We start from the raw sequence: 52,537 nt of genomic DNA, 5'->3' as shown, positions 1-52,537 counted from the left end.
GGCGCAGCAGCAGTTTTGTGCAGAGAGGCTGCGAGCTCAGCTCTGCTCTTCCCGTGCTTAGCGCTCCCGGGCGTTCTCACCTCCCGGCTTCTGGCCCGTCGGAAGGTGGTCACAGAGCTGTTGTTCACATGGGCCGTGAAACAATAATGTATTCCTATGGCTGGCAGCAGTGATGTGAAATCACCCTGCAGAAGTGAGGGAGTTCAGTCCTGGAGTTGAGTCAGGTGGCTTGTCAGTTCTGGATTCTGAATTCCTTAGGGCAAAGGACCGTGCTATTGCACGTGGCATATCTAACAAAATGGCTCGGTCTGAGGTTTGAAGGAGCTGTAACACCTAGCTTTAGTGAACACCAAGGCTTGAGATGATTTACTAGAACATAAAGCAATTTGCTTTTTCCCGTTATTGGGGTAATGTTTTCTGGAGAGGGTCTGTGTTGTCTGATAAAATTGAGATCGCAATGAAGTTGTTTCATGACAAAGGTTTACTAAGATTGTTGCTCTTTTTGGGGTCTTAATTCAACGATCTTTTAAAAATGTAACATTTCTTAGTGATATATTTTAACAAATTCAGCTCAGAATGGTGGAGAAATTCCAAAGTTGTGGGAGGTAGGACTGTTAAGAGTGGGATGGGCAGAGCTAGGATCTCCTTACAATTGCATAAATTTTGTTTCTTTATAAAGTGTTCTGAATTAAGGTTTGGGAGTTTTTATACATAAATATTTGATACTATTTTCAAATCCTTAATTTAAGGTGTGGCTTATAGTAACAATGCCTTTTCAAAAAAAGTCATTGGTGCATTAAGCTGCAGAATATCAATTTTGAATCTAAAGTTGAAGTATAAGAATAAATTGGGCATTTGCTGCTGAATGAAAGAAGCGTTAATGTGCAAAGATCCTGTTGATACCACTGTATATTGGTTTAAGTAGCAACATATAGCTTAACTCTTGCATTGATTATTTGTGTTTACTAAGTACATCATTATCAAAGGAGTTTGACTTTGTTCCTTATCTTTTTCCATCCCATTGAATGTCTGGGATCAAAATGCTGAAATACTGAGGACGTTCTGAATATCTACCAACATAATAAATGTGGCTTGCATTATGCCCTGGAACATTTGATCAGACATACTTGACAGGAATAGAACCAAGGTTCTGTTGAAAAAAGCAATCTCCTGGAGATAATGGTTTGTTGAATAGTATAATTAGCTGGCTGGAGGATTCTTCACAGAAAAAAGTCTCTACTTACAAAGAAAGGGAAATTTTCTATTTGCATATTTTTCTTAGTACACTTGCATTTATAGGATACTTTGTCTGCAAATTAGAAGAGTGCTTTTATAATTGATCTTCAGTCACTTCCAGCAGAATAAGGTAGTAGAATTTAATTTTAGAATCTAAGAGCTCTGTCTTCAGTGCACTGTTTTTAGTGTCATAGAGTTGAATATAAGGAAAAGTGTGTCTTCAGAGTCTGGTTTAGATAAGAGACATCAAGATAAAAAATGTAATTTTACTTGTGGCAAAGATCTTTTAAATGGTGGTACACTCCGGGGAAATACAAATGTTTTACAAGTTTTGCATACTGAGATAAAAAATATTCCAGCTGCCTCAGAGAACCTAACAGCCTTGTCTCTGAACAGGAGTTTTTCTGGCTCCAAACAGGAGTTAAGAATTTCCAGAAACATTACTGGAACTCTTCTGGAAAGGAAGTCATAGCTAGATAAAAGACAATGCCTAAAATGACTGAGTTCTATCTAGATGTGCATGCTGATGCTCCAGGAAATTGCAGAGTAAAAGCTTTCACTGCTTTGAGCTGTTTTAGCTGTTTAATTCTAAATATGAGATGTTAGTAGAAGCTTATAGCCTTTCCCAGTCCCATTATACCAGAGTTAATCAGTCTCTTGCTGTTGTCCCTGACAGTTTGTTCTCCAGCATAGTAAATGAGTACTGAGGGTTGAAAATATACCCCTGACTTCCTAATGCTTGCGCTTGGATTGCTGTAGTTGAGCTGTGGTCTGGTTTTCAGGGTTGCCCAATGCTGACTTATTTATAGATAGCAGGATCTCACTGGGTTTGGAGTCCAGAGGAATCTCAGCTTTTTCTAGACCTGCAGAAAAGGGTGCAGACAGCAGCAGTAAGATGGTTGGGTCTGTGAAACATCTGAAGTCTGTAGGATTCTGCCTGCTTAAATCTGTCACCTTGTTTGCTTGCCAGTGTCAGTCTCTAGCCAGAGCTGTCCTAGAAAACACTACAGCTGATTCTTCATTAACTGTAATTTAAACAAAATGCCTATTTTTCCTTAAAGAGTTGATGAATTTCTGTAGTATCCTCCAAGTCTAAACGTTTATGCTTCTGGAGACCAAAACTGGCAGAGGACTGTCTCAGAGATCTGGCTGGAAACTGCATTCCTTTGTGAGTTTCTTGCCTTTCCTCAACCTCTTAATCTTGTGTTTTTGGGAGAAGAAAGTAAACATACTTTAAACACTTAAAGAAAATTTAGTGTCTTGGGAAGTGTCTTAAAAATGAGATAACCACAAGACAGAGATTTTCTGTTATTCGGAGATGCTGTACATGAGAGAATACTTCCAAACTATGCTGGAGTTCAAGGATTGGACAAAATGATATATTGCCCTCTGATGGTAATTAAACGTAGTAATGAAGGCATCGTCCCTTCTCAGTACTGACTGTACTTCAGTGAACTACTCTTCAGGGGCAAATGCTTTGAAATCTTCCTGTCACTCCAGACTGTTATGAGCATAATTTTTTTGTATTAGTCTGAACTGCTACATTCAAGTAATTTTATTTTTATTCACTCAGCTGACAATAACAAGAGTACTGAAGTTGCACAGAGCGTTGGATGAGCAACCACCTGGGGATACAGTTACACCTGGACTGGTGCTTGGCTGGCTATGGCTTCAAATTCTCTACTTTGCCATGGACTAGCTAGGTTGGACTGAAACTGTGGTTTAGGTCCTGTTAAAAGCTCAGGTGCAGGTGAGACTTAGAACACACTGTGTTTCTAGCAAACACAAGGTGCATTATTTCCCCAGCACTTGTAAGTCATAGGTGTAGCTGCCATGTCTAGTACTTTAAATGTAATTCCACAGGCCTTGAGAGTTGAATTTGTCCATGTGATGTAAGAGGGTTGGTATGGCCTTTGTCTCAAAATTGTTATGATTTGGTAGTGCTATAAGTTAGTCAGTATGTGATTGCTGAAGCTGTTATATGGTGTCATTTTCACCTCTGAATCAGCTGATGTTTTGTCAGGTTTGTCTCCATCATAGTGTTTTGTTGCTGCCTCTTACAGGTGAGCTCTTAACATAGTTTGGCTAAACAAATATGCTTTAAAGTACTTTTAGGCACCTGTGCATACTCTCTGTGTGGTTCAGCTTAGTAGATATGAGTTAATAGAGCAGTAACACATAATTCATTTGATCTGTATGTTCAGCCAGTCAGGCTTTTATTGCACGTGTTACGGGATTTTATGTCTGGTCACAGAACCATGCAGGGATTGAGGCTGGCTGAGACCTCTGGAGGTCTTGCTTGCTTAAGAGTATCTTCAAGGATGTAGACTCCACAACCTCTCTGGGCAGCGTGTGCTCAGTCACCCTGACAATGACAGAGTGCTCCCAGTGAAAAAGTGTTTCCAGATGTCCAGAGGGAATCTCCTGTGTTTCAGTTTCTGCCTGCTGCTTCTGCTTTTATCACTGGTCACTGCTGAAAAGAGCCTGGCTCCATCCTCTTTGCACCCTCCCTTCAGATGTGTGTATACACACACACACTCACAGGTATATGTACATTTGTATGTGTATAGGTCTTTTTCTGCAAAGCTGCTTTATAGTTGGTTAGGTCCCAGAGTGTGTGGTGCCTGTAGTTGTTCCTGCCCAGGTGCAGGATTTTGCACTTCCCCATGTTGAACTTTCTGAGATTCCTGTCTGCCCATTTCTTCAGCTGTGGTTCTATGTGGAATAAGCATTATTGTTCTGAAGGTTGATTCTGCATGTTAAAACGTAAGTTAACATGGAAATACCTACGTTGTAGGTTGGTTTGACCAAAAGAGAGATAATGTGGTGGATCTTTTTGGTCTTAGATCTTGAGTCTTGTAGAACAGCTGTCTGCATCTTAGGTCAATTGGATGGTGCCTTTGTATAGCTCAGAGCTTCCAGATTGGAGCATGGCTTATCAGCAATGTCAGTTGGGCAATTGTCTGCAGTCTTGATCTTGCATTTGCCTAGCAGCTCATCCGAGACAGTACTGGATTTTTTTGGTTAGGGGACAGTCTGTTGTATCAACAGTGGTCAGCATTAAACAGGTTTTGAAGCATTGCTGCTCTATATGTTTGCATTTGTGAGTATTAAATGCATATGCTGGATTTCCATTTTAAGATGGCCTGAATGTTCTATCCCTTTACCCAAGCCACTCCCCACAGTGGTGGGGTGCAGATACAGTTGCTCAGTGTGTTGAGTAAGGCTTCATCTCTGCTGCTGCTGTCGTCAGGAGAGAGTTCAGCAGCACACAAGTACACAGGCAGTTTCACCCAGTTGTTGCTTCTGGAGAGGTGATGTTGAACCTTCGTGCTGTCACAGCTATGTACCAATGCATCTGCATATCACAGCTGTGAAGCAATGAGGGTAGGAGCTTGCAAGGTTTGTTGTAAGCAAATCATGCCTTTGGTCTTGTAATTGGCACCACATCTGTTAATGATTATTTTGACATCACTCAATTTTCTTGAAGGTGCAGATGCTGTAGTTGATAACTCATGATCATGAGTTAGACCTTGATTTTTTCAAAAATGCCTTCTTTCATCTGGTTTTGTTTGTCAGTTCCCACTTGTAGATGAATGAATGAGCTGTGCCAGTTTACATCTGCACAGCCTGCAAGGCTGAGTAGTGCTGTCCCTCATAGCTCATTTACTGTAGTCTTGCAGAAAAGTAATGTTTCATATTTTGGCATACAGAACTAATCAAGCTGTCCAGCTGCTGCAAATATGTTTTCCTTGTTAGTGCTCATCAGAGCTGATGAATGAATAGTTCTTTTATGAAAGTGCAATGCAAGCATCAGAAGACTTATGTACATCAGTCACTTGCTCATGATGATTAGTAGGCTATCCAATAACAGATTTCAGTACATATTGACATTGTTTGATCAGTCATCTACATTGATAGAAGGCAGAGTTTGGACATCTGTCATGTGTAGGCTAGCTGTGATCTGCTCAACTCATGTGGCATTAGGTAGAGCAACATCCTTCTCAGCAGGGTGGCTCTCCACTTTAGATATTTGGTGCTAGTGTTACAGACAGGCACCCCTACACCTTGAGACAAACACTCTTGGACTCCTCTTCAGGAGACTGCTTGGTAGAGAAGCATGGAATAAGCCCTGGAGGGAAGAGGAGCCCCAGAAAACTGATATTAAAGGATCACCTCCTCCAAGCTCAGTAGTGATGCATCCCAATGAGGAGGAAGTCAGACAAAAATACTAGGACGCCTGTGTGGATAAGTAAATTGCTTCTGGATAAAGTGAGACATGAAAAGGAAGCCTACAAAGGGTGGAAGGCAGTGACAGATACCCTGGGAGGAGTAGAGACAAGCTGTTTGAGCACCCAGGTTAGGAAAGCTAAAGCCCTGATAGAACTAAATCTAGTCAGGGATATCAATGGCAACAACAAAATCCTCTGTAAGTACATTGGTGGTAAAAGGAAGACTCGAGAAACTGTGAGCCCTCTCCAAAAGTAAATGGCATATTTGGTCTCCATATCCTGGGATACGGAGAAGGCCAAGGTACTCAACAACTTATTGCCTCAGTCTTCACCAAGTGCTCCAGCACACAGCATTGAAGTCACAGCAGCAAAGGCAGGATCTGTGAGAATGAAGAACCACCAACTGTAGGAGAACATGTTCAAGACCATCTAAGGAATATGAAGGTGCTCAAGTCAAGGGGACCTGATGACATGCATCCATGGGTCCTGGGGGAACTGACAGTTGAAGTAGCTCAGCCTCTATCCATTATATTTCAGAAGTCATGGCAGTCTAGTGACGTTTCCGCTGACTGGAAAAGGGGAAACATAAGCCCCATTTTAAAAGAGGGAAATAAGGAAGACCTGGGGAACTAGAAGTTGGTCAGTCTCACCTCTGCTCAGCAAGATCATGAAACAGATCCTCCTTGAAACCATGCTAAGGCGCCTGGAAAATAAGGAGGCATTTTGTGTCAAACATGGCTTTGCTAAGAGCAGATCATGCCTGACAGATTTGATGGCCTTCTATATCGGGGTGATAGTGTTGGTAGATAAGGGAGGAGCAACTGACATCATCTACCTGTACTTGTGCAAAGCATTTGACTCTGTCCCATGTCAGCCTTGTCTCTAAACTGGAGAGACATGGATTTAACAGATGGACCACTCAGTGGATAAGGAATTGGCTGGATGGTCGCACTCAAGGAGTTGTTTTCAGGGGCTCACTGGTCCAAGTGGAGATCTGTGACAACTGGAGTTCCTTGGGGTTGGTGCTGGGACCAGTGCTGTTCAACGTCTTTGTCAGTGACACGGACGGGGGATCAAAGGGCACCCTCAGCAAGTTTGCCAATGACACCAAACTGTGTGTTGCCATTGTCACACTGGAGGGACAGATCCACAGGACCTTGTCAGGCTTGAGAGGGGAATCTCTGTGAACCTCATGAAGTTCAAGTAGGTCAAGTGCAAAGTCCTGCTGGTGGGTTGGGGCAATCCCAAGCACAAATACAGGCTTCGCAGAGAGTGGAGAGCAGCCCTGGGAAGAAGAACTTAAGAGTGTGGTTTGATAAGAAGCTCAATGTGACCTGGCAGTGTGTGCTTGCAGGCTAGAAATCCAACCATATCCTAGATATTAGGAAGAAATTCTTTGTTGTGAGGGTAGTGAGACACTGGAACAGGTTGCCCAGAGAAATTGTGGATGCCTCATCCCAAGAAGTGTTCAAGGCCAGGTTGGATGGGACTCTGAGCAACCTGGTCTAGTGAAAGGTGTCCTTGCCCATGGCAGAGAGGTTCGAAGTAGGTGATCTTTAAGGTCACTTCCAACTCAAAACATTCTATGATTGTATGATACAGTCCTGGGAAACGTCTCAAGTGATAAGGTTGTTTTTTTAACATAGTGCTTGCTTTCAACCATATGAGGTCAGATCTGTTTGATACAAAACTCTGGTCTAGGTTGTAAGAGCAGATAATTTTTAGGGTGCTCTCTTAGCTCCTTTCACTTTCAAGGAGAAATGTAGTTAATCCTCCAGCCATCACAAGGATCTGTGTGATTATCAAATTAATTATCTGGCAGCTGGTTTGAGGCCACCCACATTTCGTGCTTCGCTGTATTTTAATCATTAGCAGCAGCACTGTGAGCTGCAGTGAAGTCTCACAGTGACAAAGGCCTGTGTGAGAGTTAACCTTGTGCTTGCATGTGTTGTGTGAACATGGAATGCGTTGTATTCACTGACAGGAAAGGATGAGCACAGCTGGTTCTATACAGCGTGGCCTTCCTCAGCAGTGTGCCGGGCTTTAAAGGACTTGTGTTCCTGGTGTGACTGGCACCAAGTAGCAGCACATGGTGCCACTCTTAATATTCTCTGGCCCTTCAGACTGCCTAGACTTTCCAGTCCCTTGCATGCTAGAGTTGTCTGCTCTGACAGTGACACCTGTATTTTAGTTACTTGTGAGTTTGATGTCGAACTGTCACACCAAAAGTGAAGAGATGTAATGCAGCTTAAGACAGGATCTGGAGCTGGCAAAGGGACAGCCTGTGCAGGCTGTAAGGTAAAGCTACAACTGCCCTGGATTTTCCTGCTGTCTACCTCCTGTGTTACACTAGCTATGTGAAAGCCAGTGGTCACAAAATACCCACAGTGCATATTACTGGTTAACTTTCAAGGTGAAGAGTTCTTCAAGTGAATAAATTATGAATTTATTATAGGTCTTTTATAACCATCAATATAATTATTTTAGTAAGTTTTGAAACATGTAATATTTTGCAGTTTAGAGGGGGTCTTCAAATGCAGTTGTAATTTGCCTGTTACAGACTGCTGCCATGGATAGAAAAATAACCGTTCTAGAATAATTCACTGCAAAAGAATTTGTATGCTGTTACAAAGATGATGTATGTGCTAGGTGAGAAGCAGTTTTCTAGTATTAGGAGGTGTAGCAGCAGTATTTAATGCTTCTTTGACATGAGCTGAACAGAATACTTTTTTGAAGTAAATCTTATTTCTATACCTCTTTTAAAAACTGCTCACAGTTTATTTGACTTTTTAACTAGCAATTATTTTTTAGAACAGACTGTAATTTATTTTCCATTAATCAAAACAAATATCCTGACTTCGAAGGCAAAAGAAGGTTTGACTTTAAATTTGATTGGTTTTAGATCAGGAGTTAACACTTAACCACACCAAAGTACTTCTACTTTTTCTGTCCACAGTTGTTATGAAATGTCTGCTGAAACAGTATCACTGGGTTTTTTTGAAGAATTCTGAAAGTGGTTCTCTCCAGAGCATGCTTGTGTGTTGGCTTGTTTGGTTTTTTTTTTTTTAGTAAATTAAACTTGAAAATGTGCTGAAGCTGTTAAAAAATTGCCATCTCATTGACATACAGCTGTTGTCGTTTTTTATTCCATATCTGACATTGCGCTCATCATTTATTAGATGTTTGCTGAGATTGTTTACTGAATAACTGGAGACTGGTGTGAGTTTTATCTTGAAGAAACAAAGCAGGCTTTATATTTTAAATCTGATGGCTTCAAAACCTGACATTACAGGCCCTCAGAGCACAAACCATACACCAGTTTGAAGAAACTGCTAAAATACCCTGCAGTGCAGTCTAGAGATGCTAACTGTGTGCTGGTATTGATGTCACTGATCAAAGTTAGGTTACCAGCATGCCCAGGGCAGGCTTGATGCCTGGACACTTCCCAGGTCTGCATGTGTTGGATATACTGTTCAGAGTTGCCACAGTTTGTACCCACGCTATAGATGAAGTAAAGCTGGTTTAGTAAGGTGAAGCCAGCTTTAGCTGATGTATCTGTCACATCTGAAGAAGTTTGTTGAAGAATTGGCAGGGGATTCAGATGTCTTTTGCTGCCTCTGGGCTTCCTCATTCTGGTCATTCTGTTGTGACAGTCTTGGGGTCCTCTTCAAGAAATACAGTAACCAGTCTTGGCTGATGATTTGTCTCATCACGTTGCACAAGTCCTTAAAAAACCCCAACAAACCACATATATTCTGGCACTTACTATTATGCTTCTTGCATTTAAAAATAGAGTGATCTCTGGAGATTTGTATTTTTCCTCTACCCATCTTTTATTAAGGTCTTTCAGTGTAGCAGTGTTCTTCATCCTGAATGAAAAAATCTTCTAGTTTTCAAGCAGACCAGTTCCTAAATGTTTCTGGTGCATTCAGTGTCCCCTAACTTGCTATTTAATCAGCTCATATGTTACACTGCTTGTTACAGATAAATAAGGGTGCTTTACTTAAAACAGATTAATCAAAAAATTTGTTAGTAACTTCCTGTATTTCCCAGTTCTTTGTGGATGTCCCTTTTTAAGGCAGTGTGTTGTTTCCTTGAACATGGAGTTAAGCAGTTGCATCTTATGTCACTGGATGTTTTAAAATATTTCTGAATTTTAGCTTGGTTGGTCAGTTTGTTGCTTTCTTTTGTTTTAGCAAGACCTGGTCCTTGAAGAATGTGTAAATTGATACATTAATGTCTTATCTTAATTTGGAAAGAATTATATAGGCTCTTGTTACCCTAGGGAAACCACGTGTAGTCCATACTCTTCTAATACTTTCTTCTTACTTATCGTTGTTAGTCTAGATTGTTCTTTATTCTCTTAGTTATCTGTCCATGTTACCTATCTTGTGTGATTTCTTTTTCTGTCCCTCCTTGTGCACTGTATTAAACCAGTAATACTTCATGGCATATAATTTTGAAGTCTGCATGTAAATGTGGGGGGAGATGAGCTTTCAGTCTGTCCTTTTCTCTATGAAAGTGAGGGTGTTGGTGGCAACTGCTTGCGTTCTGTATGCTTACTTAGTAAGAGATGCATGGATTTAGCTGTCAGGACCATATGTCCTCATAGACTGTCCAAGCAGTTACTCCTGATTTCCTATATAGAAGAGGTGGCAGGCTGAAGGTACAGGGCATGAAAATAGTTGAGGAGACTGTATTTAGAATGTAGTGAGTAGATGACTTGACACATTAGTAGTTGAAAGAGTTCATACTAATAGTAAATTATTACTGAAGTTCTGAGCTAATGATCTTGAGTTGTCCAGCTTGACATACCCTATCTGCTACCCTATTCTGTTTTTAAAATAATGTCAGTGAAACATTGGAGGTTATAGGTGGCATTTGATAAACATGTAAATAGAGTAAGAACTGAAGTGGCTAATGACCACCTTTTTGCCACTGTCAGGAGCTTCAGGTTTTTGTCCTGTGGAATACCAGATAAAGTGTGGGTTTGTGGGGTTTTTTGTAGTACCTGCTGTTCAGAGCAAGCTTTGGTAATTAGATCTTATACTAAGACACTTATTTTTTTTTCTCCTTCTTAATTTAGAGCAACTTTTCCCATGATGACTGCATGTCAAGTAAAGAGACCAGTTTGCTAGAACGAACCACAGCACCTCATGATGGACTCCCCATGGCTTCCCACAGACCTCAGCGAGAAGGTAGGCTGTCTGAGCTTCCTTTTGGGGAAGGCTTTAAGGGTTTTCTTGAACATTAAACTCTGCTTGGAGTTGTAGACATCTTGCATCTCTCTTGCTGTTCATCTGAACGAGAAGCTGCAGTGACTGGTCAGTAAAATAGCTTCTTTGCTGCCTACTTGGTCTTTTCTTTGTTAAAACAAGTTGTCATTTGTGTTAGCTGCTAACTACTAGTGAATGCGTGGATGAAAATTAGTTGCAAATGGGCTTCCCACTGAAAAAAGGGGTAGGATTTGGGAGAAAACAAGAACATTTAATGCAATTGTATTAGCAGTATTTAGATTTTTTAAGCAAAACTAAGCATGAAAATATTGGGAAGCAGTTGATAGATTTTGCTGCTCTATTCAGTTGTATTTGATGAAATTTTAAAAAGAAACAACCAAAGAAAAAACACATATTAGGAGGTTTTATAGAAGTGGCAGTTTGAAGAAGTGAAAGGCTTCATAGAAGTCAAGTCTTTCGGCTCTGTTGGGGAGAATAAGAACAAGGCTTCTGAGCATAAACAAAACTCTGATATGCAATTGCCAGCACAATTTCTTCTCTTTGAAGAAATGAGCATTATTGAAAACAGATTTATTTTTACCCTTTATTCTTCAGGAGGATTAGCAAGTCACTTGTCTACTCAAAATTAGTCAACAGATAGTCTGCAGATAGCAAGGAGCCCACAACATGGAAAAATGATTGCTATTCATTTTGTCCTCATAAATACACTTTTGTGTCTAGTGTGGAGATTTAACTGCACTTTGAAGGCAGGCAATTTGAGAGTTTTTGATTCCTTGGAAAAAAAAAACCACAGAGAAAGATTATGGCAGATTACAGACAACAAACCTGTTTCAAATCCTTTTACAGAGTTCAAAGTGTTCATATTCATGAATTAGAAACCCAAAAGGGGGAATCTCTTTAGTAACACTCTCAAGTAAGAGAAGCACAAAAAAGTTGAATAATTTAATCTAGTGAAGAGCTTAAGTATTTTTCTGCATTTATATTATCGTAGTGGGAAACCACAGTGAAGGATCAGAATAACTGTGGTATTTGCTACACAGTTATGTGGTAGAGACTCCCTAGTACCAAAATCTCCTTACTGGGTTAGGAATACCACTGATAGTAAAACTTGGTTTTGATTCTCAGCTGTGATGAATACGAGTTTTAGAAGTCTTGACTTAGACTTAGAATGGAGGCAGTGTCATGTATACATGCTTTACTTAATCATCCTGAATGCATGCGCTGTGTCCAGAATAGATGTAGAGATGTAACACACCTCATTGGCTTGTATATTCGAACATTTCTTCTCAGTCTAGCCATTTAGAATATTTAAAATGTCATTGTGGAGACAGAGTTATAAAGGAGTCTGTTGAAACTGTAGAACTAAAGCTGTGCAGAAACAGCAGTATAATCACCTGTTCTATTGTGTATGAAGCATGCAGCAGAAAAGTTAAGGAAGTTGAAGGTACTACATTGTGTAATAAATTTTTTTATACCTGAGGACAAATTTTTAGCATTGAGAACATTCAATAGTTTGAAATAAGCACAATCTCATTAGGGAAAAAAAGCTTGTCTGTGAATGTTAATCGTCTTGGTTTCCTAATTGCGTATGCTAAATATATGCATGTAGTGGAATGCAATTTAAACCACTATTCTCAGTTCCAGTCATGGGAATCAACTTCTTAATTAACTTATGAATATGAATTCTAGTATCAATTTGAATGTTAGCCATTAAGAAATTTTAGTGCACCAAAAATCTTGTTGTGCCATGGTCCTTCTTGTAACAGCACTTTAATGTATACCAGACAGGTGAAAATTAAGGTCACTGAACATTCGTCTTTTCATAAAATGTTGATGTATGATATTGTCTGGCATCCTTAGCTCATCTCAGATTTCTTTCCTTTGTAATAATTAATCTTCATTAACGGGTAAAAATGAAGCAATTGTCTATCTTCCTAACTCCCAGCTAGAGGATTACAACCAGTGTACACCAGCACACTCAGTATTTGTCTCTCTACTAAGAAAATTGGAAGCTGCAGCACTATCACTAGGCTTATTTGCTGGTTTATTGTTCCTTTATGGAAATTGCCAATACTTAATTATCTTAGAAATGGCATGTTTGATGAGGATGAGACTTGAATTGTAACTGTAACCAAATTAATTTTAAAATGTTTGTTATATTAGATGGTAATTAGCTAATATCCATTAATAAGCTTCATAACATACAATTGCAGGAGGTTTAATTTTTTTTTAGGAAAAAATGCTGTTGTTATGAGTAGTTCCCGATATATCCCATGTAAGCATGCAGTTAAAAATTGAAAGGAAAACATTAACTGTTAACACCACCCACCTCCCTCCAAAAAAAAGAAGGAATTTCTAAAGCATTGAAAGGAAGCATGGATGATGTAGGGGCGGATGTGTTGCTTCCAGAGAAGCCGGGGGATGGGCAACCGCGACCTTCCTGTAGGGAGTGTCCTGCAAGGAGCAACTCTTCCAGGGGCGGTGGCAGGCTTCCCAGGGCAACAAGTGATTTCAGCAAGTGTAGCAACTTCTGTGCTACAAGTGATTCCAGCTCGTGTGATTCAGCCCTTTGTGCAATCACCCAAGGCGAACTCTGGGATAGAGAGACAGGAGCCTCGTATAGCTCAGAGGCAGCTTTTATTGTCCAGCAGCCCCTGTGAAGGGGTGGCCAGGGACAAGGCTCCCTACCTCAGGGCTAGGGGGCAGAGGTTATACGGGGTAGGTAGGGGGTGGGGTAGAAACCAATTAGCCAGCGGGGTACAGCCTATTACCATATAGAAACAAGGCATGCTGGGGGTGGTTCACTTTCTTGCCATGACCCGAGGAAGGTTGCTTATCTCTGGGGGAGATCGTCTTGCCCTCAGGCCTCTCTTCTCCAAGGTAGAGCAGAGGGCTCTTGTGCCAAGGGCTCCCAGCCCTCCACAGAGATGCTTTTAAATAAATTTTTTTTTTTACATGTGAAGATGTGTTCAGGCTTGCACTAGAATAAAATTCTGTTGAATTCTCAGGCCAGCACAGCAGCAGAAGTGGAAAGCCTATCTTGGCTACATAAGGGTTTTTATATGGAATATTACCTGAACAATGCTGTGTGCCCTCAAGAAAATCTCCGGGCCCTGAAAGCTATATGGTGCCGCTGTTTGCCAGGTCACAGCCAGAACTTGCCTATTGTTGAATACAAAAGGCTGTGGGGAAGGAGTGTTAAAGTAGCAAGTACGTACAGTACCTTTCTTCCTTCTCAGTTCAGTTTAATGACACTCTTTACACTACAATTGTAGTAGCCTTCTGCGTCTTCTCTTTGTTTTCTGTTTGCTGACACTCACTTCTATCTCCTTCAGGCCTTCTGTAACTTTTTTTTTTACCTAAGTACCCTTCAGAAATGTGGTTATTCAGCCTTAGTTTGCCCTCATTACTACTTGATGTTTCTGACATGTGGGTATAGAAGGCACTGTCTGGTTTTTATCAGCAGTTGTTACTTCTTGGAGTAAAGACACAATCTGACTTCCTTTTACTGTCTTTTCGCTTATAGTGGTTATATTGTTGTAGTTATTTGACATTTGGTGTAAATAAGCTCTTGAGTAATGCACAGATTCCCGTGATGTGCACTGAAGAGGTTGTCGTTAGGCCAGAGGAATACTTGGAGAGAGCAAGGTTCCACCTGCCCCCAGCAGTTTGTTGCAATAAAACAGCCCCTAAGGAGGAGTGGGGCTGTGTGAGTCAGGCAATAAGCCTACAGGCATGCTCAGAGTGCCTGGGAAAGTAGGGAATGATTTGCAAACTGTTGGTTTTGGAGTGCACAATAAGGTGTTTTTCTTTCAGCTGTACACATTGAGAAGATAACCCTGAAAGACGTATCAAGAAAAAGGGCTGACAAACATTTGGAGTACACATTCAAAGTAAGCAAATAACCTACAGAATATTAAAATTATTGTTTTCATGATATCTGTGTACTGTAGATACATACAGCTTGTTTCAATAACCTGCCCAGGAGGCAATGTTGAGATTCTTTGGATTATCCTGTAATTATTTTGAATTCTGTGTGCAAATCAGGTGTTTTATGTAATTGTGGGCATAAAGTGTGAGGGCATAAGGTGGAAATGTGTAAAACATCAGCCATAGCTGGGTATGCAACATCACTTCAGGAAACTTGGCTTTTGTTAATTCCTAAGAATTCTAAAACTAGTCAATCATTTGCTCAAGTGGCACAGGAGCACAATTGTTGTGTCTGCAGGTGTAGATTGCTTGGAGTCATATGGTCTTCTTGGATCTTGTTTCTCAGTGTTTACCGTTTGAGGGTGGCTCCTGTGCTTTTTGAGAAAACTGGAGGTTGGTTTGTTTGTTTTGGGCTTTGTTTCTTAAGGCAAAACCAAACAAGCTGGAAAGTGGCCACAAACTGAAAGGCCTACCTAGTATAGTCTTCATCTATTGTAGTAGCTAAGGGGCAGCATGTATTAAATAATAGTTGCTAAGGCTGTTGGTGGTGATGTTCTAATTGAATCAAAGTAGTAATTTTCTTAGTAAGGACTGACTAACACTATGAGTCATTTTGCCAGTAGATGTGAATCTGGTAGTATACCAGATTTGAAAATAAAGTTAAATGTTCCCCTTTTTCACCCAAAAAGAATGGTTTATATCAAACATTCTAACTAGTCATTTAACATGGGTTACAGGACATCTTTGAAGAGGCAAACTTAAAAAAAGAAGCCATTTTGAGCTGAAAGTTAATGTGTTGATCCCAGAGTTTGGTATTGCATTCTTTAAATGGATGCACTTTTCCTTTGTTGAGGACAGTAATATGTGGAATGTAGCCTTCAAAGCCTTTAAGGTTAACCTGCTCAAATATTTCAACCATGTCATGGATTTTTTTTCCCAAATAGTCTGTGAAGTGAGGGTAAAATACAATAGTAGATGGGAAAAGTTTGTACAGAATGCCTATAAGGATTATCACTATTTAAAGTCAAAAAACTGTTCTAAAGATTCAGCATGTAGACAGATTTGACAGTGGTTTTGAATTTCTTTGTTAAAGGGGGAGTGTGGAGATATTCTGGGAAGTATTTCAGTAATCTTGAAACTCCAACTCAGTTCTTTTAGGAAAGAGTTTCCTTTCCTCATCTGTGCAGGTATATAGTGTGCTCTTCACTGCAGATAATTTTGTGCTTGTCCAGACACTGCTTTTTTAAGGTTGTAACAGCAATTGCAGTCATGGCTTCCTAGCTGAGGGCAGCGAGGGTAATTGGCATTTCTGGGGACTAAGCTGAAGGCAGTTGGTGGTTGACATTACTCTGTCAACTCTTGGGAGTAAATGAATGTTTATTGTTGTAGTGTCCACTCCCGTGACTCCGAATCTTCCTATGTAACTAGTTGGAATCTTTGGCCCAGAAGTGGGCTTAAAGCCGGGCAACACTCATCTAACCAAGCTTACTTATTTTTTACTCAAAACATGCATGTGAAGGTGCTGTTGTACTACTTGCATGTCGTGTCAGAACAATAAGCTACTGAAATTTTATTCAGGCATATGCCAAAATGGTGTGTGATGCTTGGGTGCCTTCTTTAGTAACTTGCAGTACTTTTTTTTACTTGTAGCTTACAACAACTTCTATATGACTGTGTAAGATTTTAATCTGAGGCAGATAAAATTATTTTATAGGTAATATAAACAGAGATTTTTTTGTTTTGTTTTATATTGACTCCAGTCATGGCAGTGAGAGCTCAATCCAGTATATCTGACCTACAGTCCTTTTCTCTGGTACCTGTTTTTTATGATTAATTATTTCTATTTGATCTAAGTCCTATAATTACAGAACCTTCTGCCTGGCTTCTTTCTGAGTCAGTAATCTTCAGGGACTTTATTGTATTTCCCTGAATATGTTCATGCTCCCTTTAGCCACAAATAACATGAAGGTGATCCTAAAATATACACTCAAAATTAGTATGTCTTTGAAAAAGTACAGCCTTATCCATGTTTTGCCTGGTGTTTGCTTATTTGCAAGTTTTAACTCTGATATTGTCAAATTTATGGAATTGTTCTGACAAGCTAATTTCTATGCTATTTGTAAAAATAAACTTTCCTCATTCTTTTTTCCTTTGTTCTAGGTAACTTGGTCCGATTTTTCGGTAACGTGTGTAACAAAAACACACCAGGAGCTTCAGGAATTCCTGCTAAAAGTATGTAATCAAATATAAAAGTAGTGTTTACACATCAGGTTTATAACTTCAGAAGTAGTCTAGGAGAGCTGTGATTTCTGGGATGTAATTATAGTAACATTAGTAATTATAGAAACAAAAGCATGCTAACAGGTTTTTGTACTTCACAATTGTATTAACCGTTTAAATTACGTACATTGTGATGGAGGATCTTGACAGAAGAAGCAGCCCTGCAGAATCTCTGGGGAGTTTCCCAGGAGGGGATTGTTTGTCTCATCTGAAATGGCACTTAGAGTTTTAATTGAACTACTGTAGAACTACCAGATGAGTTTTTAATACTCCCCACAGAGCTCACGTATAGTTACAACCACTGGTTGGTTGCTTGTGTTCCTGTTAGAAGGACCTTAAAGAGTACCATTTGTTGTTTTTAATTAGTGAGACACACCCGTAAGCATAATAGTTTTTAATTTAACTGTTGTATTCTTCAGTAGAACAAAGGCTGGCCCATTCATTATAACAAGGAGTTAAACTTGAGGAGAGTCTTGCAACTATATGTGCGTATGTGTCCATGTTTAAAAAAACTAAAAGTTCTCTCAGTTGTTTTCCCCCCTGCTCCAAGCAGGGAATACATTTCTGTGCGTAGGCCACGTGCAGACCCCATCAGTGTGATGACCTCGAGCTGTGTGTTCATTGCCACTGTCTAATATTTTGGGTTCCACCTATTCTGAGAAATTATTCTATATTTAAACTCTTCCCTGTTCAGGGCAGTAATGAGAGATCTGTCTTGGACATGTTTTATGGCATCTGGTGTTCTTAACTGCGGTGTTAATTGTGAGCGGAAAGCCAGTCACCGTACAAAGGTCATTGTCTTGTTCACTGTATAAGTTATCAACATTGTTTTCTGTCATTGCAGTAATCTGCAGTGGTTAATACAACTGCTTTTATCTAGTTGCATGTCTAGTTCTAAGAGTTCCCAGAACTTGAGTTGTGAGGATTTGAATTATGGATGCCATGTCTGATTGCAGGTGGGTTATCCCACAGCATAGGGTACATGCATCTGCGCCTGAAGAGAACCCTAAAAGCAGCATTTCATACAGGATTCTGTGCAGTTCTGGGATGAGCATTCAGAGGCATGCCTCCTGTCCTTCCTGCTTGTGTAAGATAGACATCAGTTTCTGAAATTAACCTCCTAGAACCTAGTTGCTTCCAGGAGGAGCCAGGAAAAAAGACATGATCCAGAGTGTTGCGGAGTTCACTGATGTAGGGTGTTCCATGTGCTGGCTTGACTGTTCCAGCAGTGTCTAGGAGATGGCAGAACAAGAGGGAAACAACCACAAGCAGCTATGAGCTTCCTGAGGTGTTCTGTGGAAAATGTGCACAGCTGAAAAATGTATTTGGTTTGTGTTGGTTTGATAGCTGTAAGTATAGAAGTAAGAGAGAATTGTTAAATAAAGCAGGATAGAACTTACACCTTGCTTTAAAAAACATGAAGTATGAATGTCTACTTCATATGCCCTCGCATTTTGGCTTTTCGTTGTTCTTGTTCCAGTCTACATGGCATTGTCAAATAGTATGCTCAGTTTCCTAGGTACAGAAAAGAATGGTCAAAATATTTGATGGAAAATTCCAATGCTGCATGTGATAGAAATAAGGTAATGATAAAAATTGTTTCAGAGTAGAAGCATTGGTGGGAAAACTAAGGTAGTAAATGGGATAACTTGGATGCTTTATATTAAAGACTGGCTCCTCTTAGGTGATAAGCATGAAAAATTCTTTGCAAGTAGGAAATTACCCACGTATGTGGAAGGACTAATGAGCTTGTAAGTAACAAGGCTATCTCATTACCTTAAGCTAAGCACCTAATTTTGGGTTTGTATAACTGAATCTTTACCTACAGAAGGAATTGTATTCCTTTTAATGGAAATTTTAAAGACAAAAAGTTAACTGTCCAGAGACAAATCTACATATGAAATACTAGGATAGGAGATTTGCTCATTCCCACACTTCTGCAGTAACTTTTTGGTACCTTTTGGCTAACACTGACTAATTCTTCAGTTAGAGTTCCTCAGTAATGCACATTAAAGCCAAAGGGTCTGTTAACAACAGGTGCTTTCAGCCCTTCGTGATTTTATATCTAAGACATTTCAGGTGCTATAGCACTGTAGTAACATAATACTAACAGCACCTGCCTGTCCATACTCCAGAAGTTCCTTTTGTGTGTGTTACCAAGCAATTACCTGCATCAGACACAGCATCCCTCTGTTAGTAGCACTTCTTTCAGGGAAAGGATTGCTTAGCACTGGGCTGTTGTACCAGTAGCAGGATGCATTATCCAACTGGCACTCTGGTTCAGGTGTATTCCAGATATACAAGAGGAAGATGCTGCTCTAGTGTAAATTACTTAGTGCTGTTGATCATAACTGGTGGCAGATATTAACCACATTAGCAATAGTTCTGCACTTTAGTAAAAAAAAGCATTTTTGTGGTGGCAGTTTGCTCTTAATTGCCCCATATTAAAATAATAATAATAATAAAAAAGTAGATTTCATCAGCTTTGATGTACTTAAGTACAATATTTGGAAGTTGTAAATGTAAAAAAACTTTGTTCTGGGGAATAGTCTTTATTTAAAACATGCTCTTTAATAGCAAGAATTTTACCTTCTGAACTAGAACATCAGACCTCACTTTGTAGTACTGACATTGGAAACAGTTATAATGAATTTTGCTAAGAAGTTTCAGTGTTAATAGCAACTGGGAAGGGACTTGCTATTGATTAATCTCAGTGTTGCCTGCTGAAGTCTAGTGTACTAAATAACTGAAACAACTTCTTTTCCACTCCTGTTTCTTTAAAATAGTTTAATCTGCTAAGTGATGATAGTGAGTACAGTGCATTCAGTCCTGCCTGGTTATTTTTTTCATGTCATTTTCAGAATGCATTTCTATGTCTGAAAGATTTAAAGAAAAAAGAGAAAAAAAGGCTGTAAACTATCCTGGAAAAGAGCATACTATTGGTAGATTTCCGAATGTAATTCTTTCAAATAGAGCTTTAAACAGTTTTATGCCTGGATTTGGTGTGAGGATTTACAGCAAAGTGTTTCTCTTGCAAAACTGGATGACGTTGATTTGTTGTACCTTTGGTCTGTAAATTACATTGCTCAAACTGGAACAATTGAGTTTCTTGATACCAAAAGGTATAAAGACTCATAGTGAACAAATATAGTCTTTAAAATGTCAACTACTCATTTTTTGCGTTAACCTTTTTCTCAGCTCCCAAAGGAACTGTCTTCTGAAGCATTTGACAAGACTATTTTAAGAGCACTAAATCAGGGTTTTCAGAAGAGGGAAGAACGAAGGCATGCTGATCTTGAGCCCATAATCAGGTAAATGTTTTGGCAAATAGCCTGAAGTGCATCGCTGGAAAAGTGATTCAAGTCAAGCTAGATGACTCCTATGGACAGTGGAAATTCTGCTACCTAAACCCAATTTGCAAAGAAAGTGGGAAAGCAGTGATGAAATAGATACTCTTGACTCTTCCAGAGTTTCTTTAAATTCAGACTTTTATTAAACTTAGTAGAATTACTTCTTTGGAAGTAATTGTACAATTATGAAAATATTTGTCCTAAGCAGCATTACATAGCAATGATTGGCACTTCTGGAAGGATATTACCTTCTTTACACAAGGGTATATTTAGAAATACTTGAAACAGTAAATCAGAGCACATATGTTCTACTTTTTATGACAGGATAGAGTGAGAGACAGAACAGAATTTAAAAGGAATAAACAGTAATAGTGAAGAATGTATATAAAATTAAAAGTAGCTCATGTATTTGTAAGAAAATGGCCCATACCTCATCACCTGCTATTTAGTGATGAGAGAGCTTGGTTGGATGTGGGATAAGTTGGTCAAATTCTGTAGCTCAGAACAGTAATACGAGTTTGGGTTTGCCTACTTGTTCTTCTTGTTTGGTACAGATGTCTGTGTTTGTCCTTTTCAGTCAGGATTGTTCAACCTTGTTGAAGACAAGTTGAATTATTCATCATGTTAGGCAGTGTCTCTTGAGTTGGGGTAGTTGAAAACTCAGGTGCTGGTTTTCGAACTCCTGCTCATAATGTTCTGTGGGTTCCAGCATTTTGTCCTAATATTTTAATTAACGACGTTGTGGAGCCACTCTGAGCCTCAACCACCCCCTTGCCAATTTTTAAATAAATTTTGATCTGTAATATTTGTCTGTCTTTATTGGTTTATTGTCAAGCCAAGATTAATCTGTGTGAACAATTTTTGGCTAATAAGCATAGTGGTTTTAAATCAATAATCCTGTTAAACAGAGGTTGACTGAAGGGAATGTATTGTGATACAGAAAAGTTGTGAAGTCTCACTGCACAGTAACTACAAACCCAAGAGACTTGCTTTGAAGATAACCTTTGAACATACCCAACTGTGTTAGAGTAAGCAACTGTAATTACAATTTGCAAGTTGTATTGTGACTATACAGGAGTGCTACATGAATAATCTAAAGATAATAGCATTACTATATTCAAATTCCATTTTCTTTCAGTGTCAGTTTTAGCATAAATACGTACTTATTTCGGGGTTTCAGTATGTGCCCAATTGCCAAAAATTGCTTTCCCCTGCCCCTCCTCCAAAGAAATAGAACTGAGTAGTGCCTCCTGGCAAGTAATATCTGAAACCTTGGTGTGTGGGAAGTGAAAACCATTCATTGTTGGCCTATTTTCTTATTTGAAGCTAATGGAATTTGTCACTGACCTCTTGGTAACCAACCAAGTTACTGACCAGTGCAGAGCAATATTGAGAATCCCACCCTTTGCTCTTGGAGATAATGATGAAATTCAAATACTGACATTAGAGGTGAATTCAACTTTGTATTTAACCAGACAAGTGTGTTTAAGAAAGAGATGCATTGTTTTGGGAAAGTAAATGTGTTCTCAGTTAAAAAAAAAAAACTTAAAAGATAAAGTCCAGTGCTTTTGGACTCAATCCAAACTCCTCTCTGATAAAATGTTACATGGGGCCAAAGTGTTTGAATTGGGATGACTCAAAAGCACCTACCTTTTTTTTAAAAAAATCATCATACCAGTTTTTTATACTGGCTGTACTCTAAGCTTACACTAGCGCTTCACAGCAAAGTTCAAAAGTAGCTTTTAACATTGCTTATGCTGAATGTGCAGTTTGAAAGGTTTGGACTTCTTGAGAACTGCCTGTTTTGCTTTTAAATGTAGTAAATTTTTGTGTTCTTCCTATGATTCTGTTACTTACTTTAACAAACTCTCACTTAAATTTCAGGCAGCTATTTTCAAATACATCAGAAGCTTTTCTGCAGAATCAGAGAGTATACAACTTCTTCCAATCAATTTCATCAGAATCTTTGCACACTCACAGTAAGAAATATCCTAATACTGTTTTACATAATGAAAAGTGTAAAAAGCTAGTTTTGCTGTTGTGCTTAAGTACAGTTTTATAATTTCGTGTTCATGTGTTATATTCCACTGGTTTATTTGAACTCCTGGTCAATGAATAGTTTCTTGAGCAGATACCCATGCTTTTGACAGTGGGAACATGCTATGTAGCATCAGCTTGTGTTCTTTTCTTTCTTTCTTTCTTCTCTGTACCATCATGCTCTTCAAATAGGCTATTATGAATTGAGTATGTTCAACAGTTTAGCACTTCTTCCTTTCACAAAATCTTAAATTTTGGAACAAAAAGTTTGAACTGACCCAAAAATCACATCTGTTTTTCATTTGTTTTCTTTTGTAGATTAAGCATCTGTCTTTATATTAAACTAAGATTTGTTTTGAGTACATAAATGATGAGATGGCCCTAATTTCAGAACATACAAAATTATGTTCCAGCATTTGCATTGCAGAGATTTCTTTGGTGGTCCTCTTAACCTTACTTGTGTATTACAAATTGTTTGTGCGACCAAAGCTTGGCTTCTCTATATGGATGCCTTTAGGATGTGATCTTTGTTTCCACTGAATCTTTTCTTCTATCAGTGCATGTACACCATGACAGTTGAGGCACTGGCTGTGAGGCCACTGCCTCAGAAGTTGTCGAAGATCTTAGTAAAGGAATTGAATTGATTGGAGGTTCCAAACGGACTGCTCATATTTGTTTGGGGAAAAAATAGAGGAATGACAGCTGACTTCAGTTTGAAATTATGTGTGTGATCTGTGACAGGTATATTCTTTCCATGAATGTGACCTACAGCTTCTACCGTAACCACAGTGTTTCCTATGAGATAGAAACACTGTGGTTAGGGTAGAAGCTGTAGGTCATTTTGTAACATTTTTTAGTAACACTTAGTCCATTCTTACATGGCAGTTTTGTGAAAATGTTAAACTAGTACCAATCAGGGTGATTGTGGAATTGGCTGGAATTTACTGCTGTGAAAATTGACACCTCTGCTGTACTGAAAGGCTGCATGGGGAGGAAAGATTTTCTAAAGTCCAGAAAGATTCATGTTAATGATGGGCACACTGGACAGGATGTGCGTATTTCAGACTGTAGACTGCATCTAGTTGGAAAGGACTTGCAAATGCATTGTTGTACATGGTGATAATTTGAAATGGTTTCAGAAAAGAACCCGTGCCAAGTTCCATCAAGATAGAGTTGACTGGGCAGAAATGATCTGCAGGGTGGGTAGATCAGAAGGGTAGAATAGACAAATGTCAATTCTTTCGGAGGTCTTATAGATTACAAAGTGATCGTAAACGTGAGATAACTTTTATAATAATAAATAATTGGGTACATGAAAGTTCATGAGGATTTGTCAGATCTAGAATATATGACAGAATGAGGAACTTAATTGTTTAGCAGAGAGGAGGAAGGACTCAAATGGAAGATGATTTAAGTCTTCAAGTACCAAAGAGTTATATTGTAAAGAGGACGATCTGTTTTCTCTGATGGATAAGACAGAAAGCACTAGGCTTAACTTGTTATGAGGAAGATTAGGACCAGGGGCAGGCAAGAACCTGGTGGTTACCAGACAAGTCCAGAGCAGTGAGGCAGGTCTGAGGTCAAGGCAGAAAAACAAGTCAGTAGGTCAGGGTTAAGAACAGGATCAGCAAGGTGCATGTCCAGGCACAGGTGTGCTGGCAGTGCACTGGAGGCAAGGGCCTGAGCTCAAATGCGGCTCCTGAGCCGAAGGATGGAGGCCCTGCATGAGGCATCTGCCAGTTCTTTTCCCAGCAATCACACCCTGAATTGCAAAACTGCCGTGTACCAGATTGGATCTTCACTGTGGGCAGGTGAAGCCCGTGGGAGAGCAGGGAAGAATTGCAAAGCCCATTGGCATGATTCAGGCCTTGACATTGAGTTAGATGTTAAGAAAACATTGGGTGAAGAGAATTAGTATGAGAAATTTAAACATAGTTGGTTTTCTTTTGAGAAGGGGGACTGGATGACTTGCCCAGGGTAGCTCACAATCACATTTCCTGTGGTGCAGGCTAATAGAAGCTGTACTGAGACAAAAGTACTCACCCCACCTGTTGCCAAAATCACCTCAGTTAAGTGGCCTGTGAGGGACTTTTTTATTGTTGGTTTCTGTGTTTTTCTAGGTTTCCTGTTTGGGATTCCTGTAATCCTGCTACTTGTTATTGCAAGTTAGTCTGTAGTGGCATGTTTTGCATGTGGTGACAGTGTTGGATAAGGAAGTATATATTCAAGAAAAATCTTATCATAGTTCTCAAATAGACACATACAGAATTAATTGACAGACAAAGCATTTGTGGCTTAAATTGGTCTTCAGTTGCTGTATAGAGTCAGAGATAAAAATATCTTTTCACAGAAATACAAAGTTATTTAGCAAAACCTATGTGGAAGTAGATTCTATGTTTGGTGAAAGGTCTTTATATCTTAAATAATAATTGGGATCTCACACTGAATATTCACTAAGCTTAATTATGCTGCTATGGTTCCATTAAGGAGGAAATCAATTAGCCCACTCCTGGTTCATAAATTCAGTTGTTTAGACACTTCTTCAGGTTGGAGTAGACTTTTGATTCCAATATGAGAGCATGATCTCTGGGGATTTAGTATCTTCAATGCAGATGATATTCAGAAGTATCTTTTTATCAATGTTTCAAGCTCCTAAGCAACAGCTTTGAGGTGCTCTTACCTGCACTAACTTGGAACTGTTTCAGAGGGGAAGAGTAGATTCTTAGAGTTAGATTCGTTACCAAACTAAATCCTTTTTCAGAGCATGGCAGTGGTATTTTTGCAACAAAACTGTTAATATTATTCCTATTTATTTTTCATCCTGTCTGGCATAAAGAGGCAAAAACTGTGTGTGAAGACTGTGCTAAGGGCACTTTAGTCCAAATTAGGTCTCTTTTGGCAGATGAACGATTTGACAATGGAGGAGTATAATTTATTGCAGAAGAATGCCAGTAACTATTGTTGGTCTCCTCCCATTTCCTGTTGTAACACAAAAAGATTATAAAGAAAAATCTTAAATGCGGCATGGTAGGAATATCTCTAATAATTATCACAATCACGACCTTTTGAAATTGTACCATAGCTTTAAAATTATTTTCTACGCTATTTTCTTCAAAATAAAAGTATCTCTTGAGAGCCTTTTACTCTTGGAGATTGCCTCCTTCAAAGCAGGCAATGTTCAAATTGCTGCCACGTGCAAACCAGTAAGTTCAGTCTTCCATTTCCCTAGCTTCCAGTTTAGTGCAAGCATTTAGGAACTGTCCAGTTGTTCAAGATCTATAAAGTTACTACGTGAACTTTATTCTCTGCAGGTAACTTACAACCCTCTTTGAAGACGGTTAAGACATCAGAACACTTCAAGGAGGACAGTTCAGAAGCTTCAAGTCAGGAGGAAGGTAGTTCTGTACTCAAAGGTGGTTCTTTGAGATATTTTACCACACTCAATTCTGGAAATCATGCACTTGACTGATTTCTTCATTGGTATAAAGTGGTACAAAATTTGAATGAAATCTGCTATGCGAATGAAGAATTTGTGTACTTTCAGCAGTTTCCTTAAGAGGTTGTTCTATAACTCAAGAAGTGGCAGCATTCATAGACAGCTAGAAGGCAGAAGTTCACAGCTGTGTTGAACAACCAGGAATATATACTTTGCAATTTGCTTGAGCCAAGATTATTTATAGACTTCCATGTCTTTTCCTATTTATTCTTCAGTTACCAGGGTTCAGAGTTAAGTGCAGTATTTCAAGGGTTGCAGACTGTTTTACATTAAATATGCCAAATTTGTTTAGCTTCTAGTTTTACACAGAAAGGATGTTCAAGTTTTCCTCTTCTTATTCTTAACCTGTGCTGTTTTGATACTGTGGACTGTTAATAATTTTGGAACTGCAGTGAGTATTGATTACAGTCTGAAAGCTGCTGTTTTTCAAATGCCCCAAAAACAGTTCACATGTGGAAGCAGCAGCCTGGTGGCTAGTCAGTAGTTTTATTCTGAAAGGACCAGCAAGCTGGGTTTGCGTTGTTTTTGGAAGCTCCTGCTAGGTGGAAAGGATGGGCAGTGGGACTGATGGGAGAACACGGACCACTGAACACTTACGCTGGCTTTCACATAATGATGGCACTCTTTTTCTCTTTCACATTAATAACGAATAAGAAGTTTCCTGTTGGACTTACGTGCATTCAGTAATCTACATATGCAGTTTGAACAGCTTTTTCTTCTGAAAATAATCATTGCCATATTCTTTAGAGTTCAGAACACACCATGTAAATTTACAATATATTTGCTCAAATAGTGTTTTATGTACTGTTCTTAAAAATACATGAATCTCTTCACCTGGTGAAACTACAAATGCATTTCAGAACATCTTTTGTGCCATTTTAGTCAAAGTGTTTACCAGAAGTTTAAAAATAATGACTTTTTTTTCTCAGATTTTTAAACCATAGTTTGGACTTAGGTGTAGCATTGAGAGGAGTTCAGGCAAAATCATAGCTACCAAGAATACTAAAATAATCTATAGCTGGAATTAAGGACAGTTGCTTTTGTTAAAATTTAACGGTTGCCTTAAAGAAAAGGGTAGACTGTGTCTGAAAGTTCTTAGTTTTTCTTCATAGATGCTTAGCATGGTTTGGGTTGGAAGGAACCTTAAAGTTCCAAACCACCTGCCACAGGCAGGGAACCTTCCTCTATACTGGGTTGCCTGGAGCCCCATCCAGCCTGGCCTCGAGGCAGTATCTGTTCTTGTCAGATGTAATTTGTAAAGCTTTACTTGCATAGTGAATTTTGAGGTTCAGAAAGCAATACTTTAGGTGTCTTCATTTGCTATTCAGAATGTGTGACATAGTCTTGAGAATAACTTCAGCAGTTCAGAAGAAAGTACAAAATGTTGTATTTTTTCTGACTCATTCCTTTCTTCTCTCTCCATTCTTTCATACTGGTGATACTCAGTCATGCATTCAGTGCTTAGAATTAAATATAGAGGTGAGCAAACATTAACATTGTCATAGTTCCTCTTTCTGTTTCATTCTTCTGTGAAATGGAAGGTAAAGAGTCTTGTTTATATCCTCAGTACACACTGATACGTCTTTTGTGCAACACCTGCTAATTTCAGTACTGTAAATTAAGCCTGGCCTTTTTAATGAAGATGTCTTCTGCTGTGCCCCTGGTAGTGATGGAAAGATTAATTTGTTGGATTGATCTAAAAGATGAAGTGGGAATTGCTGTTGAAATTTTGCTTTGTTTTTTTTCCAGATGTAATGCAACACACAGCAGTTCACAAGAAACATAATGGAAAAAGTCCTGTTGCCAAGTAGGTACTAGGATGTAAGGTGACCACGTTACATGTCCGAACTTCCATTTGTTAGTGCATTGAGAGTATGTGTCCTTCTGGATTAAAACTTGTTTATTGGGTTTTTGTTCTTTTGTGGTTGGGTGTTCTGGTCTTATTTTTATTATTTGGGCAGTTGTAATTAACTTAATCTCTATTAGGAAAATAGTTCAGAAGACCCTATTTCTAAGTCTGTAGGTCTAGGTCATTTGGATATCTTTTCTTTCCCAAATTTTGTGAATCGTCACTATTTGAATTGGTGTTTTGATTTGTGTTTATAAGATGAGTAGCATAAATCTGTATGGCATGTATTTTTTCTATGTGCACACACCCCATGCTTATACTGAAAATTTCCAGTGCTGTTGATTTGAGGCTTAAGTAACTTCAAAGAGGACCTTATAGGAGAAGGTAGTCCATTCTTTCCCTTGCTTACTGCCAAATGCACACATGCCTTGCTGGTTTATGGCCATTGTAAGTGGAAGCAGTTCTTAACCATATTAATGTAGTTTATATGTGCTTTCACATCCCTCAAGTACCTAAGGTGAATTCATTCATCAGTGTATTTTGACCAAAAACTTTGGATATGTTTGCACATAGTTGTGCAATAATTCAACTAAATTAAGAGAAAAAAAATGGATACGGAATTTATTGTGATTTACAATTTTGTTTGGTGTTGATTTATCTGTAAAAGGTATTAATCTTGGGGTGAAAATTTACCTGGAGTTGCAATAATTAGAATATAAACATAGCACAGAACAGTGTTGCTTAAGGTCCACAGATCTTTAACAGATAAAATTCTTGTGAACTCACCATAAAACAACTTAGTGGTTTGTGTCTGTTTTGGTTTTTAACTGTCCTACTTTCAACTTATATTTCCTCAAGAAGAAAGTGTCATCTTGACAAAATCTGTGATTATACTAGTGGATATACAGCCTACTATGAAGTTATCAGAGCCGGATCCAAATTTAGTAGCATAAAGTTATTAATAGAGAAATTGTCTTTTTCTTATTCATTGTATAATGAATTTCACTAAGGCAGACTGTAGTTTAGGATCTGTCTTTCAGGTAGGAAAGAGAGGGTCAGACCTTTCCACAAAGTTCTGTGAAGGAAACTCCTTTAGCTAACTATTATTTTCTGTTTACATAAGAGGGGAAAACATGTTTACTCCTTGACTGCTGGAGGTCTGTTAGTCCTCTCTGGTTTGCATTGTGTCTGTCTCCTTAAAATCTATACCTGTTGTATGGGTTGTAAAGAAATGGCACTGAATGAAACATTTCTGTTTTAAATATGCATAAAGCTGTTTCGAGTCACAAGCAGTTCATCTCAAAAACCATTGGTACATTGTGCATCTGTCTACCTCTTGTTTTCATTCAGTATTGTAGCCTTACTCTTGAAAAAAGTCCAAAAATTTACTGGTAGGAATGAGATCACACATATAAAATAAAAACTTTAGTAATATCACAGTTTCCATGAAATGACTGCAAATTTGGCAGTGAAATCATTTACCTCCACTTGGCAGAAGTTTCTAAAGTGACGTTGCTTCTATCTTTGCAGTCAGGGGCTTATGTCTGTCTTTTGGAACCTTCTTGGATTCTTGTCATTTTCTTAAATTTTTTTTTTTACATTCTGTTGTGTATCTTTTAAGTAGCTTGAGCCCTTACAGAGGTATTTGGTAAGTAGCTACTGGAACTTGAGCATGTCTTGTGCTTTCAAGTGAGCTGGATTTCTGCCATCATGGGAACTGAGTAACATTTCATATTGCAGTAACCTTCATGAAGCAGCTTGCCGACAGCCCTGAATTAAAAGACACTTTCAATTATCAGCATAAGTACTTAGATAAGGATTTAAAAGTGTTAGTGCCTTTTTTCTTTTTTCTTTTGCATTTAGCAGCAGTAAGGCATGATTTTGTATGAGACACAAAATGGTTATAGGTCCCTGTGCCCTGCTGACTGTCAGAACCCTGACTGTTTTTCCAGCAGTTTTTGTTGACTGTGGGTCTCAGACCTAGTTAAATATTGCTTCTGACCAGCTGCTGTAGACCAAAGCTTCAGTGGAAATCATTATGAAGTCCAGAGTAAATGCCAAGTGCAACTTCCAGCACTACTCAAAACTAGCATTCCTGAAGGTAAAAATGCAAAGCAAGATGACTATTTTGAAATTGAAACAAACACAGCTGCAGTATGATCTGTAGTAACTGTGTGCTCCTTTCCTTAAATAACTCATGAATTCTGAAATAGGGATTACAAAGTAATTCCAGTTTTGTCATTAATGATAAGAAAAAAAGAAGATGAATTCAGAATACATTTCTATCTGGAAAATTTCCACACATGTGGTATGAAAATAGAAAAGTTTTTGTGTGTAGAAATATCCAAGGAAACTCTTCCCTCAATTATTATTTTCTACAAAGTCTGTTGTTCTGAATTTTACATCAAGTTATAGTGGATAGTAGACAAATGAAAAAGGAACTCCAATTATGTTCAGATTATAACTTTAGAGCACAAGAACTGCTGTAATTTACATCTTTTAAATCTCTTGAAAATTCCTATGCTTTTCTGAAAGCAAAATTTCCCAACATGTTGCGAAACACGTATGTTGGTAAGAACAGCTTGCAGGTTTGTTGACATCAGCATAACTTTTGGGGCTTTTTTTTTTTCTTTTCAGCAGCACTAGCAGTGCAAAGTGTTCTTCACTGGATAGCCTTAACATACAGCACTCAGAGCAGAATGGAGTAATGGACTGGAGGAGGAAAAGCTGTATTGTCCAGCAGCACCCAGAGCACTGTACTAACCTACTTGACCAGGTGTGTTGCTATTTTTTCTTCAAAGCCATATTCTGAGACGCTTGAGAAGACTGTCCACTACACATGATGAGATTTAGCTTTAAAAGATGAAAAGCCCTCCTAAAATTGTACAAAACAAGTGTTGAAGTTGCTACTGACTTACCTTTATTAGAAAACCCCCCATAATTCCTTACCACTGTCCCAGAAAGCTGAATATTTTGTTTATGAATTTGTAAATAAAATTCCCCAGCAGAATATAAGTAATCAGAAAAGCCTAATGTTAATTTCTAATCAGGCACTTTCGTGTTACTGTAGGTAGCATTGCCAAGCATTCCAGAATGCTTGAGCAATTTCTGTTATTGCAAGGAACAAACTAGAAACTGTATTAGTAGCTAAACTCTATTAATGCTAGAGTAGGTACAACAGGTTAAACATATTGTCTCTGCCTTACCTGTATGATTTAAGGATTAATCTTTGAAGAAAGCTAATAGTTGAATGCATATACACTTTTTGTGAGATTTGTTTCTCTTCAGTGCTCAATCTCATTGTGAATATAGGTAAGCAGAATAATTATTTATAAATAAAATTATCTACTACTGAAATTGGGGGAAAGAAGGTTGCGCACTGCTTATATATGAAAAACCCAGAATGTTAGAATTGCTTGATACTACTCTTACTTATGTTCAGAATTTGGCCACTGATCGTTACAAACCCAGAATGTTAGAATTGCTTGATACTACTCATGTTCAGAATTTGGCCACTGATCGTTAAATGTGGAATAGCAAGCCAAACAAAAGTAGTTTCCTTATTTCATAAAGCAGGGTAATGAATTGAGTTTGGCTTCTAAACATGAAATGGTAGGCTGCATCAAAGCTTGAACTACTGCAAGCTTGAACCAAGGAAAAAATTAATTTACTAAAGCAGAGGAAAAGCTATTTAAGGGAAGTCCAGATGCAGTGATTTGGACAGAGATTATTTCAGAGTTCTCATAAATTTTACTTCCTTGCCAAATATGAATTGTTAATAACAGCTAGAAATAGCATACTTTGAAAATGGTATAGGTCCTATGTTTTTTCTTATGTGCTTGTATGTTGTATTCTAGAGTTAGTTTAGCAGCTTAAGCCTCCAGTTTAAGGCTAGGTACCTGCTTGTCAATATGTAGAAATAATTTGTCACGTGTACTTCCCACACCCAACTATGAAATAATTCCATTTATATCAACAAATTTTGTAGCTCCTTAAGCCTGATGATTGACCTTTTTAGCAGGTATATGATGAAACACATTTGTTTTTATCCTCTGGAGGAAGAACAGCATGCAAACAATAATTTGATTGATATCTCTGGCATATTTTCAAGCAGTAATTTGCTGAGTGTTTTGCTGATACTGACGTAAACACAAGACACGATGCATTATTTTACAGGCTCAGATGCACTGAACAGGTGGTTGTTTGGGTGGTTATAGCACCTGTGAGCACACTAATCTTGGGCTTCTGAACCTGTCGGTCTAGAAGGGGGGTTTTTCTTGGCTTTCATAACACAAATTCTGTTGTTTGACTGGCGTCTTTGTCTTTTCTGTCTAGCACACAGTGGAAAAACGAAGTCTGTCTACAGTAAGCAAGAAGAAAGGAAAGCCACAGCTGGAAAAGTAGGTTTCCAATGTAACCGGTAATCCAGAAACAAAGTGTAATAATGCATTCACACTGATAAACAGTCTGCAATCAATTAGGTGCTTTCATTTGCTATGGTGGGACAAGGGCTAGCATAGGGTGAGGCTAGGCTACATAAAAATCTTTATTTTATATTCTGTAAAGAAGTAACTTGAAAAACAGAATTTAAGTGAATGCATTTATTTATCAAAATATCACTTGTCATTTAACAAAAAGATGGAGTGGAAGTACATTCTTAAGCAATACTAAATCGCCTTTTTCCCTTTATATTTATTTGAAAGTTAAAAGGTGTAAAGCTGTCCAGAACATACTGAAAATCAAATGAGGGTTGATGGCAGCCTTTAACATTATGCAGTGTGTGGTAACTGGCTGAAATGTCTTATTGAAGATAATTTGCACATCAGAGGACTTCCGAACTTCCTGCAGGCTACATAACTCTGCACTGTGAGAAGTGAAAGCACTTCCACCCTTACCTAGTACTCTGCCTACTTCCAAGTTTCTGTCATTTTGTTACTCTGTACCCAGATGCTTTTATGTTAGACTGGTGTAGGCTGCATTACACACACCAGCTTTCAAAAATGACTTTACTGTCTGCTGCACCATTTCCTTTAGGTGTCTTTTCTTATACAGATCTTTATTCATAGTGTTTAGTAACACTGCTTGCAGCTTAGTTCCTGGTATATTGCAGCAGCAGCCTCTATTTAATTGTTTGTTATCTGAATTTGTTGTTATATCTATTAAATACACATTTCTGGCCTGGACTCACTGCTTTTGCTTCCAGTGGCATTCCATGTTCATTCATGGTTGGTTATTTGTGCTCACGCATTTGCAAAAAAGCCATGAAATTATTTACACAGGGAGAAAGCAAAGAAAACTGACTGCAGGTTGACTAACAGGAGCAATGGAGTTCGAGTTGCAGCATCACAGCACATCCGTACTGGGACAGCAAAAGGTAAGGTGCTTTTTCCAAAGCTGTTAGTAAGAAACAGAACTTGCAGATTTATTCGAGGCCTTCTGTAAAGGGGAAAGCACAAGTCTGAAAAATGTTCTGGTGCAAGTCAGCATATTGACAGACTGATTTGTGCTTTGACTTGCTGTGTAGAACACACTAGACTCAATCTTCTGTATCCAATCACTTGGGGTGTTTCTCTTTGTGCATAGGTGGCAGAATACTGGTGAAGGTGGCAGAATACTGGTGAAGTCTCCATAAGTTGGCTTATGGGGTGGACCAATTGTTGAAACAGCTACTGTTGGGCTACTTCTATATGAAATTTAGCAGTCTGAGTGTGTGGAGATGGAGCATCTTGCCATTAGTGTTCTCTTTGCAGCCTACTAGTTTCTTCATCCGCTGTGTAATGGCCCACAAGGAACTTGTATAAAACCTGTGGTATGAGCCATTGATGCACTGTCGTGTTTAAACCAAGTGACCACTGAGCTACAACACAGAACTGTGTATGCTGCCCTAGCAGGGTTTTCAGGTTAGGGTAATCCTAAATGTAGTGTCTAGGCCAAGACTTGTGTATATCAGTCAGTTGTAAGACAAAATTATATTTGTGTTCCTTTAGTAAACTGAGTCTCCAACCTTTATTACAAATTTCTGAAGGTCTGTGCTACCCATTGACTTTGCCATCTTGATGTTTTCTAAATTCCCGATATCAGCTGCAACCGTGCCTCTTTAATATGTAGTACTTATGACAGAAGGTTGACAAAAGAGTTTGCCTTTTTCTACACTACCTAATTGGTATAAGTGTTGAAAGGACTCTTAAAATTGCCTTGTCTTTCTGTTGCTTCCACTTGCGAGTCTTGGTTAAGCTTTCATTCTTTCTTCTCACTGCTTCTTACCTTGGAGAGTTCCAGCTAGATCCCATTCTGAGTTACTGACATGTTTTATGGGCAGGTGTTTTTACCTGCTACAAACAGCATTTGACTAAAACTTTAAGAATTCACAGTCCACAAACATTGCAAAACTAGAGCAATTTTGGAAAGCTGTAGTTAAGGGCTGTTAAGCAGAAAGCATACTGTACAGCAGAGCTTTGCTGCATGCATTTCTGATTGATTACTGCTTTGTTGTCAGGCAAAGTGCGCTGAGCTTTTGTGAACTGACGATGACTTGAGGAGGTGATGCAGTGGTGCATAAGGGGAGACCTTAGCACTCTCTACAACCACCTCAAAGGAGGGTGTAGACCAAGGTGGGGGTTGGTCTCTTGTCCCAGGCAGCCAGCAACAGGAGAAGAGGACACAGACTTAAGCTGTGCCAGGGGAAGTTTAGGCTAGACATTAGAAAAAAATTCTTCACAGAAGGAGTGATTGGGTATTGAAGTGGTCTGCCCAGGGAAGTGATGGAGTCACCATCCCTGGAGGTGTTTGAAAAAAGACTGGATATGTGGCACTTGGTGCCATGGTTTAGTTGATAAGTTGGTGTTGGGCATAGGGTTGGGCTTGATCTCAGAGGTCTTTTCCAACCTAGTTGATTCTCTGATTCTGCAAAGTTAATAGGGAATACTTTTCCATAGGAGTTCTGTTTGCTCACTACCCACCACTCTACAGATGTGGAACTGCCTCCTGGTGACTGTTGGCTGGTTCAAAAAGAAGCTGTAACCCACAGAGTCTGGAAGCCGTTAAGTCCTGCTCAGAGATGAGCTTTCAACCTGCATTTAAACATCAAAATGTCCTTTGAGATACTTATTGGAGACATAGTCTAAGGAAAAAAATTCATGTTGCAGTCTGAATCTCTGCTAGGTTTATATATCCAGGCTTGATTTGAAATGCCCTATTTTGAGTCTGTAATTCTTAACTGCATCATGTTTTCTTTCATTTTTTCCTCCTTATTTTGAGCTTGTCTGAAGCATCAGTTAGTTACAATGGTAACTTTTAAGGCTTGATACTTTGTGAGTAGCACTCCAGACTCCAGCTCTCAGTAATCCCAGGTCCACATGGAGGCTCCTGGTTATATTCGATGTTCAAAGTACTTGTTAAAATAATTTAAGCAATTATGGGTTTAATCCAGGAAATTATTCCAAGAATTGAAGCATTAAGGCAGCTTTTTGATGACCCATCTCAACCTGTTAAACTTTCAGTAGCAATAAAAAATGGAAAAAATGATTTTATTTATAAATTATTATTATAATAATTAGCGTTCTAATTTTTGTCCTGAAGTTTTGCTAACCAAGGTTTTGAGAGCTGGGGTTTCCAGGTACTGTCTGTCATAGATTCTGAGAGAGGGTGAATTTGTCATTCTTCTTCCCCTCTGAGGCTGAATTTGAAAGCCAAACCATAGCAGCTACCCTGAATTCTGGTTTCCAGCAAATGAGTGTCCCATGATCCATTCAGAATTTAGAAAACAATTTACCACTTTTTCAGTTCATCTCTTTTTCTTTAAACAGAATTTGTTGATAGAGTTTGATTAAAGCCTGTTCTAGAAGAGTGGCTTGTGAAGTGGTGCATTGTTTTGACATGTCCCGCTGAGTTCGCTTTCTGCCTGTGCTGGTGTCACCGAGGAGTGCTGCAGCTCTGCCAGTGGAAATGTTGGATCACTACCGTTCAGAGGAAATTAGTGTTGTAGTACAGTCTGGTATAAACATCAAAGGGATCATTAAGGATCATCATTCTTGTCACTGATTTGCATAAATACCAATTTTCAGTACCATCTTCTTTGACACCAAGGATTCCATCATCACAAATTTAGGGACGAGACCAGTCCTCAGTGCTGGGAGTGGAAATGATAGGAATACAGGGGACAGATGCAATTAAGTAGGAACAGACAAAAGTCTCAACTAGCATGAGATGTGAGAAAACCAAAATAAGCTCACTTCCATACACTGAGATCAAAAATAAAACTGACAACTTTTATTTTTAGATCTGAATTTGGACGCTGGATCTGGTCATGATACATGTGGAGAAACATCATCTGAAAGTTACAGTTCTCCTTCTAGTCCACGACATGATGGGAGGGAAAGCTTTGATAGCGAAGAAGAAAAAGACAGAGGTTGTATTTATGGAGAATATGCATGAATGCCTTTGTTCCTTGACTGATCTCTTTCTTGCCTTAATTTTAGTTAGTTTTTCAGTTTGATCAGCTACTTTGTTTTCTGAATTAGCCACTGAATACATTGTGCTTTGTGGATTTCATGACTGGGTGGTTCGAGGGCTTCTAGCACTGTTTAAATACCACTGAGTTTTAGGTTACTAAATGTATGTAGTAATTTTTTGGCCTCGGTGGTATAGCTCTTTTGAGAAGTTTCCACAGTACAATAATGTGGAAAACTTTGGCATGAAAGGGGCTGGGTTTATATCAAATTACGTGTGGCATGTCCAGGAGCTCTGTCTTTTTGTACTGGCAGTTTTCCACTCCTTCCAAATTTAAGTAGGCTGTGTTAATTTCTTTCTAGACAGATGCAAATTCCTAATTCACTCTGTCTCCTACTCTTCACATTTGCAGATACACACAACAGTGTATAAAGCACAGTAGCTAGTTGGGCAGGTGGATATAGGCAAGTCATGAAGATGGATCTAGCTTAATTTGGGTGAATGAAAAGAATATCAAAGTTGTCACAGTTTGGGAAGGCGTAACTATCATTCATGTCATCAAACTCAATTGGTTTTATATGGGTAGATGAGTCCCGGGCATGATTCTCTGTTGCTTGAGATTCATTCTTCTGACTGACAAGTGGTTTTGTCCCTACAGATACAGACAGCAATTCTGAGGACTCTGGGAATCAGAATACAACCAGGTTTACAGGCTACAGTGCTGTCAGTTCATCAAATATGAACAAATCATCTGCTCAGATCTCTTCAGTGAATAATGAAAATGGGAGCCTTTCAGAAGATCCTTTGAATGCAAAGTTTCAGCATATTTCCTTCATGCCTGCCTTACACTGTGTGATGCACAGCACTGCCCAAAAGCCTGAAGCAGTTGTCCCGCCACCCATATCTGCAGACGGTAAAACGATGGGAATGCTGGTTACCACACCTGTTGCTGTCTCGCCAGTGAGAGAGTCTGCGAATTCCCCTCCTGCGGGAATGGGCCCAGTGACCTCTGGTGAACCTGAGAAACGCCTTGAGCTGATGGCTTCCCCTTTGCCAGTCCCATCCTCTTTCCTTCCACATTCCGTCCAGCCTGGTAGCCCTGCTTTGCATTTGGCAATACATAGGTTGAAAATCCCATCTCCACAGGGATCATCAGAAAGTTGCACAGTTAATGGACCACAGCAGCCGACAGGAAACTTAAGTATTGGATCACCAAATACTGCCTTTATCCCAGTCCACAATCCAGGTAGTTTCCCAGGATCCCCAGTTCCTACTACAGATCCCATCACAAAACCTGCGTCCCAGGTGGTAGGACTGAATCAAATGGTGCCTCACATTGAGGGAAACCCAGGAGCAATCCCTCAGCCTACCAATCTCAAGGTAGTTCTTCCAGCAGCCGGTCTCTCCACAGCAGCACCGCCACCTCCACCAGCTTCGTACGCTTTGCCAGGCAGCCCTCACGCTACCAGTGTGTTGCCCAACCAGAATACAAACGTGCTGAGCACTGGAGCAACTTCCTCACCACCTCAGTCCGCTGGCCTCGGTGTTGGGCAGGTCCAGTCCACTGTTCCTCCTGCAATCCCGACACACACGCCAGGCCCTGCCCCCAGCCCGAGCCCCGCTCTAACACACAGCACTGCACAGAGTGACAGCACATCCTACATAAATGCTGTTGGGAATAATAACACTAACGGGACAATGTTACCTCCGCAGCAGTTGGGATCTGGCCCTTGCGGTTCTTGTGGACGTAGGTGTAGCTGTGGGACCAATGGCAGCCTTCAGATTAATAGCTATTTTTATCATAACCCACTTCATGGACAAGTCTACAGAGTTCCATCTTTCTTCACTCTGCCATCACTTTGCAATGGCAGCTACCTCAATCAAGCACATCAAAGCAATGGAACACAACTTCCGTTCTTCCTGCCTCAGTCTCCGTATGCAAACGGGCTTATGCATGACCCAGTGATGGGGAGCCAAGCCAACTATGGTATGCAGCAGATGGCAGGATTCGGGAGGTTCTATCCTGTATATCCAGCACCTAACGTAGTTGCCAACACCAATGGGTCAGGACCCAAGAAGAATGGGAACGTTTCATGTTACAATTGTGGTGTAAGTGGACACTATGCGCAGGACTGTAAGCAGTCATCCATGGAGGCCAGTCAACAAGGTAATCATGATAACTCCCAGCGGACTTGCTTTTGAGTTTAGCAGTTTCTCTTTACCTTTCTGAATGTGCTGTTTCTGGTCTTGCAGAAAGGCGTGCGTGCGTGTGTATGTTTTGTGTAAATGGTTGTGCACTAGTGACCTGCTCTAAAACTGCAAAGTATCCTATCTCTGCCTGAAAATCTTGTAGAACAGTGCGAGGGAACGGGGTTCACAGCGTGAAGTTGAAAATGGGTATGATTCAGAGCTGGAAAGTCAAATGATACCAGTCCTAAATTGTCATTCTTTTTTCACCAGTTTGGTTTTGGCATTATGTTGAGACTTGCATGTTGTTTCAATTTTCCCATTCCCTTTCAGTGAGGTGCTTTTTGCGAGAACTTGTTGGCAAAAAGTGAAAGATACCAATTAATGTCTGTTATGACCTTGGGTTCCTAAAACTTCTGAGAATTGAAAGAAATGTCCATTTGATTGAAAGACTGCCCATTTGATATTTTAAGTTTTCTAGGGCTTATCTTTGCACAATCAGCCATCCTTCTGTGCCCTGTCATGCAATGCATTTAACTTTTCAGACAAGTTGCAGTAAAAAGGCAGAAACCAATTGGAACTAAGTATAAAAGGAATAGCTTCCATTTCTCTCTCCATCCAGAAGAATGGGGAAAATGCAGGGTTTGCATCGAGCACAAGTTATTTTTGATTCTTGCCCTTGTTCCCATTCTGACTTTAGTAGTTTGATTGGACCAGAACAGGAGAGATAAACCTTGATGGGGACCATGTTTTCTTTGCATTTTTCCAGTAAAGCTCAAGTCCTATTATCTACACTCTAAATCTTTTTTTTAAACTTACAGTTCTAGCAAGAGGATGAAAGAAAATAGGATAAAGTCTGAGGACCTACTTTAAAAGGACTGGAGGATGATAGTGCCTTTTGAAGAGCATGTCCATTTTGATACCTTGTAGTGGTTTTGTAATCCATTTTAATTGTGAGCAGTGACTTAGTAGTTCTCTTTCCTGTTTTAGGCACTTACAGACTGAGATACGCACCTCCCCCTCCCCCTTCCAATGATACCTTGGATTCTGCAGACTGAAACAAGTAAACATTGCCTACTTAAACTGAAGCTTGGGAAATTGGGGAAGGTGTGTGTGGGAGGGGGAGGTTGGGCTTGTGTTTTGGGACATTCCCGGTTTTATATTCTTTTGGAGTTTTTCATTGCTTTTGCACCTCTGTTCCGTACAAAAGAAGAAAGCTGAGTCCCTGGTCTCCTCCTGGTTCTACAAGAGGCTTGCGTAATGCATGTAATTCACACACACAGCCAAACAATCAGACAGAGCATTTGAACCATGCTTTTGCACTGAAGACTTGAGACATGTGCAATGTTTACTGCAGTTTAAAAAAAAAAAAAATTCCTCTGACCTCTGACATCACTGGTGGAGCAGCCATATGGTGAAAGAAGAAACTTGGTCATGTTCCCCACCACAATCTTCTTCCCTCCCTCCCTGTTCTCCTTATGCTGCTGTTTTCTTTTCTTTCCCTGGTTGTCCACGTGGATTCGTTGGACTTGCATGAGTGTTTAGCAGTTCATACAGACCCTGCCCGTACTCTAAATTTAATGCTCATGAATTGAGGGGAGATGTTCAAACATCCTATTAGCAGAGTCCAAAGGAAAACAGGATACTGTATGTGTACTACATCTGATAATAATACAGATACGCAGCTTTCGAGAGGCCCAAACAAATGAAAACACATAGAGCAGGAAGGGGCTGAAACTGTGTGGACTGGAACAGATTTAGAAAAATGAACGAGCTTAAATTGACAGATTTTTCTTCCCTTGTAGCTTTTTAGCCTGTATGTTCAGCAACAAAGGTGAAAAAAATGGTATGAATGTTGTACTCAGTGTGTTTGCATTTGTAATGAAAGTTGACGGCATTTTTTCCTTTTTAAAAGCTATTCTACATCGTGTCAACACAGAATGAACATTACTTGATTGAATATTTTTTTCCTAAACTATTACAGTGTTGCATTGTACTTAGAATGTAAATGTTTTATTTCAAACTGAACAAAAGCTATGGTTTTCTACAAAATAGTCAGGTATTAGTATTAGAACCTGTCTACCAAATAGAAAAGTCACTATTTTATAACAATTTACCACTATGCGTAATTACGGTATAATGTGAAAGACTGAAATGAGTGTTAAGATGGTATTAAACATGTCAGTATCATGAGTAAGTAAGTTTAATGCTGCTGTATTTTTTATTTTATTTTTAAAAGCCAATATATGTACTAAATTGCTTCCAGGTAATATTTGATTTCCTAAAGTGCACTGAGGTTATCTGGAAGACGAGTGTGTTTTTGACTGCTGCATTCAACACCGATGAACAACTACCACTGTATATCCATAGGGTTTGGCATTCCTCACAGTTCATGGCAGAAATGTTTTTTCTTAAAATCAGACCCAGTGTCCGGTAGAGGGATGAAATAAAAATCAATCTTTGGTTCAGCTGTCTAATAAATTGCTAAACAAACGAAAAACTTGAAGGAAAAAAAAAAGCTTGATTACTACATTTCTTCATAGGTAGCATTTATATTTATAGCACCAGTGTACATTTTGAAACTTTTTTCTTGGGGGGGGGGGAGGGGGGGGGGGGGAGATGAAAGCTTTAATTTAAAAAAAAAAAAAAAAGTTTAAGTAGTAAATGAAAATTATTTTGATTAAAATTTTTATTTGATCTGGGTATTTTTGGACCACTTGAAATGAATGAACTGCGTTTGAGTTGAAGTGAGGGTGTTAAACCACCAATGGACTTGTATTGTGAATTACCTGCCAGTTGTACTTTATGGAACTTATTTTATGATTTAAAATACTGTACTGTAAATAGGAGGTATGTTACCTTCTCTTTATTTGTATGTTTACCATATACTTTGATATTTGAAATGTACTGGAAAGGTCACTTATATTTCTAGAAGAGATTGGATTTTATGCAACCTTTTTCCTTGAATTAACAGCAATAAAAAAAAAGAAAAAAAGTACCTGTGTGTATGTACTGTCCTTTATCACTGAGAATGGTGAATCACTGCTGCTGGGTGTAGGGATGGGATCATGGAGGGGTTTGGCAAGCTACCATTTTGGTTGGAATTTGTAACTTTTGAGACAAAGCCAAGAGTATTTGACTTAAACTGAGGTCAGTCTTGTGACTGAAGTCAAGTTGATTTAAGCTTCTTTAAGATATAGTAGAGCTCTTGGTAGAAACAGCTTGTGTGATAGATCCAGGACTTGGACCGCAGCTCTTTCAGAACAGGTAAGCCTATCCTAACCTGATGGCTCCTGGATTTGGGCTAAAAGCTAGGTTAAACATGCTTTTTTTTTTTTTTTTTTACTGCCATGCAAATAGTGTATCACCTATTCATGTAGTGACCAGAAACTGAGATCTTCTATTTCTAAAATAGAGGGAAGGGCAACAGGAGTTGCTGGGAGTAGGGAAGAAGCTTAGAAAAGTTTTCTTGATTGCAGGGCAGTTGAAGGGTCTGATAGGAATGCAGTGTCTGGATGTGCTCAGGTTGTACTTGGGCAGAAAAAGGTACTGAGGACTCTCATCTCATTCTGCTGTAGAGACAGTGTTTCTAATTCCTTCTGCTTAGCTGCAGCTTGTCTGTGGAGCCAAGGACCACAGAATATCATGCATTTTTATCCCAGATTACTCCCCAGAACAACCTCCTGGAGAGGACCAGTTGAGGGGATGAGGAGGCTGAAAGTTGCCCGTGATCCCAACTTCTTTCAGGCAATTCCCATACTTGTGGTCAGGTATTGAACCCAGGAGTCACACAGACACCATCACACAGCCTCCATTGCTGCAAGTGCTCCGTGTCCCTTCCGTGGACACAGGGGAGTGCAGATACCTGTCCAAGGAGTTTGTAAATTGTGATGCTACTCTGCAAATGCCATCTGCTACTTACAGTGCTGTCCTGAGTTGCTGGTATGCTTGTTTGCCTCTGTGCTGCAAGCAGTCCTGACTTCGACAGATCCTGGCTGGACTCAATTCAAAAGTGTAAAAATATGTACCCTATGGCACAGCAAACAGCAGGAACGCCTCATGCTTCTGGTGCTTGTTTTGCTGGAGACCTGACAGCACTCGTACCTGGCTGTCCTCTTTGGCTGCACCACTGCTGGCTGTGCAATCAGGTTTCACTCCAGCTGCAGCTCCAGAAAGTCTGTCTCCTGCTGAGTGGCCTGGAAGCTGCTGAATGCCCAAAAGATAAAAGAGAAAATCCCACTGGCTGGTTGGTCTGAGCAGCTCTCTGAGCTGTCCAGGAGTGACTCCTGAGTACTGCGCTACTCCTGGTTTGCAGTGCTGCTCTGGATTGGAGCCATTTGGTTCCTAAAGCTGGAAGGAAAAATGAATGATGAGGCAGGCATGGGGAGGATTGGAAGGGGGAGCATACGGGAGTGCAATGATGCACGCTGCTTGCTGTGGCTGAACAGATGGCCTCGTTTTCCCAGCTAAGCGACCTTAAGATGGCAGGGACGGCCTAGTGCCTAGGTCTTTGCTTAGCTGGTACCACTGGCGAGGTGAAGGAACAGAGCATCTCTGTGTTGTGCTAAGGCAGAGGGGAAGTAAAAAGGTGGGCAAAGGTACATTGAGAACAGCAGAACTTGACTGGTGCCAACCTACTTCAGTTTTAGAGAGGCAGAAGTACCATAAGCAAAGTTTCAGCTTTGCTTATGTTGTGAGCCTCTGGCCGTGTGCTGGCCTGGGACTCCTGAGGCTCTCGTAAAATAAGTTTGCCTAAATTCTGTGCACACAAAAAAGTAGGTTTGGGCAACAAAGCGTTCTGCTCAGGGCTGGTAACTGCTGGAGTTGGGCACAATATATATAAAGGCCATGTGGACTGACCTTGTACTTGGGGGGAAGAAGAGGTGTCCTAAAGGCACAGTTGTGAGTTTATACTATAGCTCAAGTGCTGTCTCAGTTTTGTGGAACTAATCTATAGTCCCGTGCTCCTTGTAAAAGGGAGGGAGGAAGGAAAAGCACATTACGGAGCATTATGCTGGGGGAGCATGTTGCCTCTCTGCCCATGGCTGCATTCCTCGACCACTGATGGGAGTAGACAAACAGGGTTCTCATTTTGGACCAGCTTTTGAGTTGAGAGCATCAGAGCCAAATTAAACTGTGCATTGTGGTAGATTAGAGATCAGAATGTATGAACACTTATATTTGCTCAGGCTGAAGGGCCACCTATGCCTGCAGCCTCTCACCATCATTGATCAGTAGCAGATGTTTCAGAAGAAAGTACTTCTAACACAAAAAAAAGAGAAAAAGACAACTGGTAATTATTGCAAACGTTGCCTAGCAAAATAACGAGTGTCTGGTTCATCCTCACAATAGGTGGCAGCATAACTCCACCAGTGGAATACACCGGAACTTCTGATGTACCAACGTAAGATCACAGAAATCACAGAATTTTCTGAGTTGGAGGGGCCCCACAAGGATCATCAAGTCCAACTCTTAAGTAATCAAATCCATGACCTTGGTGTTATTTGCACCATGCTTTAACAACTGAGGTAATCTCAGATGCTTCAGCTTAATTTGGTTTCAGCATCTTCATGCCATCTAAGTAAGTTTTGACTTGTGACTTCGTAATGCTCGTTTCTGCTGTGTTTTTTCATGTTTATATGTTTTCTCACATGATGAGTGTACTACTTGTTGTCTCTCTCAAAAAAAAAGCATGGTAACTGTGTGGCCAGGAGGTTGAGGGAGGTGTTCTCCCCCTCTACTCCTCTGTGGTGAGATCCCAGCTGGAGTACTGTGTCCAGCTCTGGGACGGCTCCCCAACATAAGAAGGATGTGGACCTGCTGGAGTGGGTCCAGAGAAGGGCCATGGAAGATTGATCAGAGGGGTGGAGCGCCTCTCCTGTGAGGAAAGGCTGGGAAAGCTGGGATTGTTCAGCCTGGACAAAAGAAGGCTCTGGGGAGATGTTATTGTGGCCTCTGATACTTAAGGCTGCCTACCACGAAGGTGTTTTTAAACTAAAAGAAGGATGATTTAGATTAGATCTTAGGAAAAAATTCTTTACTGTGTGGGTGGTAAAACACTGGCATGGGATGCCTGGAGAGGAGGTAGGTACCCCATCCCAGGAGACGTTCAAAGTCAGGTTGGATGGAGCTCTGAGCAATCTGATCTAGTGGAAGGTGTTCCTGCTCATTGCAGCGAGGTTGGATTAGATGACCTTTAAAGGTCCCTTCCAACCCAAACCAGAGCTAAAATAGCTCAAGTGTCACAATGAATATTGAAGACCTAGAGAATTGCAGCTAGATGTGAAAGCTGTGTCTTAAGAACTGTTGAGGATTAAAATGGTTCTAGATACTTGCACTCATACAACGAGGAATGCTTTCTGAGCACTGTGGAGCCCTTTTTTTTTTTTTTTTTTTTTTGAGAGTAATTCCTGAGGCAGTCTGGTTATCTTTGAGGATAATGTCTCTTACTTATCTCTCTCTACTTAGCCTGAAGGTCTACAGATCAGACATTTATCTGGAATATCTCATGCTCGGGAACATTTTGCCCAAGAGACAGAACATAATAAAACTTTTATATTTAATATTGATATGTGTTCCCTGAATGGTGTAAAGGGTCACTGTTGTATGAATTAATCAACAACACAAGGTACAAGAGCACAGGCTGAAAAAAAGTGCTGAACTTGGTCAAAAGAAAGCTGTATCTTTACCACTTGTGCATTCATCTTAGAACTTTGATCTAAAATGTCCGTTTCTTATTGACTTTTAAAGTATGCTTTTTTCCTGAGGCAGAGGATGTTGAAGACAGATACAAAGATAAGAATTAACTCCTACCAATGCTCATTGGTGTGACTACAGAAAGATGGGTATTGTTGCTTTAAAAACTTACTTGCCACTTAGCTTTGGTATTAAAATACTGCTTAGGAACTTCTTATGCAATACATAATAAAATATATATAATAAAATATTACATTAAAATAATCTTATTTTACATAATTTGTAGCTTGATGCCATTTCAACAGCTTCAGATTTTTTTTTCTTGTTTTGACCAAAACTAAGATTTGAAACTGATGGCATGTCTAGGCTGAGTAAATATGATGTATAAAAGTAATTGTGTGGCTATCAGAATGCTCCTTTCCTTTCTTTAAAATGTTTTTTACAGGATATGCACCTGCCCCAGCAAAAGAGCAGACAGCTTAGCAGTGGCAAGACTTCTGGATCAAAACATCATGGGACTTATTTTAATTGCTCCTTTAAGACCAGATTGGTACATCTTGATAAGGACTCCTGGGTATTTCAAACCAGGCATGTAAATCCTGGCCTCTGTCAGCATACAAAATAAAGATCACAGATGAGAAGAGCAGTAACATGAGGAGAGGAGGGCAGGGGAAAGCAACAGCAGCACCAAAAAAATAGGAACAGGCATTGTGGTGAGACAATTTCCACACGTCACTTGATTTCTTACCACAGCTCAGATCAATTTCATAGCACAGAACTTCAAAGAGCAACTGCACCAATTTGGTACAAAACCAGCTGAATTCTGCCTGTCACCACAGTGCAGTTGACCAGATCAGACACATAAGAGAGGAGATGGGCCCTTCCAGCAATCTGCACAGGGCTGAGTTATGTGGCCAGGGGATAGACTAGAACAATACATTCAAAACCTTACAGTGTTGGTAATTGTTATGGCTACACAGAGCTAGCTAAGACACTCTTCTGGGTGTTGTCTCCCTTTGATTTGTTTTCCATTTCTCATTTATGTGTTTGCCTGGGATTTTTTTATCTCACTTTTACCCTGGTTATCCTTTCCAAGTCTCTTTCCCATGTGTCAAAACCATGCACATGATGAAGGTGTTAGAGACTGTAATGTTACGGTTCATGGCTTAAACATTGTTATGAAGGATTTGGAGGGCCATTTGAAATGCTTTAATCTGTGATATGCAAACTCCCAAATGATAGTACAACTTGCTAACTCAAAATAAAATAACCAGTGCAAGGGGGTAGCTATCCGAGTGTGAGCCTGTAAGTACCTGTCATTGCAATGGCAGCTAAACGGGAGCTGGGAGTTCTCACTGCACACTGAAACCACATTTTCCTTCCTTTCTGAGGAAGGATATCGCATTTCTAGCACGTTCTTAGTTTGAGGAGGCAAAGAATGGGATGTTAATTCAGAGTTAGGCAGGAAAGCAAATGTACTTGGATACTCTACAACTAAAGCTTGATTCCCAAAGGCTGTTGTGCCTCCAGCACCACTGGGAAGAGCAGCTGCCCTTTGTCCAAGCCAGAGATGTCTAGCCAAGTTGCTGGAGACTAACAACAGCACTTTCCTGAGTTTTGTTCTTGACTGTGGAAGGGAATATTGTAATGATTTTATTGCCATCTATTGCCAGCAGGTTCCTAGTGCCGCTGCCTGCATGGGACAACTGGTGGGAAGGTGCTGTGCTTCACTGCCCAGTGCAGACCTGGCAGGAGCAGGGCACTCATCTCCTGATCAGTGCTCTGCCTTCGGGCTCAGGATGCAGGGACTGCTGCCCAACACCTGGCACGGGAGCTTGAAGACAGAGAATGCTGATGTTCAGTTTCTGGAGCTTTTTCAGGCACCTGTGTGAGCTGTGTTTTCATTTGCACCAACAGCCCCATCAGCAAAGACAACAGAAGCAGGAGATGTTTAGTTCACTTCAGCAGGGACCAGGGACCATCCTGTGGCTGGCAGGGTACATCTCAACCTGCGTTTAGCTGGTGATCTGCCCTCACCTCCCTGCTCTTTCCAGAGCACCTGGGACCCCCGCGGGAAGGGGGATGCCACCTCCTGGCCAGTGGCAGGTGACATGCACAGCACTAGAGAGCTTCAGAGCAAGTTTTTGTTTGCACATGGGTGGGGGTGAGCTTCCTGCTGCTCCTGCTGGCAGAGGAGTGGGTGCTCTGATCAGGAGCCACAAGGGGCCAGGACTGCTTGCTGATGGTCTGTGCTGCAGAAGCTTCATTTACAAACTTCAATTGTTTTTGCTTTTCGATCTATTTTAAAAGCACCTAGCTGTAGTCTCCTTGCTAGAAAGTAGAGCCTGGGTTGGGACACAGTAGGTGGAGCCAGCCTGACATTTCCAATGGTGTGTATAGCCAGAGCATGGGCACCTAGAAAGTTTAATCATTTATTTGGGCACTTATTTTTTTTTATTTCCCCAAAACCCCTTCTTGATTAATGCCTTCAAGTTTCGTCTTTCAGCTCTTCAGTGCACATCTTTAACCAGTTTTTGACAACTTCCATATTCAAAAGACTTTAGTGCTTCAGGCTTTCTCAGTCAGAGGGAAGGCAATGGGAGTCCTCTTCCCTCCCCACTGGGCATTGTCACTCACCCCGTATTTTTCAGCCTTTTTATGTTTGGAAATGTATCTAGTTTCCTTCTGAACTCTTTAAAGCTCCTTACTTCAATGACAGACATGGGTAACACATTCCATATGCTCTCTTCCCTTTGGTCCATGAGCTCTTCCTGTCTGTCTCTGGTGGAGGGATATGCCAGGCTCCTCCTGTTGCCACTTAAAATCTGGGAAGCACCCTTGGTTCTTTAATAAAATTAAACAAAATTAATTTTGCTTCAAACACTCTCTCTCTCTCGAGCTGCACGCAGCCTCGCTGTGCTCTGCTTAGGTGTTTGAGTATTGTGCCGTATGTTCCATCCATGCCAGGATATTATTTTTACAGCTGGCCATGCCTTTGATACAAGGAAACATGAGAGTTTAAAGGCTGGAGAGGGAGGGATGGCGGGGGAGCCACGGCAGCTGCCTGCGCTATCCCCGAGTGGGAGCTGAGCTGCATAGAGCAGAGCACCAGCGGGGTGGCTGCTCCTCGGCAAAGGATGAGGGGAAAACAAGCCAAAGCTGATGCAGAAATTAACAGCTGGGCCTTGGGAGCACTAATGTGCCTTAATGAGCCTGCCCAGCCTCTCCTGGGCCCAAGCAGCCCCAGTTCAGCTCAGCCAGAGGCTTTGGTGCTGGCTGGTTGGTGCTGGCTGTGTGCCTCATCTCAGCTAAGTGCTGGCCGAGTCTTCCCAGGTGGGTCTCAGGCCCATATTTTGGTATCTTCCTCTCCTGCTGCTCCTGCCCAGACCTCTGGGTGGTCCTTGGACCTGCCCCATTGCTGCTCTTGGGCTGGGGCTGTTGATGGACCAGTATCCAACTGCTGGCTCTGCTGGGGGGCTGTGGGGAGGCCAGGGTCCCTCTCCCTCGTGGGGCAGCCTCACGGTCCTGTATCCCCCTGGCAAGCATCTCTTCATCTCAACTGAGGTCCTTTCTGCAATGTGCTGTCTTAAAACCCCTCCCAGGTAAGTCATGGTTTCCTTCTCATGGGTTCTGTATCAGCTGTGGACTGAAAAACATCAGGTGGCAAATAAAGATGGAGTTCACCCAGTTTGCAGAGACACTATTTCAAGTGCTTGACAACTGCAGCAAGGCCAAAGAGCAAAATACAGCTGGAAGAGGGAAGAAGAGATGGAAAGACTCAACCTAAAATGTAGCCAGTAGAGTCACTAAATACTGTGTATTTAAAGCTGCTCTGGAACTGATTTCTGTCATGCAACAAATGGAGAGCCAAAGGAACCTGGTGCTGGTTGAGCTGGCTGGGGCACTCCAGCAAAGCAAACGGGGCTTTGCAGCCACACTTCCACACAAAGTGTTTTTGCAGCAGGAAGCCATCAAACTCTGTGGTTATGGATTTCACTGCTCACTTGAGACCTATTAAAATAAGTTATTACGTTGTGTCCCTGAGGCAGCAGGGACAGGTGAAAGAGGGCAGATTCGGCATCAGACTGCAGCTGCCTTATCAAAGAAAGCAAAATAGATTTCTCTAGTTTACAGATACTGTAGTCCCAGCTAAAAACTCACTTGCCTGCGCTTGTCAGCACTCAGGGTCTAAAAGGTCACTTTTCCTTCCCTGAGACAAGGAGCAGTGACAATCCTGTGGTGCTGCCTCACAAATACGAATGCAAACGTGTTGAGTGGTGGTTGTTTTATTTCCAGAGAGTTCCAATCATACAGGCTCCTTGTTCCCAGTCTAGGGCTTTGCCTGCCCTTTGTTTTATCTGTGGAGAACAGAGTAGCTCTGGCTGGGCTCTCACCAGTGGCGTATGCAATAGTGTGAGGAGCAACCTGGGCTCAGCTGGGCACACTTATCCAAACGGAAAAAAGGTCATTTTCCCCTTCATCTCCACTTCCATTGTGCTACCTCTGTTGGGTCTCATCTAACTTTTGGCCACAAACCATACTGTACTACCACTTCCCATGTTCTTGCCTCTCACAGTGAGGCAATGGGATCAGACACAAAATCCCTGCTTCCAGGCCTGCTGCTGGGTGCATTGGACAACACTTTCTCCTCCCGGTTATGCCATTTTCCTGGGGTTTCCCTCCATTTCATCTCCCTGTGAGTCTCATATGCTGCTGTTTGTCTGCCGCAGTGTGTCCACAAAGACCTTGCTCCATCCTGTTTTTTTGGGTTTCACTGGCTGTAAGTTATTTCTCTTTTAATTAGTTTATGTATTTTCATTCTGTGTTGTTTATGATAGCAACATGTTCTGTTTGGATAATGCCGTGTTTCGGCTCAAAGACCTTTAAAAGTTCAAAAAATGTAGTTGGAGACAAACTCTCTCTGCAGATTCAATTTCTTCTGAACATCAAGCAGATTGCCCTTGTCTTCACACCCATGGGGAGCGTCAGCTGCGGTGGGGAGACAAGGCCTGCCCATGTCCAGGACACGGGGCATTGGACAGGAGAGTCGCTGCTGTTTCTGTCCCTTGTGGAATTGAAGTGGAAACTCGGGCGTAGGCAAGGTGGTCACTTCAGTGGTCACTGGAGCTAAGTGGGTGGCAGGAGGGTGGCTGAGCTCTAGATTGGCATGGCACATGGTGGAAGTACATATGTGTTCTGGATCCTTCTGCTGCCCAGGGGCCAAAGCAGGGCTGAACTTGGCTGTGCTACAGCCCAGGAGAAACATGAGGCTTGGGCCTGAGCACTGGTGGAAATCTCACCCAGCACAACAGGCCTCAGCAACTCAGCAGTGCCCTTGTCCTGCTTCCTCTGCCTGGAAACTGGCTTCTTGTCCTCCCTGAGGTGCTTGGGGCATCTGCTTGGGCCAAAGGACCTCTGAAGCCACCACCACCATTGAGGGTTGAGGTTGTCCTTCCTTGCCAGGCGTATCTCTTTTTTCTGTTTTAAACAAAACCACAACTTGTGGTTCAAACCAACAAGGTAGGCTGAGAGTGCTTCTCCTTTCCTCTGAAATTTCACATCCTTGTGCTGAAGTGACAGCTGAAAAGAGAACAGCAGCAAAAGGCTTCCAGATGAATGTACGCGGAAAAATCACAAGCCAAGCACCGAGGTTCACCCCCTCCCTGTCCCTGCCTTCAAGGCTTTTGCTTGTGTGTCTCAATGGTTCTTGTGGATCCCTTCCAACTCAGAATATTCTCTGTCTCCAGCAGCTCCCAGTGAATGCTGGCGAGGTGGGAATATGTCTCCATCTCCTGCCCCAACCCAGCCATTGCTGCTGGGCCTTAGATGTCCCACAGGACTGTGCTTCAGCTGGTGGCCTTTCATTCCCACCGCTGATACAAATGTCCTCTTTAGGCAGGCAGAACAAGAACTATAGGACACCCCCCTTTGAGATTCACCATTGCAATTCCTTGATAAACTGCTGTCTCCTCCTGTCCTCCTTAACGCTCTGTTATTGTTGTAGGCAGGGGCCTTGATTCAAGTAGCCCATGTGTAGATGTCTAGCACCGTTTGAGGAACCTTGGTACATCCCAACAGGCTTCCAGCTGCCTCTCCAGGCATGTGGATGTCTCCTGTAGGTCTTGAACCTTATTTTCTATCTCTGCATTGCTGCCACAAGTAGCTGTGGGTGGCTCTGGTGGCAGTGAGAGACCCAGGTGCAGGCAGCTGAAGGAGGTTCTTGCTGCACGGTCTTTGCAGGGGGACCAATGGACAAAATGATTGACTATCAACCGATTACCAATTTTACCTATTTTTATCAAATTTTCCCTCAGTTGTACTACCTACAAATGGAATTGCATCCCAGTGGAGGCACACCTGCTGGAGTCTGATAGCCAAGCTTGACACCACTGCTTCTGATGGGGCTCTTCTCTGCCTCTGGTGCCGTGCACTGCCCTTCTCTTTCTAGTGCTTTTTCCTTTGCGCTGAACATGTCCCCGAAGAAAGGGTGAATGCAGCCATGTGCATCGCTCCCTGTCCTGCTCAGAGGGAAAGCTGTCCTATTTTCCCAGTATCCAGCTGTGGGGCTGTTTGTGGCATGGGGCATTTTTGCTTTTCTTTCTGAGCTTGCAGACCATGACTCAAGGAGGTAGCTACACTGTGTAGATGGGTCTTAAGATTCAAGTTATCTGAGCACTTAAGAATTCTCTTTATAATTACTTCCATGCCTCCGTGAGACACAGAGATGCTTTTGTCCCCCACTGCAGTGATTGTAAACAGCAGTGTGAAGCTGAAAGCGTAAATCCTCTCATCTGCAGCAGGCATTTGCTCCAGGAGAAATGCATCCAGCTGGTGTCAGGAGCCCAGGGTTACATCCATGCTCCTGAATCTGGCCTGTTTGATGGCTGTGGGATGGGGCTCACAATGGAGTTTGGCTGCATGCAGCTGACCCCTCTGCCCCAAGGTGCGTGAGAGAGACTCGTGGGGGATGTGGTGGTGGGCCACAGTGATCATGAAACGGTTTACTTTGTTTCTCGGTGTAATGAGAAAAAAGGAGAGCAGAGTTGCTACCCTGGACTTCAGGAGAGCTAACTTTAAGCTATCTGGGAGCTATTCAGCAGGCTACTCTGGGAATCTGCTTCTGAGGGCCTCAGAGTTCACAAATGCAGGTCAATTTTTAACAATCGCTTTCTAGACACACAGGAGCAGGGAATTCCACTGTACGTCACCACTGCAGAGAGTGGAGGGTGTAAGTGGGGATGGAGGGCCACCTGTGCTGAAACTTGCAGGTATTCTGACACTGCTTGAGCTGCTCTTGCTTATCTTGGTGAGGTTTCTGCTCAGAAACCTGTGTAACAGAGAAGGTACCCTTGTCCCTTAAGCTTAGTATCTTCTTGCCCTCTCTGAAACAAGGATAAATAAAAGCTCCTTTAAGCATCTAAATAAAAACTGAGAAAATAGCTGTTTTGTAGGCAAAACTGACGGCTCTCTCTTACTGTAAGTTGGTGGGGGCTTCTGCAAAGGCTTCCAAAGTCTTTCCCTCAGAGCTGCTGGGGTGTGCCCCCCGAACCGCCCAGACG

At 40.8% G+C, this 52,537-nt stretch overlaps 1 protein-coding gene across 4 annotated transcripts; it reads left to right on the top strand.

Annotated features, from left to right (window-relative positions):
* The first annotated feature begins 10,528 nt into the window (after window positions 1-10,528).
* On the top strand, window positions 10,529-41,280 carry ZCCHC2 (zinc finger CCHC-type containing 2). Of its 4 annotated transcripts, none has more exons than XM_008637090.2 (13): window positions 10,529-10,666; window positions 14,522-14,598; window positions 16,796-16,867; window positions 20,114-20,226; window positions 22,150-22,244; window positions 25,614-25,697; window positions 27,548-27,605; window positions 30,288-30,423; window positions 31,983-32,047; window positions 32,927-33,021; window positions 35,926-36,054; window positions 36,754-38,262; window positions 39,273-41,280. In XM_008637090.2, exons 1-13 carry the CDS (start codon window positions 10,579-10,581, stop codon window positions 39,338-39,340), a joined length of 2,589 nt encoding a protein of 862 aa, XP_008635312.1. In that variant the 5' UTR covers window positions 10,529-10,578; the 3' UTR covers window positions 39,341-41,280. The 4 variants fall into 4 exon arrangements, with proteins under 4 accessions (XP_008635312.1, XP_017594082.1, XP_017594084.1 ...); XM_017738593.1 differs by having other exon boundaries at window positions 30,285-30,423; XM_017738595.1 differs by lacking the exon at window positions 25,614-25,697.
* The last annotated feature ends 11,257 nt before the right edge of the window (window positions 41,281-52,537 follow it).

This window comes from Corvus brachyrhynchos, unplaced genomic scaffold (assembly GCF_000691975.1).
Source record: "Corvus brachyrhynchos isolate BGI_N302 unplaced genomic scaffold, ASM69197v1 scaffold237, whole genome shotgun sequence".
Classification (NCBI taxonomy): Eukaryota; Metazoa; Chordata; class Aves; order Passeriformes; family Corvidae; genus Corvus; species Corvus brachyrhynchos.
Note: the sequence above shows the minus strand (reverse complement) of the source record. Positions and strands in the feature narration are given on the sequence as shown.

Excerpts from the sequence above, each read along its gene's own strand:
- ZCCHC2 (XM_017738593.1), top strand. The coding sequence starts at position 10,579 with ATGTCAAGTAAAGAGACCAGTTTGCTAGAACGAACCACAGCACCTCAT. Across the intron at positions 20,227-22,149 it reads GATCTTGAGCCCATAATCAG|GCAGCTATTTTCAAATACAT; the intron begins GTAAATGTTTTG and ends CTTAAATTTCAG. Across the intron at positions 36,055-36,753 it reads CGAAGAAGAAAAAGACAGAG|ATACAGACAGCAATTCTGAG; the intron begins GTTGTATTTATG and ends TTGTCCCTACAG.